The sequence below is a fragment of the Phaethon aethereus genome (genome assembly GCF_964289735.1).
Source record: "Phaethon aethereus genome assembly, chromosome: 10".
Taxonomy (NCBI): Eukaryota; Metazoa; Chordata; class Aves; order Phaethontiformes; family Phaethontidae; genus Phaethon; species Phaethon aethereus.
In genome coordinates this window covers 889935-959484 of record NC_138586.1, presented here as the reverse complement: position 1 = coordinate 959484, position 69550 = coordinate 889935, and the positions used below count along the sequence as shown (strand labels likewise).

The 69550-nt window shown below is 56.7% G+C and overlaps 2 protein-coding genes across 2 annotated transcripts; one reads left to right on the top strand and one right to left on the bottom strand.

The window, feature by feature from the left end:
* Positions 1-26857: 26857 nt before the first annotated feature.
* LOC309408313 (tumor necrosis factor ligand superfamily member 10-like) lies at positions 26858-32354 on the top strand (the record flags this gene model as incomplete). The annotated part of the gene is made up of 5 exons (XM_082004117.1): positions 26858-27082; positions 30364-30510; positions 30831-30867; positions 31381-31488; positions 31708-32354. The coding sequence occupies 5 exons, from the start codon at positions 26858-26860 to the stop codon at positions 32148-32150; spliced, it is 960 nt and encodes a 319-aa protein (XP_081860243.1). The 3' UTR covers positions 32151-32354.
* A 7549-nt stretch (positions 32355-39903) lies between these two features.
* LOC309408206 (H(+)/Cl(-) exchange transporter 5) lies at positions 39904-54473 on the bottom strand. Its single transcript, XM_082003992.1, has 11 exons — positions 54354-54473; positions 52783-52882; positions 51097-51281; positions 50383-50505; positions 49671-49877; positions 48613-48693; positions 47175-47717; positions 45802-45988; positions 43993-44391; positions 41409-41625; positions 39904-40565 (listed from the first exon to the last, which is right to left on the bottom strand). The coding sequence occupies exons 1-11, from the start codon at positions 54459-54461 to the stop codon at positions 40475-40477; spliced, it is 2241 nt and encodes a 746-aa protein (XP_081860118.1). The 5' UTR covers positions 54462-54473; the 3' UTR covers positions 39904-40474.
* Between the last annotated feature and the right edge of the window lie 15077 nt (positions 54474-69550).

Here is a 69550-nt window from a genome sequence, read left to right as displayed (position 1 = left end):
GGCAGCCTTCAGGCTGGAGAGGAGGGGGTGGGAATGGGGATGGGATGGAGGTTTTCAAGGTCTCGAAGGCGATGCAGAAGGCAGATGCGGAGCCCGTGTTCCCCCCATGCCACGGGAGAAGAGAGGGCTGCTCGAGGAGGTGATGAAATGGGTTAAGCCGGAGCAGAGAAAGTATTCGTGTAGGTGTCGGGCGTGAGCGTGCGGCTCCTGCCGCCCCGGGAGGCTGTGGAGGTGGTTGCTAAATACAAGGGCAGTTTCACGGCCAGCAGCTGCAGCCACAAACGCTGCAGGGACGAGGCAGGTACCTGCTAGCGCTGCAAAGCCGCCGCGCGCGGGGAGGGCTGCCGCAAGCGGCCGGGCACCCCGCGCTGCGCCTGTGCTGGTCTTGAGGCTGTTGGGTACCGGTGGTCTTTGCATCTGGGAGATCTTCCTTTTTTTAACCGCTGTGGTGAACTGGTGCTGGGCGCAGATATGGCCGTGATGGCTTCCCTGAGCTGGCTTCCCGTTACAAGCGGCGCGGGCGCCTGTTCAGGCTCTGCTTCAGCCTGTGCCGCCTGCGGAGACGCCAGCGCTACGGGGACGCGCGGGAGCGGGTTGCGTGCTCTGCATCTGCGTGGCAGATGCCGACGGTGCTTCTCACGGTGTCCTTCGCAGGCCCGTGCCTCGTGCCTAGAGCAGCCAGCCCCGGAGCGCGTCGCTGCGGAAGGAGCTCGTCCCTCGCGCCGGTTCGAAAGAGCCTGCAGGGCTTCACCAGGTCCGCTTGGCTGCGGGCGGCCGTCGCGGGCTGTGAGTATGAAGAGGGGCTCGCCTGGGGCTTGCGTCGGCGCTGGTAAAGGCGTGCGCGCCGGGGAGCCGCGCCGGCAGGTGCCCCCTCCCTCCCAGTGCTGCGGCGTCACCGGACCTGGGTACCACAGCCACCTCTTGCGCCTCTCCCCCACTGTGTGCCTAAGGATCGCTTCCCTGTCAGCCTCTCCTCCGCCCTCCGACCACGGTGTACCCTTCCCCGAGCCGCTGAGCCCCCCCTCCATCGTCTTCCCTCTTGGCGTAGACGAGCCTCCCGCTTGGTACCTGTCCCTGTAGCTTGTTCCCTCTTCAGCAACCAGCACAACCTTCCAAACGCGCTAGAAGCGGCTCCAGGATGACGGTTCTGGCAGATTTGGGGGCTGGAGATACGGGACGTGACTTTCCGCTTGCCAACTCCTTTTCCGCCAGCAGTGCTACGGGTCGATTCTGACGCCGGGGTTTTGTACAGCCAAGGGCACGTTTCAGGGTCGCGCTTGCAGACTGACCCCCGCGTTAGCTTCATTCTCCCCCGGGGAAACGGTAGAAGATTTTCAGGACAAAGGCCGTTATGTAAAGGCCCGTTCAGATTCCTTTTCACGTCAGAAGCAGCTCGTCTACACGGCTGCAGCGCCGGGGAGCGGTCGCGTTACCCAGAGGTGCGAGGAGACGTGGGTACGTGATGAGTTAGCGCCTTCCAGACGCGCAAGGTCGCTGGGCGCCTAGCTGAGCGGGAGCGTCGGTTTTGCAGGGCTTAACCTCCTCTGGAGAGGATGGTGAGGCCGAAGCTGAATACGCCTGTAGGTTTTAACAGTGTTCAGAAAGGTCCGCTCCCGGACACCGGTTATTTAGCAGCCAGCACTAGCTAGTCCCCACAAAGGACGTTTCAGAGCTTGTTTTCCAAGCAACCCTCTTCCTCTCAGGTGCCAAGGGAGCCGCTCGAGATCCCGGGGTGGAGCCGCACTGTTATGGTCCCTCTTAGCACCTCCTGATGGGCAGAAAACCCCAAGAAGTCCAGATTCCCATCGTTTTCATTCCAAAGGGCAAAAAATTGCTTTAAACAGCTAAGAAGCATTTATACAACACACCAATAAAAACGTTATGTTTTTTATCTTGACAAAGGAGGATGGAAATCAGACATGTGGTATAACAAGCTTCAGGAAGTCAGTTGGTAACTGGCGCCAAAAAAACAAACAAAAAAAGATGGGATGTACAAGCAGAATAACTTGTTCTTTGGCTTTTGCTTTAAAACTAACCCATCCCGCTCTGGCATCTCTCCTATTTCCAGACCTGTTGCTGGGTTTGCAGGAGTCCTCTGCAGTGGTGGAGGTCACAGGAAGAAGAGTTGGAGCTGAAGGACCCTCCGTACTGACGCATGCGCCGGCTATCAGGAACGTAAAGTTCACCGCGTGGGAATACATAGGAAACAACACCCCTGAATTCATCCCGCAGTACTACGCGGATTACCAGTCCCCGACCATTTACTCAGCTTACCAAGGCAGAGTGATCTTCTATCCAAAGAACGGCTCGATCCTCCGGCAGAGGTTGCGAGAGACAGACAGCGGCATCTATAAAGCAACGGTCGATCTGATGCAGGATAAAGCTGGGACAACCCACCTGGAAGTTATCAGTAAGTCAAATGCGTTGAGAGGGTGGTTTTCTCAGGCAGAGATTCACCAGTCAGTGCAGCAGACGGGTCCACAAGATGGCAACCAGAATAGGGTCACAGAATCATAGAATATCTCGAGTTGGAAGGGTCATCAAGTCCAACTCCCTGCTCCTCGCAGGACTACCTAACACTAAACCAGACGACTGAGAGCGTTGTCCAGACGCTCTTTGAACTCTGACAGGCTTGGTGCCGTGCCCGCTTCCCTGGGGAGCCTGTTCCAGGGACCGACCACCCTCTTAGTGAAGAGCCTTTTCCTAACGTCCAGACTGAACTTCCCCCCATGCAGCCTCATTCCATTTCCTTGTGTCCTACTGCTGGTCACCAGAGAGAGGAGATCAGCACATCCCCTTCCGCTGCCCCCCTTGAGGAAGTTGTAGGCTGCGATGAGGTCACCCCTCAGTGATGAGGTCACCCCTCAGTGATGAGGTCACCCCTCAGCCTTCTCTTCTGCAGGCTGAACAAGCCAAGTGATCTCAGCAGCTCCTCCTAATTCTTGCCCTCAAGGCCTTTCACCATCTTGGTCGCTGTCCTCTGGACACACTCAAAGATGTCCTTCTTGTACTGAGGCCCCCAAAACCGCATGCAGCGCTCGGGATGGGGCGGTGCAGCGTTGGCTGGGACAGTCACCTCCCCTGGCCGGCTAGCGGTGCTGTGCTTGATGTGCCCCAGGACCCGGCTGGCCCTTTGGGCTGCCAGGGCACTCTGTTGACTCGTACCCAACTCGCCGTCAGCCCGAGGGCTACCACGCTGCTCTCTGCTTTCCAGAGCCCGTGCCCCAGCCTGAGCTCCAGTGCAGCTCGAACCTGGCAGGCTCACCCATCGAGCGGGTCTGCGCGGTGCCAGAGGGAACGGTGGCTTCCATCTCCTGGAAGGACGGACGACCCCTTCCCCCCGAGAGGTGCTATCTGCTCTCTGAAAACATCACCCCGCTGCAGATGAGGAACGGAGAGAAGTCAGACTGCGGCTCCTACTCCTGCAGCGTCAGCATCCGGATAAGCTGGAAGGAGGCAGCCCTGAACCTGACGGTGACAGGTTAGCCTTGCCCTGCCTTGGTGGGTTGGTCGTGTTGGCCCGGGTCCACCCCGCGGGGCGCAACTGTTCCTCACGGGCTTTCCTGAGCAAGGAAGACCCGGGACTTGTTCCTTGGGGTTCCCAGCATGTTGCGGTTTCCTGGGATCGCCGCTGTGTGCTTTGGGGTTGACCCCAGCATGGGGTTTCCCTCCTGCCCTGCCTCGCAGGTCTCACGCCTCCTCTACGCCACGCGCAGAGGCTGGCCGTCGTCGCGCTGATGTTCGTCGCCATCTCCGCCACCGGCTTCGTTACCCGGCTCTGTCAGCTGAGGGAGCGCAGGTTCGGCGAGTGCCAGGACTGCACCCCGGCCCCCAAAACGAAACCCTTCTCTCCCCACCGTGGACAGGGCAGACAGCAGAAAGCCCCAGCCAAGCTCCTTCTCCCCTGTTGTCCTGACGCACTTGGGTCGCGGCAGGAGACGTGCTCAGCTCGTGCGTCTCTTCCTCTGCCTCTGTAGCTTGCAGAGAAAACAAAACGCCCTAGAAGCAGCTAATCCCAAATGGCTTTGTGAGCGGTGGAGCCAAAATATCACAGCACCAAGCATACGAGTCCTTCCTCTCCCATTCCTTGGGCATCCCCGGGAAGAAATAAAAAGTGCGGGACACGCAGGCTGCATGGGGAGCTCCTGCCCGGAGCTGGCCAAAGATCGTGTCTCCCGGGTTTTGGTGACCGGACGGTTGGGTCATGCCTTCAGAGCCGTGCCCAAGGAGCGTGCAGGCTAACGTGGGTGCTTCAGTAGCAACATGTATATTGATTAACAGAAAACAAAGCTAAAGACGGAGCCAACAGCAAGTCCTCCCACACAGTCTTTGTAATCTGCTTGTGTGTTCTTCTACACACCAGGAATAATCCCCAGAATAAGGGAGACCGTCTGGAGAGCAGAGGGAAAGCCCAACAGCTGGCAGGAGAGTTCTCCCACCTGTATTTGTCTCTCGGCATTAACACTGGGGACATGTGCACCTTGGGGTGTGAGGTCTTGCCTTTGGGGGTAACCTCCCCTGAGGACCTCTCCATGCCTGGTGCTTGTGGCAAGAGCTTGTGCCATGTGGGCTTTCCCCCATGAAATGGGTCTCCAGAGGAAATCTAGCACCTGTCAGGTCATTATAGGAGGCAAAAACTCGGGCGGAAGTGTTGCGGTCTCGCTAGGTGGAATTGGTGTCTGGTTCAGCATGGAACAACCCCAAATCTGGCTGGCTTCTCCTGGTGCCTCCTGAAGTCAAAGCCAGCCCTTGAAAGTTCACCAGGTTTTCCCTCCAGGGTTTCTAAACCTCAGGGGTTCAATTCTTTACACAGAAAACCTGTGCTTGTTCTTTATCTTCCCTTTGCAGGCTGCACCCATCCTGTTTGTGTGGTACTGAGCATATTTGCCTTTTTTCCCAGGAGGCGAAGCATGGAAATACATAATTCTGCCCACCCATGGACTGCTGTGTATCTCCTCTCTCCTCCCGCTTGTCTCCTCCCTCATCTGGATGCAGGAAGAAGGTAGGATTCATTTAACCTGATTTGTTCTTGATTGCTTCAGTGTCTCATCTTTCTTTCTCCTCCAGGTCTTTACAGTAGCATCATTGGTGTAGAGGTGTTTGATTTGGAGAAATTGAAGTTAGCTTTCACTGCTCTGTAGCCTTTTGAAGCCGAAGGGCTACATTTGTCCCTTTGCACTCTGCAGGTACCGCTACCCCTTCTCCAGGCCTTCTCAAAAATTAGAAAGTGGTTCACAAACCGCTTCCTCCAGACCTTTAGGGACCACGGGCGATGAAGCCAAAGCTCGGCTGTTCTAAAACTGCTCCACAGCCAGTTCTTCCCTGCCCCAGGCTGAGGCTACCTATTTGTCACGCCATGGGTGCTCATTCACTACACGCCGAGCTGCAAATAAGCCCGGAGAACCACCCCAACCCGAAACGTGCAGGTCTTCTCCCCATTCTCTGTTGGAAGAAGTGTGCTGCCTCTAATAAATACAATATAATAAATATTGTCTGCCACCAGCTTCCAGGGTAGGAACTGTAGGATGTGGTCCTCTGGCCAGCAGCGCCGAGCCAGTCCCACTTCCAGAGCCATCCCCAGGCCGTGGGGACCCTTCCCGGCCGCGGTCTGCAGTCCTGCGCCACGGCCCCGCTGCGTGGGGTTGTCCCAAGCCGACTTTCCGCACCACCTTCTCAGACCACTGCCTCCACCGGTTTCCCTCTCAGCTTCTGGTTTACTTCTGCTCCCGCAGGTCTTTCCGCTGCCTTCGCCTTGCTTGGGCAGTTCTTCTTTGCTGCGGTAGTAGGAACTGCCCGGGCGGCGGCGGCGTGGAGACCAGCTCTCGGCCGCTTCGAAATGAAGACCTGTGAGCTGCCGTTTCTGATCTAAACCTCTGGTGGAACAGGCCCGATGAGAGCCCAGGAGTAAGCTCCTTACCAGCAGTAAGCTCCTTAGGTTTTCCCCCCAGGAGGGAGCGGAGGCTCGGCACGCCGCCGTGGCACGCGTCCAGACGTTGCCCACGCCTTGCTCAGCCTCTCGCCAAAGGCTGGCTCCTCCGTGGGCCAGCCCGCGCTCCCTGCGCGGTTTTCTCTCGTCCGTCAGCAATTCTTCCCTCTCCCAGGGCACCCTGTCATCCAGAACGCTACAGCCCCCGCAACACTCATCCTCCGCTTGTTGTTCGCCACCCTCTTGCTCCACGGCATCCAGCAGCCCATGGTGAGGGGTGTTTGCACCTCTGGTGCCCTTGCTCGCCTTTCTCTGGGGAGCGGTGGGGTATCTGGGGGGGGGTTGGCTTCACACCGGGCGGAGAGTCCTCGAGTGGCTTTGCGTGGCTGCTCCTGCAAGAAACCTCGTTGACTTGACGTAGTTGTGGCCGCTTTGCGCGGAGGGCGTAGCTCTTGGGTAGCAAAGCGAGGTTCGCCCGGCGGCTCCGCAGGGATCCTCCCCTCTCCGTCGCGTAGGAAGCCCCTGGATTAAATTCACGGCACCCAAACGTTCCGAGGGGGTGCTGGCCGGAGGAGCGACGGCTGACGAGTTCTCCCTTTCCCTTCGGCAGAGCGAGGCTGCGCGGGGGCCGTTGATCTGATGACCAGCTGTGTCTTTCCTAACGCTGCTGCTCCTCCTCCTATGGTGTAAGTAGCCCCACGGCTTCCTTCCAGGAGCCCTAACGAGCCGCTTGGCCACCGAGACCCCCAGGCTCGGCTCGCACACCCTCCCCGGGCAGCGGCTGTGAGGAAAGATGCTTCGACTTAGAGACAAGCCAGACGTTTCTTTTAAAGAGCGGGACTGTCCGAGGCAGCTGAGGACCCAAGGCTGGTGTCCATCCTTTTCGGAAAGCCGCGCTGGTCCTTGCCAGCGCCTCTGCTTTGTCCTCAAGGACAGCGAATTGCTCCTCCGGAACATCCCACCGTGGTCTTCCCTAGCGATAGCCATAATCAAAACCCCTGATCAAAACCCCCTGGGTTATGGCAGGCTTCGGGAGGAGAAAAATACCTGATCAACAGGCAGAAATAGGTCTGGGAACATCTTACGGCCCAGGGGAGCAGCTGACCAGTCATCCCAGTGAGGTGGGGTTTGCAGAGTGGGATCGGGTAGTTCGTTTTCCATCCCTCCAGCTCTGGGATGGGAGGGAAGAGATCAGGGAGGTGATTTCCACGTGGCTACTGTGTTTTTTCCAGCTTCTCCGTTTAAAGTCCCTGATTTCTGTGGTCTCGCTATGTGAATCCCCTCATTGCCACGATGAGCATTTGTATCTGGCCGCCCCAGGCTCTGCGGTGGCCCGGTCGCAAGGGCCAGCTGGCCATCCCAGCGGGCTTCCCCAAAACGCTGGCTCAGCCTCCGGGATCATACGTAGCATCTTAGGGAACCGGCAAGAAGGAGGGTCAAGGGCATGTTGAGGGGAGGGTGCCCTCGAGGGTCGGGTCGGAAGGGGACTCGCGCGCTTTCCCAAGTCTGAAGTGTAGGAAATACCGCGCTGAGGCTGGCGGGAGCCGCGGGGGCTTGCAGGCAAGGCGGGTGCCGTAGGCAGGAGGCCACGCTCCGTGCTGCCGCCTTGCTTTCCCCCCAAAACGCGGCTCTCCCGCTTTTGGGAAAACGGAGCAGTTTCTGAAAGTGAAAGGCTCCCATCGTCACCGCCCCGTGGAATGCGGGGTGCGGCCCGAATCGCCGGGGCGCTGCTGGGCACCCACCGGCTCCTTGGCCTTCCCTTTCTTTCCAGATCACGGGAATAAGCGGAAGACGACGACGATGAAAAACCAGCACACGGTCCGGAGCGCACCAGTCACGGCCACCTTGGTCCCTCCCTGCCGCCAGCTTGGTGCCGGCACGGGGGCCGACGCCGCACCCCGCATTTCGGGGGTGCTGGCGCACACGCAGCTGCCATTCGCTGCCTGCCCCCAGGCCCGTCTCTGGGGCGATTCGGGGGGTTGGGGTGCTGAAGAGGGGTGCAACGGCACCGTCTGCCGGAGGGGGCTCGTCCCAGGGCTGGGGCGACCCGCCCCCCCTCCAGCCCCGCGGCTTGCTCTGCGACGCTTCGCTCCCTTTCGCGGGGACGCTGCCGCTCCCGTTCGTGCCGCCGTCGTGGTCCCTGTGTTTTCGGCCGGTGATGGAAGAACCCCAAGGACAGAGGCAGGCGGGGGAGGAAGCGGCCATCCCTCCGCCAGCCGGGGAGCTGCGCGGGCAGCCAGGCAGGAGCCCCGAGGAGCCGGGAAGCTGCCGGCGGCCGGAGCAAGACGTCCGTAAGCTCTCCCCTACGCCAGCGCTAGCGAGGCAAGGCTCGTGGCAAAAATCTTGCCACTCAGGTCTCCGAGCAAGGGGTCCAGGTGACAAACGGTACTTGCCCCCGCCCCGCTTTCCCTGCCCTCTAGTCGTAAAACACAGGCGAAGAGGAGACACGAGCCATTGCTCTTGCTCAAGCTGGTCATCGCCCAAAGCAGCGGCAGCTTTTCCATGAGCCAGGGATTGTATCGGACTCCAAGCCGGAGGTTAGCCACCCTCACTAACGCCGTCACACCACGTGCCGCCTTTGTCAGTGTGTTAACGAGTCAAGAGAAGTAAACAAAACCCGAAAGACATGCAGGTGTCGAAGGAAAAGGCTGACGCTCTGGCGTGTTTCGAAGCATTTGATCCAGTTGCCTCAACCGGAACGATTCTGTTGCTGCTCTTAATTAGCGCAGGCAACCGCAGCAGAGCAGATTAACTCCCGGCGTCAGCCGCTGGCCCGGTCAGTGCTTGGTCCGGTATGAGAGACGCGTGTGCCCAAGCACCGCCGCGCCGCGCCGTTGCTTCTGCTTCTTTCAGCCGAGGCCGAGAAGTCGAGCTCTGCCCGCGCGAGGATTTCGGTGGCCCCGGCCGCGCGCGGTGTTGCTTCCTGCGCCGCTTCCTCCTCCTGCCTTTATAAGCCTCTTTTTAGGGCGCAGCGAGTCGGGCCGGTGGTTCTCGGGGTGGCAGCTCCGCGATCGCACCTTCCCCCTCAATTTCGCAAGGCAAACGTCCCCGTCTCGCATCACCTTCCTGAGAAAACCCAGCCCAAGCCCTTGTCCGTCTGTCCTGCGCCCGCTCCTGTCCTTGTCTGCTGCCAGCTCCTCGGGGCACACCTTGAACTCCACGCTGCCGCCCTTGGGAAGGACGCCTTGCCTTTGGGGAGGGTGACCAGGAAAGGCAGCTCCGCCAGCATCCTGCGTACCTGCGGGGTGAGATTGGCCTGAGCCGATTTCCCTTCTTAACCGACCTCGCGTTCGTGCCTTCAGCAGTTTCCTTTGCAGGCTGCAGCATTGTAGGTGAGCTTGGAGTAAGTTCTGCCAAGGTCCTTTTTTTGTCCCCCCCGGCTCTAAAACGTGTTCATGGTCAAAAAAAAAAAAAAAGAAAAAAGAATAAAATACTTTATGTTGTTTTTTTCTTCGCTTTGTTATAGCTGCTATAATAAACGTATTTTGCGTGGCTGCTTCCGTGTGTATCCCCATCTTGCTTCCTCAAGCAGAAGACGACTCCAGCCTATTCCCGAGCCCGGCGAGTGCCGGACCAGGCTTCACTACCCGAGTTTCGGGTTTTGCTGCTGTCCCGGCCGGGCGCATCCCTGATGGGGGAATGCTGTTTTGGGAAGAAGCCGGCATCCCACTCTGCGTCGGACCCCTTTTTCCTGGCTGCTGAGCACTGCGAGCCTGGGATGGGGCTCGAGGTCTCCCCCGGTGCAGCCAGGAATCATCTGGGCTGTTGAGCCACAGGAGGGTGGTGGGTGCTGCACCCCAGCCTGGGGACCAGGAGCATCCCTGGGGCGCAGCTGGGTCCCCCCCCGCAAACCTGAAACGGCCCCAGATACCCTCGACAACCACAGAAAAAAGACACAGCTACAACAAACTTACCATCTGGAAAGGGGAAAACTAGTCAGAAAAGGTGAAGAACAGTCTGGAATCGGTGATGGGTATTGGCTGCTTCGGCTGGAAGAGAGAAACAGCCTGGGAAAGCAAAAACTGGTCTGAGAAAAATAGTAAAGAAGATCATTTATGGGCTGTTCCAGGTGAAACAGAAACACCCGCTCCAAATCGTGGTGTCCTACGCCCCCTCATGTCGCTATGGCATAAAAAACTACTCGCTTTCCGCGCAAAATGGACCCTCTACCTGCAAGAATTGCTGTAGACGAGACGGGACCCCCGCCGGGGGATGCCTGCCCGCCTCCGGATCCCCTCACGTGGGTCATCCATGCACAGAGACTTTGTCCATCACCAACTGGCCTCGCGCCTGGGAGCGGTTTGACGAGCACTATACGGGTACCACTTCAAATAATACATATATATAGGAGTTCATGTAAGAAATTAATCATAGATATACATAGTTTTAATATTGATATGTAGATACGTAGCTACATAGATACTTGCTGCTTTAGTAGTGGTAATTTTGGTAGTAGCTTGAAATATATACACATACTTGCTTTTCTGGGAGTAATTTGGTAGTAACTTGAAATATATACTTGCTTTACCAGTAGTAATTTGTCTGCTTGGCAAGCTGGAGCATGCCAAAACGGGTGCTTGGTCAGGTTTTTGTCTACCCTGCTACAGCAAAACGATTGAATTTCACGGTCTTTTGCTAACAAACAGCTTTGGTAATTAGGTGTACAGTCCTCCCAGGGAGGAGGAAGAGACACACGAAGGAGGAAGGACACGAAGGCACGAGCACGAGGATGCGGAGGAGATGGATACCGGCAACATCTCTGCCACAGGTACATCCCAGCGCATCGACAGGCTCCGGTCCTCCGCCAGGACCTATTTACTCAGGGAACATGTAAACTCCGCGGCTACTTTCTCTCTTTCCCAAGAGCTATTTTCCCCCACCAGATTTAGCTCTTACAACGCACAAAGGTATTTCCCACAGCCTAGAGGCGGCTTTTCCGATCACGAGCACAGCTACTACGCATAAACCTGCGGACAGAGGCCACCAGATAAACCTCAAAGCTAAAACCTCCCCTGAAACGCACCCGCGGGGTGAACCCCAGAGGCACCTCTGACCCCGTCGGGCTCGGGTGGCATCTTCTCCCCAGCCCAGCCACCCCGGGACTGCGAGCCGTGCCAGGGCGGCCGCTTGCCAGGTCCCAGTGACTCAGGGAACCGACGCAGGTTAAAAATACCCTCACCCGGCTTGGGAGCAAGGTTGTCGGGTCGGTTTTAACCCCAGCTGAGTCCCCCGAGCGCCGCGGGGGGAGCGGGGCTGCCCAGGCGAGGGGGATGCAGGAGCCCCACCGCAGCGGCAAACGACCTCCCCGAGCGCAGCGGCTCTGCCCGCCGAGCTGGACAGCGGGGGAAATCCAGCGTCTCCAAGGTCTGCCGCCGGCTGCAACCCACCACCGAAGCCTGAAACCGGCGCAGGGTCCGGCAGCGGGAGCGCAGCCCTCGGCTACCACAGGCTTTAGATACCCCCCAGGAGTTATTTCCCAACCCTGAAGATCACGATAATATCAACTGGGATAACACACGGACTTTTATTAGTAGCAACAGCCATTAAAAAAAAAAAAAAAAAAAAAATCACGTCACCAAAATGATTTACAGACAACTCTCCAAAAAGTTTAGAAAAGTATTTTTTGTAAAACACATGGCCGCATTCGTTTTGCGCCTGCAAGTGCAACAGGGAACTTGACAACCTGCATTGCGGCTTAAAACTGAGGCTGAAATCTAAGTTTACTCCACCCAAACTGCTCCGCTTCCCTTAATGCTTTAATTGCCACGTGAAACCCCAGGCGGAGAGATGGCCCTTGGCTGCCAGCCCTTTTCTATCCCGGTTGCCTCCCTGGGACGGTGGCAGAGCAGGCAGCGGCCAAGGCGGCCAAGCCACGAGCCAGGTCGCTCTCCCACCGTTTGCCTCTGCCTGGAACGAGGCTTGGGAGGGCCGGGCGACCGCTCACGCCGTGGGATGCGATCGGAGCCTCTCCCGGGCGCGCTGCTGCTCCCCACAGGGAAGGGAGAACTGCGAGGAGAGGGAAACCCACCGCGGCCCTGGCCAGCAAAGCCCTGGCAGAAGCAGGTCTACAGGCCAGACCCAGGCAACAGAAACACCCACCCGTGCCGCCCGCCGCTCGCTGGCCGTGGCTCGGAGCAAGGAGAGGTCCCCAAGCCACCGTGGGAGAGAAGTAGCTACAGCAGGGCACCCAAAACGCCCGCCCCGCAGAGGGACCGGCTCAGACAGGGTGCTGGACCTGGGGTTGTCCCCATCAGAGTGCAAGATGGGTGCAGACACCCGGCCTGACGATCAGCAAGGCACTCTGCGAGGTCCAGCGCTCCCGGGAGAGCATCCAGTTTTCTCCAGGGCGAAGATGCCAGTTTTGCCTCCAGGCTAAGTAATTTCAACTGTAAGAACACATGATGACCCCTTCACACGCAAAGCCCAGAAGAGCTCTGCAGAAGCAGCACGGGGAAGGGCAGCGAAGGAGGTATCAGACCAGACCAAGTCTACCATCACCCGCAGGAGCGGCAAAAGGGAAGGACAAGCTGCTGTCGCAGACCCCGGCGGTTGGCGCTCGGGAGAGGAGCGCACGTCCCCAGACCCCGCCGGAGCCCGAGGCTGGAGGGCAGAGGCGGTGGGCTCGGGAGCGTCCCTACGCCTCCCATGCCAGGCTGTGTCGCTGCTCTACCGCAGCCGGCCACAGGGATTTCTTCGGGGTTTACTTTCTGAAACAAAACTACTTTGCTGCTCCTCCGTCCCCTGCAGCCTTCCACTGGCTCCACTCATCTCCTGGACTCCCCGGTGCACACAACAGCAACATCCTGCCCTTTTTCCTCCCTCCGAGGGCCAAAGCGAGTAGAATGCCCACGGTCCCTCAGCCCCTGAGCCAGTCTGGGAAGTCCCAGGCGCCGCAGCACACCGGGAGGCCACGGTGAGGGGCTCAAGCCCTGGGGAGGCAGGGGCTGGCACCGCGGCACTCCCCAGCAGCCCCGGGACCGTGCGTTTGTCCGGCGGGGATGGTGGCTCTTTCCAGAGCCATCAGCCCAGCCGCGAGCACTTACCCCACGCAGCCTCCGGAGGAAGCCAGGAGCGGCACGGAGGTCTGGAGCACAGCAGCAGCCGCGTCTCCAGGCACGGCCGTGCCCACCTCTCCCCCAGGGGTGTGCAAGGGGCCCTGGGGAAGAGCAGGGCGACACAGAAATAGTCCAAGCCAGTGTCTTGCAAAAAACCTATTTGTGGGGTTCAGCAGCTTGAGCAATTCAGAGGTGAGCCCAGAAGAGGCTGGGACAGCATCGGACGTCCAGGGCTCCCCAGGCAGCATCCGCCGCCGCCGCCATCAGGGGAAGGCAGCAGGAGCGCAGCCGCTCAAGCTCTCTACCTGCAAGGAGAAGAGAGGTGTCTGTCTAAGCCATCTCCTGGGTGGGGATCCCCCACCTGCCACTCACACCCCCCCGAGGTCTCAGGTAGCTGCAGGGTGTCACGTGCTGGCAGTGGCAGTGCTGAGAAGGTCTGGACTTGTGCTCTGCTCCGAATTTCAGGAGCTACCTCAGCCAGTTTACCTTTGGGAGGAGTTATCTGGGACCTGGCTGCACCATACAACCAAGACCTCTCTTATTTTCGACTGGCCACAACGTGGGATGGGCTTTTCCATCCTTAGGGGATCACATCTTTGTCCTCACCCTCCAGGAAGCTTCAGTTAACAGCCTCAGCTTTCTGTGGTCACATACAGTGAGCAAGCTCTGAGAAGGTTTCGAGAATCACTCGCTTCCCTCAAACCTCTGGAGCCCTTTGGAGAATTAAAAAAAAAAAACAAACCACCCACCCGCCCATTAAGGAGCATGTTTCAGAGTGGGGCTGCACATCCTCTGCATCTGCTCCACCCCGGAGGCTGCTGCAGCTTCCTTTGTGCCAATCTGGAAAGTGTTACTGGAAACCAGAGTCTGGCCCCATCTGAGCCACAGACGTGCTTTGGAGAAGCTGAGCGTTTCCCCTCCAGGCAAGATTCTGCTCTCCCAAAAAACACAGCGTGAGCTTTTGACTGCTTGTGCAACGGGAAGGAATTGGCACAAGACCACCAGTTATTACCCCAGTACACGCGGCTTCAGAAAACGTGTAACGGGAATTCAAAAGCCAGCAGAGAGGGAGAACGGGTGATGGAGCAAATGGACGACGGGCTCGCAGGAACTCCGAGCTTCCCTGCTGCCCGGCGCCTGCCTTGCCAGAGACAACTGGCAGCATCAGGCTCTGGGTGGGGGAGTCAAGGGTATTTGCAGAGAAAATCCCAGTGGGGACTAAACAGGGGGGACAGCATCTCCCCGGAGCGGGGAGAGCAACACCTTGGCTACATCTGCAAGGAGAGGCTGGCAAAGGACCCCGAGCCCTCCCACTCCTCCAGCTTACTCAGTTCCCGCCAACGATAAATTTTGGCTCGTAGCTGCGGCTGGAGGAGCAGGGCCACCCCCAAGAGAGGGGCCGAAGGCATCTCACCTACAGCCGTTGCGACACGGGCGGTCCCTCCTCCTGCACCAGACGAAGACACCTGGGGACAAACCAGCCATCATCTCGCCCGCCCGCGCTCCCTGACGCGGGGCCGGTGTTTGGCGTCTGGAGGAAACCACCCCTGCCCACCTCCACGCTGCCCCCCCGGCACCCATCGCCCCAGCCCAGCCGACAGCGGAGCCAGCCACTAGCTCCGGCCACCGGCAGGCAGCTACAAGGGGTGTCACGGGGATGAGGAGACACCGATGAGCTTTTCCAGCACCTACCCAGCGCCTGGAGGCTTTTCACAGGAAAAACCTGAAAACTTTGTGCAATAGCAAAACATACATATAAATCACCTAGGGGGAACCTCCTACTTCTATTTTAAACTGCCAGATCCTCTTCTCAGGTCCAGACTTGGGTGTTTCTTTTAACCCTCCAGTTTGCAGTTGGCAACCTGAGAATTAAAATCCCTGCTTTGCCAGGGACTGGGGATGGGCCGGAAAAAAAGCTCTCCAGCTCCAAAAAAGGAGGAAAAGCAAGACCACAGAGTAAGGAAGCAGGTTTCCCCTCTGTGGGCAGAAAGCCACAGCAGACCGGGGGGGGCTCGGTGCTCCCACCCTAGAAGGGATGTGTGACATCCCCCAGCGCCCATGGGACTTTGTGGGGCGTTGACCCAGATAAAGAAAGTCAAGTATAATCTCATGGCTGCTCTGGACACGCAGGAGGCATTTTCACGGCCTGACGCACGTCTGGGAGCAGGGAGGCAAGGGAAGGCAACGGAGGACAACATCACCTGCTCGGGGACGCCCTGCTTGAAACGACGGCAGTGACAAAGCCCCGGCCCCTGCCCACGGAGTGTCTGGGTGGGAAACCCGGGTCCCAGCAAGGACGTGCCATGTCAGCCAGCACAGACCCTCTCACCCATCCCTCCTCACAGGTGGCACCTGCCGCAGCGCCCACCAGCCACGCAGCGGCCAGCCAAAAAGCCAGGGCAGAGTCAGCCCAGCACTCACCTGCCAACGAGCCGACGATAATGCACGCCAGGATCACGGGCAACACCACGTTCGCAGCGTCTGCAAAGGAGAGAATCCACAGTCTCCGCAGCCAGACCGAATTCGGCCCCCCACCCACCCCCCTCAAGCAAAAACCTGCTGCTGGGCGGTTACGCTCGGCGCAGGCACTGGGCGAGAGGATACAGGGGTTTTTGGGCCGTTTCCCCTGATTCTTTTCCTGGGCATCGGGAGGAAATCCCCGCTTACTCTGGACGTGGAGCAGGAAGGAGGTTTCATTCTGGCTGACTTCATTGCGGACCACGCAAGCGTAGTAGCCGCTGTCGTTCATCGACGCTCTAACGATGCACAGGGTGGTGTTGTCAACAAACTGGATGTGGTCACTTCCCAGCAGCAGCTCCCCGTTTTTCTTCCACCAGTACAAGTCTGCCTTCCCTTCCAGGACATTGCACACCAGTTTAGTGTTGCCTCCTGCCTTCACTGATGAGTTGCCCACGATTTCTGGCTCCGACAGCGGTTCTGGAGAGACGGAACGACTGTCAGCACCCAAACCCGTGGCTCCCCAGGTGCCAGACCTGGAGCACCTTCCTCCGCAGCGCCTCGAGCTCCCCGGCTGCGGCGGAGGGTTTGCTATCTCATCACTCACCGACAACGCGCAGCTGGAACCAGCCCGTGGCCTCCAACTCGGACCTGAACCGGTACAGCCGGTCATCTCCCCGCTGCAGCACGATCTGCAGCGAGAAGTCCGTTTCGTTGAACCTCGTGCGATTCTCATAGGGGCGAGACGTGTTGGCGGGTCTATCGAAAGCATAACTAACGATGACTCCTTCCTGCGGGCCGGTTTTGTATTCCCAGAAGACAACTTTACCGGCCTTCAGCGGCGGTATCGTCAAAAGCACGGTGCAGCCCACGGCCGAGACAAGTCTCTCGGACGCCGGGCTGAGGTCAGCGGAGTAGCATGGGGAAAGCGTGCGGGCTGACGAAGAAATGAGAAGTTACTCTACGGCTACCGAGGTTCAACTTCATCCTCCTGAGCGGTGGCCACAGAAGGAGACCCTCCCTGCTCCGGGGACCACGTTATTTCTGGCTTCCAGCAGAGACGCGGAAAAGCCGAAGGCGCCGCCGGCCGCGCACGAGCTCCCGAGGACGGCTGCCAGAGCCGACCGCCCCCAGCTCCCACCCGGGAGCCCTTTTCCTCCCTCCCGCTCCACCAGGGGCACAAGCCCGGGGCTGACGGAGCTGAAGGAGCCCTCGCCCTTTCCCGTCGGACGGCTGCCAAGAAATTGCGCCGGGGGACAGGAGCCTCGCAGGCCCCTTCCCGAGCTGCCTCTAAAGGCCGCCGGCGGGGGCAAAGGCGGCGTCAAGGAGCGCCCAGGGCCGGGACCTGCCCTCGCCCCCGCCGCAAGGAGCGGGAGAAGCTGCCGCCTCGAAGCCCGGGGCGGGGAGGCTGCGGCTCGCCCTCCCCAGGCCAGCAAAAGCCCCCAGACCGCGCGGCGCTAGACCCACGGGCACCCCCGGCGCGCCACCCACCACCCACGCGAGACGCAGTCCCGGCAGCACGGAGCCGGGGTCCCCGCCGTCCCGCGGCCCCGCCCGGTGGCTGAGACTTGCCTGTGATGCCCGGGCCGGCTGCCGCGCCGCCGGGGCAGGCGAGGAGGAGGAGGAGGAGGAGGCGGCGGAGGACAGGCCACATCTGCGGGGCCGGAGCGGCGGCAGCTCCGCCGCGGGCACCGGGACGCTCCCGCCGGCGGGGCGGGGCGGGGAAGGGGGCGGGGCGGGGGCGGAGCCGGGGCGGAGCCGCCGTGGGGATGGCGGGGGGGGGGGGAGGGGTGAACCGGGGCCGCTCCTGCCGCTGTCCCTCGGCGGGGTGACCTTGGCCCCGAAGCACGGGGATCCGGACAACATCAGCCTTGGCCGGGCAGCGGCCCCATCACAAGAGGGGTCAGGGGCGGCCACGGGTGGGGGCTCTGCCTTCCTCTCCTCCTCCTCTCCTCCTCTCTTCTTCCTCTCCTCCTTTTCCTCTCCTCTCTTTTTCCTCTCCTCCTCTCTTCTTCCTCTCCTCCTCCTCTCCTCCTCTCTTCTTCCTCTCCTCCTCCTCTCCTCCTCTCTTCTTCCTCTCCTCCTCCTCTCTTTTTCCTCTCCTCCTCTTCCTTTTCTCCTCCTCTCCACCTCTTCTCCTCTCCTCTCCTCTCCTCGGGCGGCCAAACTCCGTGCGCAGGAAGGACCCCAAAGGCAGCGCCTCTGGCTGCCCTCGCACACCCGCTCTATTTGCCACGGCGCAAAAATCCCAAATGCTGGGTAAGAAAGGGTGCGGGGGGAATGGCACCGACGTCCTCCCCAGCCCCATGGGCCCTTCGCGGCACTGGGAGGGCAAAGGTGAAGGAGCCCAGGACAGCAACAAAGAATTTGGGGTTTAATAATTTGCTGGAGCAGCCTTCCAGCGGAGGGAAGCGGCCGGACCCGGGCCCAGACGCAGGGTGGCCGGAGGAGGGTCTCCAGGAAGACATCAAGGCGCAAGAGGAGGACGACGTGCGTGCTCGGGCTCCGAGGCCCCGTGAGCGTCCCGCTAGAGGGAGCGAGAAGATCGGTTGTCAGGAGGCCAGAGGAGCGTTGGGATGAGGGAGGCCAGCACCGAGGAGCTGCAGGCAGACACCGGCCCTTCGTGCCCCACCGGAGCCCGGGGACGCTCTTGGCCAGGGCACGCGTGTCTCGGGAGCTGGCAGTCCCCCCGTGACCTTAGGCAGTGTGCCGCTGGGCTGGCGCCATTGAGGCTCTCCATCCCGCCGGGGAAGCTTGCAGGGCGGTGGCTTTACGGGGCTGGCCCCAGCCTTCCCCTCGCCGTCCGTCCCTCCGCTGCCAAGCTGAGAAACTGCCGCCAGCACTCCAATGGTGAGAGGCAGGCCTGAGGTCAGGCCGTGAAGTTATTCTGCAGGCCAAGACTTGGATCACCACGGTCCGTGCCCGGCACGGCTGTGGCGGGGCTGGAGGCAGGCACGCCTAGAACACAGCTCAGGTAGGGCCTGAAGGCCCGGGGCTGAGCTTAAGTGGGCTCCTGGACCCACCGGCAAGGTGATGGTGGAGGCTCCGGGAGAGGCTGGCCAGGGCACGACAGGAAAGGAGGAGGAAACGCCAAGGCAACCGGGACCCTCTGCCATGCTCCTGTCGCAGCGCCGGCGCAGCTTCCCCTCCAGCTCGCCTCCCTGGGGCATCGCCGTGGGGGCTGCCCGGGCACCGCTGCCTCCCCGGCACCCCGGGGTACCCCTTTTCTCCCAGCATGACATCCTTCACCCCGGTGCTGGTGCCAGGAGGAGGCACCCCAGGAACAGCCCTCCCCAGGCCTGCGTCCCTGCAAGAAAAGGGACCGAGGGCATTTTGGTCACCACCCACGGACCCGCTCCCAGCACCACGGCTTGCCACCACGTTCGGCTGGCACCATAGACGCAGAGCCTCGAAGCGGGCGCCTTTACACCCATCCTGCCCCGCGCCGCGAGACGCCTTCCTTTCGTGCAGAGACCCGCGTGGGCAGCAGCGGAAGGTGGCAGGACACGGAGGGGCTGCCAAAATGCCTTCTGCTGGGCTGTCCCCGGGTCTCAGTTCCCGCCGTGAGAGCAAGAGCAGAGGCAGCGATGCCTTGGAGAAGTAGGAAAGCGGGGCAGCGGCGGCGGCCGGGGACAGGAGGCACGGCTGGCCCGCACGGCCGGCTGACGCACCCAGAGCCAGCTGGGCTGGGCTCTGGCCATCCTTTTTCCTCTTTTTTTTTTCTCTTTTCTCTCTCTCTCTTTTTTTTTTTTTTTTTTTTTTTTTTTTGATGCTCTGCTTTGCCAGGAGGTTGCAAAACCCAGGCGATGAGTCAAAAACAACCCGGAGCTCCCTTTTTACCCTCTGCAGCCCAGGAGCAGCCCTGGGACGGACACATCTTCCCTGGGGGTGCAGTGGCAGGGGCTGCTCCCAGCCCGAGCACGGGGAGGGAATGGGGTGAAGAGGCTGGGTCCTCACGGTTGATGCCCTCCCCTTGCAGCCCCACAGCGAGCAGGCAGTGGGGCACCCCACAGGCTGCTTTAGCTGCGCTGCAGGCTGAGAGCGGGCGGAGGGGCCGACACCCGCGGCCCCTCGGCACTGCCCGGCCCAAGCCAGGCGTACGGCAACCCGGAACGAGCAAGGTTCGCCCAGCAACGGGGCTTCTGTTAAGGTATAACCAGGAGTGAGCACACGCTTCCCCCGTGAGCTGCCTCGACCAGGGGCAGGGGCCTCTCGCAGCTCTGCGGGTAGCGAATGTATCTCAGCATCCTCTCAAGGAGCCGGGTAGCCCTTGGGAGGGGGCGGGGGGAAGGCATGAAAAAGCCCTGAGCCAGCAGGAAACCTGTGGTGGGAAGCTCTGAGTCAGCTCCGACCACGGCTCTGCTGACACCGGCCCCCCCCCAGCCTCCGCACGGTTCGCACGGGTCTCCCGAATTCCCAGGAACAGAGCAGAGGGTCTCCGCACCTCGTGAGGGGGCGGCGGGGTCTCGGGACCTCCTGGAGGTCAGGCTGAAGGTCCCTCCACAGGTCTGGCCAAGGGATGGGCCCAAACTGGGCAGCTTGAGGCTGACCCAGGTGCGTTTAGGGGAAAGGACAAGGCTGAAAAGTGACGTCTCCGTTTAAGGGGATTGCTGGGACCGTGGTTTGTACACGACCGCATGGCGCTACAGCACGGCAGCAAAGGGTGCTGCGCATGGCACGGTGCCGAGGGGAAACTGAGGCAGGGAGCGGAGCCCAGCCGTGTGCTTGGGTCTTGTGGGAGGAAGGGCAGAAGGGCTGAGGCAGGTGAGGCTGGTCATAAAGCCTGAAACAACTCTTCCACAAGTCTTACTGAGAGCATCGGCACAGCCTGACCCAACCGCCAGGCCCAGCCGGACCTCCAGAGCTGGGGAGGGCTCGTGCCTGCGGACCTTCCAGGACGGCCCCGAGCCAGGCTTGTGTAGTCCTGCGCGTCCCCTTACTGGGGCTCCCTTTTCCGGAGGGATATTCTGGATGCGGCTGGGAAAGAGCCTCTCTGGGCGTTTCTCAAAGACACGGGTCCCTCCCATCGTGCAAACTTTCGGGGTTGTGGGGACAGGGGTTCTGCTGGCTCAGCGGTGGTCTCGGGCAGATTGGAGCTGCCGATCCCGGGGAGAAACTGGGCACCCAGTTAGTGCACCATCAGTTACGGTGGCACCAGCACTTAGGCGTTGTCAGACAGCATTTCTTGGGTGCTGAGTCATGCTGTCTGGGTGCTGAGTCATGTCTGCCTGGGTCACCCTGTCCTGGTCCCACTGGCACATCCTTGTCCCCAAGCCAGTCTGCCAAGGGGGACCCCACAGCAGGACCGGCCAGCGCCGTGTGCTCCCACGCTGCTCACCTCAAGGTCCCCCCGTGGGAGGGCGAAGGGGCACCAGGAGCTGGAAAATCACCCCAGTACGACCTGCGCTGAGGTCAGCGCTCAGCCGTGCTGCACCAAGCCTCGTGAGCACCGTGTCTCCCAGCAGCGTCCCCTCTGTGGTGGCCTTGGAGCGGTGCCCCAGCCAACAACGAGGTTACCCACCCTGCTCCATCCCACGTCTCCATCCTGGTCCCCGTAGGTCCGTCTCCAGTTTTTCAAAGGCTCTTCTCTTCCCCAGGACCCTGCATTGGCATCTCCCCCAGAGGTGCTGGCTGATGGTGATGAGGACCCTGTGCTGCCACTGCAGCTGGATACCCCAAAGCACCACACAGGCAGGTGAGGAGAGGTCCCAGCACACATCCAGCGTAAAGCTTGACCCACCTCACAGCCAAACACAGCCCCGAGTCAGTGGGCAGACCCACAGCATGCAGGCACCAGCTCCCTGATCTCACCCACGGGTCAGAGCATCCCCCAGGGGATGTGGTATCACTGAGAGGGGGTAAGCTGGCCCTCGCATCTCCCGCCTTTCCATGTAAAAAGGGCTCTGGGAGCCCTCCCGCTGTTTCAGTCTTTTCTCACAGCATCTCTCCTCTGCTTCCAAACCAGCCTTTCCTGCCTCCGACCGAGCACGCTCGGTCAGGGCACGTCGCTGCGGCGGGGCATTTGCGGCGCTCTCCGGGATGAACCAACACCAGGGAATTGTCCAGCCCGGGCACCGTCCTGCCAGTGATGTCAAGCACTTGGGAAAGCGGGCAGGAAGCCAGGGCCTCCGAGAGCCCATGCTGGACAGGGGGAAACTGAGGCACAGAGGCGCAGGGGGCCAAGGCACGGCGTTGGCTGCCTCCCGTTCCCCTGCGGCAGCTACAGGGTGCGATGCTGCGCTGCCCCGTGATGGGGTGATCCACCCCGGCTTTGCCGGGCCGCGGAAGAGGAGCCCAAAGGAGGAGGGTTGGTCCCTGCCAGCCCCGGAGGAGGCGCTCCCCGTGGCAAGGGCAGAACTGAGCCCGGCACAGAAGTCCCGGTCGGTTCTCCACGTGGTCGCAGCAGACCTGGTCAGGACGGTGAGCTGATCCAGTGCCTCGGCTGGAAGCGCTGACCTTCCCACTGAGCCTTGGAAGCACGGCGTGATGGGGAAGAGGTTTCTTCCCCCCCGCCCCCCCAAAAAATCTCAGCACAGGACTCGATCAGTTCAAATCAAAAGACAAGTGTTCGAGAGAGCATACCAGGGAGGTCGGCAATGGCCTCCCCGAGCCGCACGTAACGCTTTCGCATCCCGGGGGGCTGCCGTTTCCTGACCGAAGATCATGTAGCCCAACACATGTTAGAAATCATCAGCTGCTCGCGCGAAGGACGCCAGGCTGTGGTTTGCCTTAAAGGAACAGCCTCGGGAAGCTGCGACCCAGCACTGGAGCTCTGCTCCGGAAGGTGCGAGTCAGGGAGGAACGCCCCGCCGCTAACGCAGCTCGAGAGGGGTCCGGTCTAGCCTAGCCCAGCAGATCCTGCACACACTATCACCCCCGCAAAGCATGGGAAAATAACGTGACTAAATTGTACGTTCAACCGTCCCACCCGCAGCAAAGCTGAAGCAAATCCGCGGGACAGACCGGAAAACCCCTGACACACAACTCGCACCTCCAGGCAGGTGCTCGCTGCCTGGGTTCCCCCACCCCAGCGCCTTGCTGACCCCACCGGACAGACCCCAGCAAAACACCTTCTCCTGCACTTGCTCTGCACCACCGAGTGCTGAGGAAACAATTTTCCAGGCTCAGCTGACCCGGCTCTCCCAGTGCACAGACCAGGAAACATTAGAAGTGAAAAACAACTCCTCAGCCAGTATCAGGAGGCATTTTTTTGAATCTGGCTCCCACCCAGTTTTCTTTGCGCAGTTCCAGTTCTGGTCCTGCCCTCCTCACACACAGGCTTGCCTGCTCTGCGAGTCTCCCATCTCCAAGGCACGGAGAGCCGCCCCGAGCTGCCAGGTTCTCGTGGCTCCAGACTTCCCTCGGCCAGCAGAGCCCACGTGCGCCCTTGCCCCCTCCCACGGAGCAGCGCACGGCCCGGGACAGCAGCGCACGGGTGAGCGGTGCCCAGGTTGCTTCTGCATGCGCATCCACGCCCCAAATTGCAAATGCTTTTGGCTCTTCAAGCTCGCCTCCACCAAAAGCAGGAGCTTGGCCATCTCTGCCGCCGCTCCACCCTGCCCCACTGGCTGCTCCGACAGGCACACGCTGCCCCTTGCATGGGGGGGGTCCCTGCAAGCCCCCAGTGCACGCAGCCCTCCAACAGCAGAAGCAGGCAGAACTGCTGCCCGAGCGACCAGGGCAAGGTTTTGCAAGCACTTTGTGCCACAGATGTGCCTTTCCTAGCCCTTCTCCCCTCGCCCTGGCTCTGAAGGTCCTGAGCCCTTTTAATGAGAAGAGCAACCAGGAGGGTTCATTTTTTACTGGATTTTTTTTAGAAATGAATAGTTATCTCTTTCCTGGCTCCGTGCCCTTCCCCAGCTCCAACAAAGGCGTCTCGCCTGGGGCAACAGCTACTTGCCAGGGCAGGGATGGTGCCCGAACTGGTGCTGAGCTGAGCAGCGCCGGCTGCTCGCAGGCTCTGGGCACCAGGTCATGCACTGAGCTGGCAGAGAGGGGGAAAAACCACCCGTGGACTTGGCACATGCTTTTGGCTGGAAGCTCCCCTTGTCTCAGGAGCATCCTGACTGACACAGCACAGAGGTGGAACGGGCAGTGTTTTCCCCACCCAGGTCCCTGCAAGAGAAGTCACCAGGAGTTCAGCAGCCCCTCACGCAGAAAGAGTGGGGGGAGACGAGAGCAAACACTAGCAGCAACCAGCAGCCCAAGCTGAAAGGCTTTGGCTGGGGCAGTTGGTAATAAATCAGTCCTCAGCCCTTCAACGTCCCCCTCCGCGTCTCTTGCCCGCATCGGGTCCCACCTCCTTCACCCTGGTCCTGCAGCTTTGCTCTCAGCAGGCTCCGGTGCAGGTCAACGGGAGATGGGGAACAAGGGGAGCCGCAGCCCCCAAACAGCATCAGTGCTGCCTTTCTGTGAGAAGAAAAGAGGAAAAACCTTTTTGCTACCCAGAAGATGCCCAGGAGACGGCCAGCCTCCTCCACACACACTCCCCCCGATCCGCTCCAGTCCACTGGAGACACTCGTGCAGCCAGCGAGTGATTAGATCAGCTATCTAAAGACTGTTGTACGGAGCTTGCATTATTCAAGGCTTGGCGAAGTCTTTTAGAAAAGCAATAAAAGCAGATAAGGTGGCTAGTTACCCACTTTCCCATGTTCAGGAGGCCGTAATGGCTGGTCACGCGGCTCCCCTGCCGAGAGCAGCCCAGAGGAGCCCAACGTGCACACTGGTGCACGCCTAAGGATAAAACTCGGCTTGGGGATACCAAAGTGCTGAGCTTAAGTGTCCCCACGCTCACCTCATGGCAAAGCAAGCATGGGTGGAGGGGGGCTTGTGGAGGACACCCACTCAAAACTGCTGCTGGGGTTCGTGCGATGCCAACCCAGGGGCCAGAGAGCAAGGGTCGGAGGAAGGACATGGGCGCCGAGGAGCGTGGGGACCACCCTGCTCCGCAGCAGGACTGCTCCCAATCAGACAGAGGAAAAGGCAGGACCTGCTTGAGCCTTTGCCGTGCTCTGCCCCACGCGTGACCAGCTCGGACAACAGGGCCACGCACTCACCCCCCCCGCAGCCCAAGGGGGGCTGCATTTGGGGACGGGCATGAGGACCTGCTCTCAGCCCCGAATGTGCTCCGACAAGGGCCATCTCCTCCGCCTCCTGGGGAGGGAACCCCGAAGAGCCTCACGCTGCCTCGCCATCCTCCTCCCGACCTGGAGGGTGGGCGCTGCCTCGCTCTGCAGACGGGGCGAAGAGCCTGGCAGCGCTGCGTGGACAACACGGCGTCCGTAAGGCGCGACAAGAACGCGTAAGCAGAACAGGAGGACTGGAAAGACGCTTGAGGGGTTTTTCGTCAAGCTCCTGCCCTGGCAGCTGAGGGAAAGGACAATTCCTGTTCCCCCCACCCGAGCCCAAGGCAATGAGGGACCTGAGAGTGAGCTGCTGCTTCCCCCCAGCCCCACAAATCATTAAAAAGAGAAACTGGACCTGCTCTTTCCCTTTTAATTAGGTGGTACCTGTAGATAGCGGCCTTCTCCTGCATCTCCTGTGTCTGCTGGGGTTCCCTGCAGGAAACTGGTCTTGCACGAAGCCGGGCGAAGGCAAGAGGCTTCGGTGGAAGAGACAGTGCCATTCCTGGCAGGCAGGATGTGAAGCGGGACATGTTCCTTCTCTAAAGGAAAAAAAAATGCCCTTCATTGTGTGAGAGCGCTGGAGGAGTGAGCCGCTGGTGAGCCACCTCTGCCTACTCCTCTCCCTGTTCCCTGGGTCAGGGGGTCCTTAGATGACAGATGCTCTGCAAGACCCAGCCCAGAAAGACCAGGCTTAAGGGCCAAATGCTGAACCGCTGTTACTACCGAAATATCACAGACGGCTTTAAGCCCCTTAAGGATCAGAGCTCAGCCTGGCAGGGCTTTGGTTCACAGCTCTCACCGAGGGAGAGCAGCACTAGCTGGGGACCCGCGTGGCACACAGGGAGCTCAGACCTGGTGGACTCAGAGCAGCTCTGGCTTCATAGCCGCGTCTCTGTGGCACATCCCTGTGAATAACTGTGGCTGCAGCACCGGCCTGTGTCCCAGCCTGGGGATGGCTGCAGGGCCTGAAGTCCTGGGGACGGGGTGGGCCACAGGGCAGCTACCTCCACCATGGGTCTCACCTGGGTCCAAATTCTCTGGCTCGCAGTCAGGTCCCTATTTCACCATCAACTCTAAATCTCCCCCAGCACGAGGCTCGGGCTCAGCAGAGCTGTCTGTGGCTTTGGGCTGAGGCCAGCCCACTTTTCCCACGCCCCATCCTCAAGGAAGAGGGAGCGGTGCTGGGGGGGCTGAAGTGCTCCTGTGTTCTATCAAGATCTCACACTCATTTCAGAGGTAAAAGCACTAAAAGCCAACGACTCACCTGACCACCGAGCGGCTATTGCAGTCGTCAGGTAACAGCCATTTCTCCAGCCTTTCTGTTTGCTTTCCAAACAACTCCATGTCTCTGTTTCAGACCGACTGGGAGCTCTACCCAGCCGCAGGACGGAGCACTGGGGCTCAGCGGCCGAGCAGCAGCGCGCACGGCAGACAGCCTGCCCCGCTGCCAGCCCAGCGCTGCGGCTCCCAGCCGGGGTGGGCTCTTGCCGGTGGGCAGAGCGGGCAAAGCCTCTGGGAGATGCTCAGCAGCAGCTGACCCCCGTTCTGCAAACCCCTATTTGCCTGAGCTTCTTGGGGAGGCCAGCTGAGCCCCGGCCCAGTGGCCCCCAGGGGCGGGTGGCCCATCACGGAAACCCCTGCCAGGTCACGTCCCCCCCAGCCCAGAGACTTTCTGTTCTCGGCTCAGGCAGCGAGGGGGGGGAAGGTGTTTCTCGCTGCCTGGAGCTGGGTGTCCCCAGCCGCGTGGGGCCACCCCACCAGCACTGACGCTACTCTGTGGGTCACGCGGGGGTTCCCTGCCGAAACGTGACCCTGTCACCCCTGGTCCCCCCGCCTTTCTGCCACTGCGGGGGGTAGCTGCCGCCGCATCCTGTCCCGGGGGCTACCCCTCGGTCCTGGGGCCATCCTCGGTCCCCGGGGTCACCCTGTGATCCCGGGGCCACCCATGGTCCTGGGGCCATCCTCGGTCCCCGGGGCCACCTCTCGGTCCCCGGAGCCACCCTATGATCCTGGGGCCATCCTCGGTCCCCGGGGCCACCCTATGATCCCGGGGCCACCCATGGTCCTGGGGCCATCCTCGGTCCCCGGGGCCTCCTCGCGGTCCCCGGGGCCACCCCTCGGTCCCGTGTCCCGGCCCCCTCGCGACCCCCGCGGCGGGAGGTGGTGGCGGGGAGGCCCCACCCCTCGCCCCGCCCCTCGCCCCCGCCCCCGGCCGGTCCCTCCCGCCGCGCCGCCGTCGCGGCCCCGTCGCAGCGCGGCGGGCGCGGGGCAGCGCAGCCGGGGCGGGCGGGCCATGGCCCCGCACCAGCCCAGCGCCGGGCCGTACCTGCGCTCCGACAGCGACGGCTCGGAGGCCCGTATGCTGGCGGACGGCCCCGGCCCCGGCCCCGGCGGGGCGCGGCGGCGGCGGCGGCGGTGCGGGCCGCTGTGGGGCAGCGTGGCCGTCATGGCCATCCTCGCCCTGCAGATCGCCTCCACCACTGGCCTCTTCGTCTACTTCACCATGGCCATCTCCAAGGTGAGCCCGCTGGCGGGGGCTTTGTCCTGCGCCCCCCTGCGCACACCCGCTCCGCCGGGCCGTCCCGGTGCGGGCGGGGCCCCGGGGGGCCGGGACCGGCGGGGGCCGCAGCCCCGGGAGACCCGACGGCTGCTGGGAGGGCTCTGCCAGCTCCTCGCTCCGCGCCTCGGCTCGCCGGGGACGGCGGCTACCGGCGCTGCCCGCCGCGGAGCCAGATGTGCAGGCGGGGGGGGGCACTGCCCCCAGCTCCGCCCGGAGCCGCGGAGCCAGATGTGGAGGCGGGGGTTGGACACGGCCCCCAGCTCCCCTGGGAGCCGCGGAGCCAGATGTGGGGTGGGAGGTGGACACTGCTCCCAGCCCCGCCCAGAGCTGCCGAGCCAGATGTGGCGAGAAGGAGCCTTTGTCCTGCGCTCCCTGCGGAGCCGTGGGTCCACGCGGCGGGGAGGGCCTGCCCTGGGGCCCCGTCCGAGCCTGCAGCTCCAGAGGGGGACGGGGTGGGCTCCAGGCCCCGTTCGCCTCTGGTTCCTACTTCATCTGCTCCCCTCCTCCCGCACCATTCCCGTCCCAGCCGTTCTCCAGGACCCTCGAATCCTCCGCCCCTCCTTTGCAAAGTGCTGGAAGGGGCCCGGCTGGGACCCCCTCCCCAGCCCAGCAGCTCTCAGGTGCTTCCTTCGGCTCCGTTGCACCGAACGTCGGTGCCGGGACCCAGCCTTTCCCCTCGCTCCCCCCTTCCCGCAGTGTCACTCCTGCCAAACCCTTCCCAAAGTCTGACACGACTGGCCTGATCCTGCTGAAAGACCCCCCCCCCACACCCCCGGCAGCCGCCTCGGGCCCACGGCAATCCCCGAGCACGGGAGGGTCAAGGAGGGGAGAACAGCAAACAGCAGAGGTCTTTGCTACGGGGAGGGGGAAATTCAGGACTGACAGGCAGCCCCACTGCTGCTCCCCCCATCCCTGGCCAGGGGCAGGGCCCCACCGTGCCGAGCGTTGCACAAAACCGCAGCAGCGGCAGGGAACGAAGAGAAAGGGAAAGCCCTGCCCAGGGGTGCGAGGGAAGAGCCTGGCTGCTGCCCCGTGGAGCATCCTCTGGAGCAGGCTCCGGCCCTCGCTTCGGGCTTTGTTTCCATCCCCGGATCCCGTGTGGCACCCGCTGTGAGGGAGTTACATGAAAGGCACTGGAGAGGGGAGGGGGTGCGGGCAGACGGAGCCACAGGGGAGGCCGGCAGGGAGGAGAAAGCCTCATACGTTGACCTCTTTGGGCTAGTTTCAGAGGCTAGTCCGTGCTGGGAAGCGGTAGTCCGAGCTCAGTGTCACTGGGGACCCCGAATCACTGGGCCTGGCCAGCCTGCCCTCACCCCCTCACGCGGGGTACTGCCCCTGCCTCCAGTTTTACAAAACCACCCTACTTTTTCCTTAATTTAAACACCCCACCCAGCACAGGGTCCCCAGGAGGGGCGACGGAGAAGGCAGACAGAGGGGGTACCCCACCGGGGGCACATGCAGCCGATCACAGCAAGCTTTAATCAAGGCAATTAGCGTGATCCGGTGCCCGGCAGCTGTTGGGACCCAGAGGGACGAGGTTGCAGTGCCCACGCTACTGCTGGGAACGTGCCACTGCCTTACCCGGGCTGCTGGGAGGAGCAGGGCTGACCCCAGTTATGCGGGCACGCGCCGTAATTAGCGCTCGTGGCAGCGCGGAGGAACAGCACGCGTGGGCCTGGCCCGAGCAGGCACTCGGGCTGTGCAGTTCCGTGCGAACAGCCCCAGCACTTGGGGGTTTGCTGCCTCGGCGGGCTCCATGCATCCACCCCCGCGGGCAGGCAGGTCTCTGCAAGGCTGGAGCCCAGCTGGCTAAACCCAGCCTGGGGAAAACGCCAGCAGGGCCGCGCTCGCCTTCCTCCAGCCCTCCAGCCACACGAGCCAGCATGTCAGTGCCCTCGAGCTTGCCGCTGCGGCCCGTCTGCTAGCCACCGTGCGGCTGGCAGGTCCAGGCAGCCAGTGCGAGGGCAGACTGTTGGCCCAATCGTGCAAAAGGAACCAAAGCCCAAGCCCTTTTGTCTGACCTCACACCGTCTTTCTGCCAACACAAGAGTCAGTGATCCCAAACAGGAGCGCATCCCAGTACCAGGCCAAGCGAGCACCCAGAACTGTGGCCGAGGGAGGTGGGCAGGCTGGGGGCTGGGGGGTGCGGAGCAAGCAGGGACGTGGGGGAAGCGCAGGGTGCTGGAGGTGGCCGAGCACCAGGTGACGATGTGGACAAGCCCAAGGACTCCTGGGTCCTATCCTGGGATCTGGGAATGACCCAGGTGACAAAGGTAGGATGGTCAAGGTGCCAGTGTTCATTGCCAGCTCCTGGCAGGCCGAGTTCAGGGCAGCCGTCCCATCCGTGCCTCGGTTTCCCCACGCCCTAGCCAGCAGCACGGAGCGGCGAGACCCTATAGCCAGCCGTGCCTGTCCCCCACTGCGCCGCCCCAGCCAGAGCTGAGCCGGGTCAGCCCCGGGACAGCCTGGGAAGGGGCAGCTCGCCGTGCGGCGTCACGCGGAGGGAAGGCTTCCCAGCCCCAACCGCAAGCCGGCGCAGGCTAGAAAGCGCCTGAGATCTGCCCGGGCTGACGCAGCACTGCGAGTGCTCGGGGTCCCGTCTCCGGCCGGCGCGGCTCGGCAGCTGGAAGGGCAGAGCTGCGTGAGAGCTTGTTTTGCAACCCCAGCTGAGCTCAGCAGCGTGAACGCACGAAGAGCGTGGACCAGGCTGCCTGGGCACGTCCCGCGTGCAGCTGCAGCTCTTCCCCCCGCGCGCCGTACAGAGCCAAGCCTCGCAGGGCAACCGCTTCCCCAGGAGCTGTGAACGTCTCGTTCAAAGCTAAGGCTGGGTTTTACTGCTCGAGAAACCTCATTCCCCCAGGGCAGGAAAGGAGGTGGTGAAGGAGAATGGGAAATTCGGGTTCCTTTTTTTACCTGGTGCTCTGCAGCTTGCGAGAGTCCTTGAGGCTGGCCTCCTCCGCGAGCTCAGCGCTGGAACTCGATGCAAGGGGCTGTCGTGTTTCCCGAAGAGCTGGGATGAGTAAGACTCGCTTCTGCCAGGGATCACAGGAGGACAAGATGAGGTTTAACCTGTCCAACCCACAAAAACAGATTTTTGACAAAACTTGGGATCCGCGCAGCCTCCTGCCACTTGCCTCCATCCCAGCACAGGAGACCTGGCCGGTGCCCGTGCCCCGGCGGTACGGCCCTGTCCCACCACCCCCGTTTGACGCGGGGCCGTGCGGGTGTTTCTGTTCCAGCTCAAAGCCCAGGCGCCGGGGAGCGCGGAGGAGCTGCGCTGTCTGCAGGTTATCAACCAGCAGCAGGAGGGCTCTGGCCTGGAGGAGCTGATCGGCAACCAGTCCTGCCTCAAGCTGGCCAGCGCCATCAAAGCCTACGTGGCCACGGTGAGGCTGGACCCGCCAGCTTTGGGGGCCGGGTGAGGACGGGACAGCTGGTGGGAGAGCTCCTGCCTGCCTCCCTGCCTCAGTTTCCCCATCGGCCTCCCCGGCGGGGTGGCAGAGGGCAACCACAAGGGTGGTTTAAGAGGGGAGCGGAGGAGCGGGGCTGCACACCAGGCCCTCTGCCCCGAGGAACTGGTGGAGCCCAGAGCCATAGTGTGAAAGACAAGGTCAGGAAGGCTTGGAAGGGACAAGAGGAGCTGGGGTGCGGGGAACCCCCATTTCACCTTTAACCGTGGGACTGTTTCTCTTCTCTAATGGTTCAGGTGACGGAGAACGTTATCCGCAGGAGCGCGGTGAAGGGTGAGTCCCTCCTGGCCCAGCACGGGGGGTAGCAGCCGGGGTGCCGGCACCGGCGCTGCAAAGCATCAACAGCCTCTTTGCTGGGGCCGGGTTGCAGCCGGCCGGCGGCCCACGTGCGCGCGGCCCGGCGTGCGGCCGGCGATGCCAGAGGGCTGGGGGGCTCGGTCGCTCCCGGGGCAAACTCCACCGGGCACGGTGCTGCGAGCCGGGGCAGGAGAGGGGAGCCAAGACGGGTGAAGGGCATACGTCCCCGGGGAATAACGGGTTGGAGGGACAGGTCTGTATGTCTGCCTGGAGTCCGGGGAACCAGGGCCAGAGGGGTCGGCGCAGAAACGTTAGGTAATGATTGACTAGACATTTCCATCCCGCAATAACCTCCCTTTTCGACGCGTCAGTGGGTCATTTCCCTGCCCGGCTCGCTCCGCTTGCTTAGTAAGGACCTGCTCTGCCGGCCTGGGGCCGGGCGTCCCCACGCTCTCTGTCCTCTACAGCCGCATGTCCCTTTCCTCGCAGAGGCCCGGCGGAGCTACGTCAACACCTCGGAGGGGCAAGTTCCTCCCAAAACGGCCGGCAAGCCCTCGGCACATCTCACCCTCCGCCCGCAGAGCCTGGCGCAGGACGGTGAGTCGGGGAGCCCCGCAGGGCACCGGCGCGTTTCTGAGACGGCAACCGGGAAAGGTCTCACCCAAAGGGCAGGGGACCGGGGTGGGAGGATGCATTTGGGAGATCTTTCTCCTGTCCAGTCCAAGACCACCTTCGCTGCCCCTTCCCTTTCTCCTGACCCTGGCGGGTGCCCCCCAGAACATCTCGCTCCTCTCGGTGACCCTTCCTTCTCCCCAGGAAACTCCAAGCGCTTCGGGAACCTCTCCCAGTCCTGCCGCCACGCCATCACCCGCTGGGAAGACAGCACCATCCACTCGCACCTGCAGAACATCACCTACCGCGATGGCCGGCTGCGGGTCAACCAGGCGGGCAAGTACTACGTCTACTCCCAGATCTACTTCCGCTACCCCAGCGACGGGGCCAGCACCCGCGTCTCCGTCCCTCAGCTCGTGCAGTGCATCAACTGGAAGACCTCCTACAGCCAGCCCATCCTCCTGCTCAAAGGGGTGGGCACCAAGTGCTGGGCGCCCGAGGCGGACTACGGGCTCCACGCTCTCTACCAGGGGGGACTGTTTGAGCTGAAGGCCGGCGACGAGCTCTTTGTCTCCGTCTCCTCCTTGGCCATCGACTACAACGATGCAGCAGCCAGCTACTTTGGGGCCTTCCGGCTGGACCTGTGACCACCACCTCCGCCTCCCCCCTTCCCGCTGCTCCTGCCCCTCGTCTCCCCGGCCTGGGGGGGCCTGGCGCAGGGTCCTTCCCTGCGTGCGGTGTCCCCTGCGACGAGGGACGAGCCAGAGCGGGGCGCAGGGGGCGGCTGCCCGCGGGGACCCCCTGTGCTCAGTGCCGCACGGGGCCCCGCCATCCAGCCGGGAGGAAGCCCGCGGGCCGGAAAGGATCTCCGAGGGCCCACGGGAGACGTGCACGAGGGGGAACGTCCCGGCCCCGGTGGCACATCACCTCCCTGGCCCCCGTCTGAGCAACGGGAGCAGGTAGCACCAAACGGCTCCCTGCTGCAGGAGAGGCACCGGGGCCGCGTCTGCAACCGCACGACAGAGCGTCCCCGCGGCAGGACGACCCTCCGCACGTCTGACCCCGCGCCCGGCAGGGTCGGACCCGGCCAGCCAGGCTGCGGCTGCTGGGGGACCCGAGCTGAGGCGCGGGGACAGAAGCCGGGGTTCACAGAGAGCGGCGGCACGGCGGGCGCAGGGCTGGCGGCCCCAGGGCACGGCCCCAGCCGGCAGGTACGAGGCAAGGTCCAGCAAAGGAGTTTCGGTTCGGGCTAATGGGAAACCTGGAGCGATGCCAGCAACCGGTTTCAGGGGAGGGCGAAGAGCAGGACCACGAGGCTGGAGTCGCCGCCAGCCCAAGCAGCCGCACCCAGGCTCGTGGCAGAGGCGCGTTTTGCCGGGGCCGAGCTGCACGGGACCGTCCGGCCCAGGAGCTCGCCATCACACCTCCCCTTCGCTTCTGACCAAGCATCTCTCTGTCCTCGGCGGGTTTTGGGTCCTCCCAGCCCCGCTGGGCCAGCGCAGCCACCCGCTTGCTCACACCTTTAGCCCCCGCACCCCTGGGGGGGTGAGCCCCGGCGGTAGCCGCACAGGCCCCTGGAGGGACAAGACCAGCCCCCGGGCGTTAAAGGCCGTGTCAGGTGCAAAAGGTGGGTTCAAGCAGGGCAGAGCGTGGGCAAGCTGGCTCGCCCCACGGACGCGGGGCTGGCCACAGCTCCCTTTCGTAATTACCTGTATACTCCCTGTATCGTATTGAGACTGTTGGGTGCGGACAGGACGGCAGCACAGGCTCCCACAAAGGACGCAAGCACCCCCCCACGCCGGCACGGCTGCAGGGGGACCCTCGGTGCTGGTTTAAATAAAGCCCGTACTCCAGCACTGGTCTGGCACCTCTTTGCGCCCCGGGGCTCCGAGCAGCCGCAGCGCTGGGCAAACCAAAGCGTCCGGGGTCTGGGCCGGGCCCCACGCTCAGCCGGCACGCTGCTGGGTCCCGGGCAGCCCCGCTTCACCGGCCCCGGCCCAGCACGGGGGCAGAGCAGAGGGGCAGCTTCACCCCCGGCTGCCCACAGCCCCCCTCCGGCCTCCCCTCCCCGCTCCCCCGCCTGCCCGAGCGGAGTCCGGCCGCACCAGCCCCGCGGTGCTGCTGCGCCGGTGGCGGCAGCGGAGCCGCCCGGGGCCAAGGCGGCCTCGGGGAACAGGGTCATGCGGTTCCCAGGAGCTCTGGCCCCGAGAGCTGCGGGCGACAACCGGGTCCTGCCTCATCTCGCCTCGAAGGGCTCCGCCGCGGCCGCCTGGGGCACTGCCGGGGAGACGCGCGCCCGCTCCCCGGCCCGGGGCCTTCGTCTCTTTGCTTCCTCGGCGGGGAGCTGGTGCCAGGCAGCTGCCACGGCCCCCCACCCCCAGACGCTGGCCGTTCCCCCGCGCCAGCCTCCATCTCCCACTCCAGCGAGGCCGATACAAAAAGCCCCCCCCGGGGACACGGGGTGGCCCCCTCACCCCGCACACAAGCGCCCACACCAGCCCCAAAGGCACGGGCAGCTTTCCTGGCTCCTCCAAAGCCTCCCAGCCACCCGCAAAGGGGGTAACATGGCTGCTCCCCGGCTCCAGGCGGGGCTGCAGGCTCCCGCTCCCCCCCGGCCACCCCCCGCCCCGGCCGAGGTCCCCCGGCCCCACACGGCGCTCGGCCCTGGCCGGCGCGTTGAGCTCTTGCCCAACACGAACAAAAGCCGAAAGCATGCAGCGCGGCCGGGTCCCCCCTCGTTTCGCTTCGCAGAGGCCCCCAAACGCGCTGGGCCCTGCTGCGCGCGTGAGCGTGAGCTTAGAGGAGGCTTAACGCAAAACAAAAAAAGAGGCTGAGAAGAGCAAGACCACCCAGGGCCGTCGCTGCACCTCTGACATGCAACAAGCTGGAAGAGGCTTTTCATTTTCCCCAAAACTAGTTCGAAATTTAACAAAAAGCAAGCACCGCAGGAGCCAAAACAGCGTTGCGCCCACGCGGAGCGGCACGGGAGAAGCTCCCGCTCCGGCACGTCCCGCCCCAGCCCCTGCAGAGACCCCCCGGTTTCATTCCCACAGGAATGAAAGGAGCCAAGCAGGCGAGGCTGCCGCGCTGGTCCTGGCTTTTGGAAGTTTGACATCAGTGGGAAGTCCTGAGGGCTGGACAAGATCAACCCCATGGCCACATGTGCAACATCCTCAGGAATCCAGCGTCCTCCAAGCCGAGAGCTCGTTGACACAACGTTCTGCAAAGATTTTTTTTTTTTCTTCAGGAATACCTGCAGGCCAGCCCGGAGGTGTGAGGAGGACAGGGAGTCTTTAATCACAGGGGTTTGAAGCCACAACCGCAACCCGCCAGCCCTCGTCACCTTCATTTTCTACAGCTGCTGGGGACGGAGAAAGCAGACCGAGTGGGGCGAGAGCCAAGCGCGCAGGCAGGCACCGCTCGCTTCCTTCACCAGCAGACCCGGTCACTCCTCAAGCCTCTGTTCCTCAATTTCCCCGAGATGCTGACGGACGCTGGGCTTTGCAAAAGGTTCCAAGAGCCGCAGCAGGAGCGCGCCGGCACAGCCTGCGGCTCAGCATCGCGGAGCCCGGGGTGGCTTTCTGGTGGCACAGGCACCCCCGGGCAGAGACCTCGAGCCACTCACGGGCCCGGCTTTTACACCGAAGAGCCTGTCTGCATCTGTGTAAACACGCCCAGGGCATCTGGCGCCGAGGAGCGTATAAAGCGATACGGGCCGTCGCGTTACGCGTCTGGCTGCCCGTGGCGGGGTTGCTTTGCTTGGCCGCGGTTTCTTCCCGCAGCTGCGAGGGCAGAGCTGGGGCAATGCCAGAGAGGGTGGGCGCCGGGCTGCCTGCGCTGCCTGCGCTGCCTGCAGGAACATGTGGTGTCAGGGAAGAGGATCGGTGCTCACCCTCGGTGCCAGCAGGCGAGTTACAAAACTTGCTCCCGCGGCAAAAAAGCGGTTTGCCTTTCCTGTGCCAAAGGCGGTGCGGATCGGCCCGCGCGCTCCAGGGGTGCCTCTCCCGGCCTCTGCCGGCACGACGCCCTCAAGCTCAGAGCCAGACGGGGTGTGGGGGGGGAAATCACCCGAAACCAAAAGCTGCTCCAGCTCCCCAGCCTGGTGAGGGCTCAGAAACCTCCCCTGCCCTTTCCCTCCGCTTTAAAAAAGACCAGGGGGGCAGGGGGGACGACTGCAGCTCTCATAACATTTTCAGGTTGACCTTATTTCTCATGGCTTCGTCGTCTTCATTTGATCCAGACACATACTGCTTCCTTGTAGTCGCTGCCAAAAGACCGTCTTATCTTCGCCGCCACGAAGCTCTGCTTCCAATTCAGCGCAGACGAACGCGCCAGCCGGCCAAGGGCGTTTACGGCGCTAACTGTGCTGTCCTTTGTCTCAAAATAAATTCCGGGGACGAAATCTCTCCTGTTGGTATTAACCGCTTCATCACTACATCCAATTCTTTTGTTTGGAAGGGAACAAGACCTTGTTTTACTTTCAAGTCCCAGGCCTAGAACAAGTTTGCAGCGGGAAGGAGGAAATCCACGCTGAAAAACACGTCAACACCCCAGGAAATCATTTCTTGGGACACTGTAAATAAAGCGTACAAAGAAAGCAAGCCCGGGGCTGTGACCCCGCTACCACACACGCGCAGATGCCGCCGGCACCCGCCGCTCTGCCCTGGGGGCACCTCGGGACATCTCACCCAGCCACGGCTCTCCCCCCCCCCCCCCCCCCCCCCGCCAAATATTAATTAAGTCCCCAAAAAAGCAAAACCAGCAAATCTCTTTCCTTCAGCAAGGATTCAAATAGCTGCCGGAGGCTGGACGCTCGTCAAGCCGATGGGAAAACATGAACGCTCTCGCAAGGAGAGCGAGCGGAGGGAACCCTGTGCGGCCGACGGCAGGAGCCATTTTCATCCCTCCTGCCCGCGCCCGCTCTCCCGCGCTGCTCACGCCGCCTTCCCCAAGCGGCTACAGCCCCACCGGGACTGGCGCCGAGCTCCCGCCGAGCCCCCAGAGGAAAGACACTGCTTCGAAGGAGATTCCTCCCCCTTTCCAGAGTGAATTCCCTTTTGCTGCTCAGACCTCGCATTTGGAACTGCTGACCTCAGGGCCGCCGCGGCAGCGCTGCCGATGCCAGCAGCTCGGCCCTTCCTCCTTTCCTCTCGCAGCCGCATCATCGGGCTCCTCTTCCATCTCCGACAACTCCCCGGCTCTGCCCTCGGGCGGAGGGAGCGAAAGAAAAGAGCTGAGCCAGCTCGACCCAGGCTCACAGATCTTGTGCACGAAGGACACGCGGTTCCCCCCTTTATTTCCCCAAGGGAGACAGGCTGGAGATACCAGGGAAAAATAATTCCATGTACCTACCGCCTGCAGCGCGGGGGAGCGCGGCCCCTGCCCGTCCCCGGGCACCCGGACAAAGCTGCTAAAGCAAGTCCCGACCCCACAGAAGCCCACCCCTCACGGACACCCCCGCAGTCCAGCTGGGAACCGGGCAGGCTGGAAAGGGACGGCATCGGGCCCCCTTACCCACGGCGCTTCACCAAGGCAGAGTTTGGAGGACGGGAGCTCCCCCGCGGGCAAAGCCGAGGCAGCAGCAGCAGGCGCCGACAGCAGGCACCCCAGCCTCGCCCCAGAGGGTCCCCACTAACGTACCTCAAACACGGCACCGCAGCCCCCCTGCCCGCTCCCCTCCCCTTCTGGCTGAGGGCGAAGAGGACGGTGCCCTCCGGCCGCCTCCTCGCACCCAGCCTCACCCCTGGGCTTAGGGGGGTTCAGCAACGGGTGAAAGAGGCACTTCCAAGAGCCGCAGCCCCAGCCTTATCTCCGGCCGTTCAGCCCAGCGCCGCCAGCGCCGGTTTTCGCGTAGCTAAGGAGATCGCAGGCTGGGGGCTATTTGTAAAGTGCGTGGATTGCCTCCAGCTCCAACGCATGGAACCAGCTGTTCGCCGAAGAGGAACCCAGGGCTCCTCCTGGAGTCGCTCCCAAGATAACGCAACGGAAAAGCGAGAACCGGACGGGGCGACACGCTGCGCACCGGCGCGAACCGCCCTGGGCGGGGGAACCCCTTCCCCGCCGGCACCGTTGATCAGGGATAACGGAGAAAACGCTCGAGTTAAAAAAAAAAAAAAACCCAACAAAAACAAAACCCAACTGGAGTACGGTCTCTCCCCTGCGCTGAATTTTTGATGAAAGAGTTGAAATTAGTTTTTTGTAGGAACTAGAGGGATTCAGTAAAAGCAGACAGCGAACCCACACCCCACTGGGGAAGGGAAGGCACCAACCCCAGGACAGAGCTACACATCTGTACCCGCATAATCCCCGCGCGAGCCTCGCCTTCTGGGCGCAGCGCGTCGCTGCTGTAGCTAACGCAGTAACGACGATCGGGTGATTTTGCCGCAAGTCTCCCTACACACACAACTACAGCTTAGAAATGAGTATTTTCCTTACACAGACACCGTTTATGTGGGTTAATGGGGTCAGCAGTTTTTTTGCACAGAGAGAGAGCAGGTACAACGTCACACTCCACGCTCCTGTTTCCGCCCTGCCCACCGCACCAGACCTCCAGCCGTTAAAGCCTGCATCCCCATTTGCAGGAAAATCATCAGTTTCCACACTACGAAGCAACAAGAGTGGAAAGATCTGCTCGAGCGAGAGGCAAGGAAAGGTCCCGTACCATTGCAACGTTTCTCTTTTACTTGCCCATCGTCACCATCTTTGGTTTGGCATCGTGAAGACACGAAATCCTGCCCGCGCCACGGGCAGAGCCTCTCTAAAGCCCAGCTCCAGCGGGCTTTCCCACAAAGCCAAGGGCTGTTTTCCCACACTCTCACCTTCCTGTGGAGGATTTTCTCAGGCCAGCCTCCCGAGGACACCTCTTCCCTGGACTCAGACCCAGACTCGCAGAGCACCCATCCAGCGAGAGGGGGACAACCCTCTCTGAAGAGTGCAAGAAAAAAAAAAAAAAAGGCATTTAAAGGCAGTTTCTGCTGCTGCCAGGCAAAGCGCGCTGCCAGCCACGGCCGAGGCAGAAGGCGAAGCACTTCGAGTTGTGAGCGACTTACGTGCAGGCTGCGGTCTTTATTTCAACTCAGCAACCATCTCCTGCTGCACAAAACCACCACGGACAAAGTCAAGGCATTTATTTTCTAAGCAGAAATTGGTAACAGCTTGGTTTGATTCAGCTTTAAGCTATACAAGAATTCAAGACATCATCGCCTCGCTGCCCGGTTAAAGCAGTCGCAGCAGGTACTCGCTGTTGGGTGGCTTTGGAAGATAAATAAGCTGGTTTCTGCTCCAAGTAGAGATGAGGAATTTTTTTATATTTGAGAGAGTTTAAGATTCACCAAACTTCCAGCCAACTTTAGTCAGGAGTCCCCACTCCCCCCCAGGAACAGGTTTATCTCAGGCAGCGGCAGCAGCCTCACGTGGACAACCCACCACCTCCTGCCACCAAGCCTGGGTCGGCAGGGACGAGGGGAGTTCTTACCACGGCCTCTGCAGCTGAGGCTGCGCAAAGCGCAACGCCCACTCGAGAGCCGGAGGTTTGTCCGTCAGGAAGCAGAGTCAGAGCCCCCGCTCCTTAATTCTTGGCCATTACTCAGTAGCTTGGCTCCCTCCCGCAGCCTCGGTGGTGAGCCAGAGGAAGCTCTGCTGCCACCCACGAGCCTTGGCCACGGACAGGAAAACGCTGTCCGCTACAGACTGAAACCATGAAGAACAACATCGACCTCCGAAAGCATTCATATACCTTCAAAATTCCAGTAAACGGTCACAATTTTATTAACCGGACAATAATTCGATAAGATCTGGGATGGGGACTCGAGGAGCAGAGACGTGGAACGAGTTACGTGGCTGACAGTGGTCAGGAAGGGCTTTATTGCATAGTTGTTGGCAAAAGGAGAGACACCGAGCGGTGCACGTACACAAAGTGGCAGCGGTGCCAATCCTAGAGCCAGGATCTGGGCCTGAGTTGGGTGCGGGGCTGAGGAGAGCAGCGGGGAACAGCACACGCATCCATGTAAACGTCCCGGGCGCGGGGCTCTCCAGCAGGACATCCTCAGCCACCTAAGACACTGCTGCTTGAGGAAGAGGTCAGTTGTGCAACATCTAACGTGATCCGAGTTTACTGGGAAGTGCAGTAGAGGTGGGGCAATAACTTAGGACTCAGCCTTTGCGATTTTAATTACGTGCTCAAGGGCAATCAAGGAGAAGAAACCCTTAGGCATGTATCTAAAAAAAAAAAGGGATCATGATGAGAATACAACTGCTAACTCCCTCTGCCTCCTCCTCAGGGTTCTCCTGGCAAGGCAGCATCAGAGTAATTAAATACATTCACAGAAGATTAATCAAAATAAGCTTCTTCCCAATCAGAAACTGAGCCCAATTTTAAGGACATCTGGTCTTCTGGGGGGTTTGATTTCATGGTTTCTTTTTTCCTTCTTTCAGCAAAACATCCTCAGCTAGCCAATTTATTTTTTTTTCCCCCCCTCCCCTCTATTTTGACTTCACAAGGTTCTCATTTTTACCAAGTGGCTAACTGGGAATACACCACCCCTGAGTTACAACCGTATCTTCCTGCCACCACCTGAATGCTGTGTGCAAAATCATCCTTCTTCACAATTTCTGAAGGTACAGACCTCGTCTCTTCCTCCCCTTGTTAGCAACGAGAGTCCAAATAAAATAAGAAGAGGAGATAGAATTCTACAGCATTTTGCTTTTACTCCTTCATGGAATCTTTCCAATGGAACTTCACAAAAGCAACGTAAATAAAGTCTTTTCTTTTTTCTCTTCTAAAAAGAAGATTATGTTCCACAGATTACGTAGTGCAATTGGTTATCTGGTAGAAAAAAAAAAAAAAATCTTCAGCTCCACAGAAGGAAACGCTGAAAACAGTTCCATGGTCTCAATAAAAACAGGGAAGTATATCCAGGATCTTCTATAAAGTTTCTTTTGTGTTGAACACACAATACCTACTAGTCTGCCTTTAATTGAAGAGTATAGAATCTGGATCCTGGTTAGCCAGCTGTGCAATGTGCTTTAATACATCCTTTTTGGTAATGATCCCGAGTAGCTTCCTGAAAAACAGAAACACGTTTTTAGTGCACCAACGCCCACAGAAGGTATCCGTGCTCTCACGTCACTTCACGTCAGGCGATTTGACATTGAAGCGCCTTTTTGGATCACAGCACTGACGCTCCACGCGAAGCATGGCGCTCGCGAGCCCCAACCGAAACTCTATCAGTACTTTATGCTAAAAAAGGTAAGGAGGGTGTAACCAAAAGACAAATATTAATAATTATTAACACCCACCTTCTCCGAAAAGATCAACCTGAGTGTCTAGCGCTGCATTTTAAGTCCTAGTACTCTCAGTAGCTCTGCGGAAAGGCACTGAAAGGTGTGCCAGGAACTAGGGAATTAGGCAGAGCCTCTGCTGGGGAGCGACGCCGAGCCACGCAGCCGGCGGGCAGAGCTGAAAAGATCAGCCGGCCCAAATGCACCACGGCAGGGAACAGGGAGAGAATTCCTGCTGGTGCCACGCTTCGGGGAACGGATCGCTCTGTTTCTGTCTGTGCCCTCAGTCCTTCCCACCTCACCAAACACGCTGCTTCCAATCCACACCAACGTGAAATCGGTTACGTGATGCGCGTGGCCAGACCCAAGAGGAGGCAGTGAGCCCTTTCCATCCATTTGAGACCCACCACCCTGCAGAGCCGTGTCGTCACCTTACAGGCTTTATGTTACTGCTTCAGCTGAGGCAGGCTCAGGGGTTTCACAACTGCTTTTTTCCAGGTAACAACCGCCCCAGCTACTGCTCAGTGCTCTACACAGAGGCCTTCGTTCACACAAAGGAGAGAAGGTTTTGTCTCGGGTCTATGGGCAACCCTGGGACCCCAGGGCTCTGCCTGCGGCGTTCTTACCCGTTGTGAGTAACCAGGCACTGGCGCAATCCCAGCTTGCGGAATATATCCACGACGATTTCCATAGGTGTTTGGTCTGTCACTGTGAAAGGACTGAGGTCCAGGATGCTCCTGAGTTTCAGCATAGAGGGGGAGCTTGGAGGCAGCGGAGGAGAGTGGTCAGTGAAATAAATAATTGAAGTGCTCACAATCCCATCCTGCTTCTTCCGGGCATTTTCTGGAGGACGAAATACTTGATTTAATATCATCCCTCCTTTCCTTTTCCAACCTGAGGAGCTTACCCTTTCCTCTCTCTGCCCACCCTGGGATGGCTTTAGAAGTCCATTCTATCCCTTCACCCATGCGGTTTCTCAAGGCAACTGATGACCTAAGGAGGGTGTGATATGTTTCCATCCTATCTTCTAATAACTACATCATAACCCTAAGGTGTCCAAAGGTTCACCCCAGGGGTGACACCAGCATGCGCTCTGTCTAACGTCAAGGCTGCCATGCATCTCAGCATTTTGCTCACACCATGTAAACACAAGTTCTGAGACCTTTAACTTCCCAGTTTTAAGAGGGGGTAGATAAAATGCTTCGTACTTTTATCAGGCACCAATTTGGGTCCCACGCAGGGTAGCTAAAGAAGTATTTTTAAGCATTTAGCCTACCAGCTCAGGCTCTATGCCCGTGACTAGCGTCAAGAATAGAAAAAAACCTCAGTGCTTGCCACCACTCGGGTATTCACACTAGTGCATTACAGTCCTGCTACACGCACAACTTGGATATCTGCCACACTGCAGCTTCGATTCGATACTGACATTCCAAGACTCACTAGGCAGGAGCTAGCCTGGCAGCCCAAACACCAGACTGGATATTCGGAGCTGGCCATCAGAAGCTAAATCCCATCCTGTGGCACACAACAGCGCATTGCTGTGCGTATCTTGGGGAAAGATTATTTTTTTGACGAGTCCCTGGAGATTCAGAATAACACAAATGCAAGAATTCACGGTCATACCACAAAGCAGCCTTACAGAAGGAAGGCGATGCACATAATTATAATATGATAATGCACTTTCTGTATTTCATCCCGTATTGTCATAAGCTTTTGGCCAGATACTTATCGGAAGAACGAGAGCAATATCCACGTGCTCCAGAAGACTGTACTGCACATCCTAAAACTGACACTGAACACTTACCTTAAAAGAGAGAGGGAACACATGGCGTTGATTCATAGCTGCGGGCAAGTTAATGATACAAACTACTCTAGCTCTGCCACGGGACGAGGCTAGCTCAGGACCAAGCCCTCACACCACCCACACAGAACGTCATCAAGCTTGAGCTAAGACAGTGCATTCAATCATGTGCTGGAGAACATGCCGCAGAGCTCACGTGTCTTCAATCCTCCACGATCATGCTGTTCCCACGATTGCTTTCTGCTTTTGACCAAGGTAACTGCCACCCCTCCCAGCCAGCATGCTCTCACCCGCTCCCTTGCGCCAGCATTGGGGACTGGCCTGCAGGAGCTAACCGAGAAGGGAGGGGAGATGTGTTTTCGGCTAGATCAGTTCTCCCATCCAGCTCACCACAGGGCTTGCACAAACTCTGCTGGGTGCCGGCGTAAAGAAGTGTGCAAGCAGCTCCAGCTCACCCAAGCTCAGCGAGATGCTTGGAGTCCGAGCTACAGCTGGACAGAAACCCTATGGACTCAACTGGCATGAGAGCGTGGGGCTCTGTACCCTTATGCCCGATCTTCACTCCAGCACAGGCACAATTTGTAAGGACTTACATGTCCATGTACCCCTCAACCCTAACACATTTCTCCTGCTTCATCAAGAGAAGACATACAGTCTCTCGCCCAAGCCAGCAAGAGACAACACGACCAGAACTCCTGCTCGGGTCTCACGCTGGGTAACAGCACTTGCAGGTTTCTATGAAAGTGGAGAGCAAAAGGAACCTAAACATACCCTAAATTATAATACAGCAATGTTGTTTCCAAAAGGAGCTCAACTCACATCACAGATTGAAACTGCATCTGAGTGATGCCAGGACAGTGCTTACCAAGTCCTGCCAGCACTGCACACCACCTGCCTCACAACCACCAACGCCCAAGTGAAATAAGTGAAAGACTAGGCTGGCTTTCAGTGGTGAAAAGAGATGGAAGAGTTTAGCATCAGTATCGATATTCGTAGGTTTGACAGCACCACCTCAGAAGCAACCCAACATTCACTACATGGACCACGCAGACGTTTTTCCTTAATGAAATAAAATAAGGTTTGAGACATTAACAGTTAAGAAAGCTTTCCATGCCCGGTCATCCACAAAGTCAGGAAGGCTTAGTTCTTGCTGACAAGAAGTCTCATGCTTCACAACTGTGCCCTAAGGTTGATGAATTTGGCAAAGCCATACTAATTGCACTGGGCAAGCCATCCTGTCCTTCACACTCAACGCATGCAGAGCCCACGCTGCTCGGGGATGGAGATGCAGGCACCAGTAAGCACAGCCACCATCACTAATGGGTGTTTAAATTTGTCAAGTAAAGTACGGCTGGTGCCATCTAAGGCCTCTAATGGCACCATTATCTATGCAGTATCTTGCCTCTTACCAATTGAAATGATGAGGTCTCTCCTGAGGACAAATCCAACAAGCCTTTGTGACTCCCGTGACACCACCACTGGATAGCCACTGTATGTGGTTTCACTGATGATGGTCTCAACATCTTCTACGGTCATGCTGTCCTGAGTGATGACAGTCAGAGGAGGATCATTCCTTCGTGGCCTCATGACATCCATGGCAAGCGTCTTGTGTGAGAACTCCTCCTTGGCTTCCAAGAAAGGGTATCCGTTGAGGCGAATATGGGCATCATAAATACCTTCCCGCCCGATAGCATCAGCCACCCACTTGCTGGTCATTGCTGCTGCCATCAGAGGAACGATGTATTCCAGTCCACCAGTGAGCTCAAACATAATGACCACTAGCGACACAGTCATTCGGGTCACCCCACCTGCAAACAGAACACAGGAAGACAGATGACATGAACAGGCAGTTTTGAGGGTTTCCAGGCAGGGGAGCTGTTCTGAGGTTTGATACAGCTGTCCTCTGCCAACATACCCAGAGAAGGTCTTGTATCAGCCAGAGGTTGTACTGTTGGACTCCTACATCGCATTCAGCATTGCAGCAGAAGCCAAACGCAAGCAGAACGCAGCACTGAAACCATCCGTCCCTTTCAGAATGTTGTGCTATGGGCTGGCTTGTAAGGCTTTGTACATGTTTTTGATGGGTCTTTCCCTGAAGTCCGAAGCAGCCTCTGAAGACGGCTAGCTTTCTCTCGTGTTACTTAGCTGGCTGCAAAATAGCCCGAATGCCACAGAAGGGCCTTACACACACCTCCGTAGGCAGATGCATGAAGCACGATCTCTGACAGGCTGTACGCAAAAGGCAAGCATCATCCTGACATCCTCGGGTTACTGCCATTAATTACCCTAATGGCAAGGGCTTCAGGCAACTTACCTCTCAAGTTTGCCAGCTTGCAGCCAGACATTTTGACTACTGTTCGTTACACTTTTGCAGGTTTTCAATATTAAAACAGTTAAGGCATTTCAAGAGAAAATAGGTGAGTCATCTTAAATACTGACATCATTTTTTTTATAACAGCATTTTGTCTCGACATATTGTAATTAAGCTTTTGAGATTCGAGGCCCAAAGCTACTCCCAAATATGCTATACGAGTTTTGGTCCAATAACCATCTCCCACAGGGGCACATACCCTTTAGTACTGTCCAGTGGTAAACAGAACAGTGAATGAAGCGGAATCATATTTATTTTTCATCAATTACATGCAAACAAAAAGGTGTATCCCTTTTAAAAAGATCAAAGATGGGTTTTAGTAGCATGCTTTTATTGTTCCTGAAATGAGAGATTCTCCTGATACAATAAAGCAGTCCATTAAGAGTTAAACATATTATTCTGTGGAGGAGAGGATTGGGAATCATGGTGAAAGTGAAGTTCAGCCACGTGCACTCAATTTCTCAAATTCAGCCAAGAGGAAGAAGCGTTACCGAAAAACAGAGCACTTGAAGAGTTGCATCATAAGATTTAAGGACAGGACAGGAAATAAAATGAATTAAAACCCCACAGGAAAATTTAAAGTCCCCGGCCAGTCTCATTTGTTCTAGCTGCCCATTCAGGAGACTCCCCACGAAACCTGTCACGACCAACGATCGGTTGGTGCCAGCAAAAGAATGCCGACAGGATGAGAAACACGTTGCATATTCCACTACAAAGACTCCTGTTCTTGAGATGAACCTTCTTCTATGGACTGCGAGAACAGCAGCAGCATTTCACTTGTACACTTCTTCACGTGGCCAACCAAGACCCAAACCACAGTTTGGACTTCAAAAGATGTCTTGCTTACCTAGACACGCTGCAGCCCCAACCATCGCGTAGAGGCCAGGAGTGATGCAGTCAGCTCCTTGACTGCACCAGCCACTGAAGATGGCCCAGTCGTGGTGGTAATAGGCCAGCTGCTCCACGGCTACTCCGAGCAACCTGCCGGCTATAGCACCCACCGCCATGCTGGGGATGAAGAGACCCGAAGGGACCTGTGAAAACATGCGTCAGTAAATGCGCCATCCCCCAGACATTTCAAAGACTAGTGACAGAAGCTCGAAACAGGACTGAGTTAGAGGTTACGCTGAAGTCAAAACTGGCAAGGATGCCTTGGTCTATCACCTCTGCCCTTCCTGCACCCTCATGCTCTAAAGCATCTGCGACAGAGTTTGAGTTTACTCCTTTCTGAAGGGGAGAAACAGCCACACATGAGGTTAGTGTGGAGCAGAACAAGCTTTTTTCAAATGCTTATTTCCCGAGAGCACGTAACAAAGCTTCACCTGTATGAGTTTATTGCATGCACGGGATTTCCCCACTCCTCTGGCTTCACATACTGGAGCCAAATCACCCTTCTTCCCTGGCAGAAATTCAAACTCCACCGTGAAAATGAGGGTGCCTGGAATTAGCACACACAGCACAAGTGACACCCAGCAGAGCTGCTGCCGGCAAGCATCACCTCTGCACTTCAGCTGTTCCAAGACTCCGAAAGCTCCTGTTCTTTGAAGTCAGAGAATCTCCTCCCCTTTCCTTTACACATTTGTCATACAGCTTTCTCACGCATCTATCTTTCCCACAGACTGGATGCTTGCCCTTGAACGCCAGCGACCACCTCACAGCAACAATGACGTCCAAACCTCTGTGGTGGGGTCACCTTTCTGGACAGAGCACTCAAGGACTGGGGGGCAGTGGGGGATGCTCAGCTCCACCTGCTGAACCCCGCTGCAGGAAAGCTCAGACCTAGGCAGTACATCTGCAGCTCGGGCGGCTCCCACCAAGTTCAAAACCACCTGACCAAGCTATGATAAGTAAGCATTTACAAATTAAGGTATCGATTGCTTTGCAATTAGCTATCGCATATATATTGCATATATCTATCTATCTATCTATCTCAAAAAGGCTTAAGGCAGGACAATTTAGAAGCATCCCGCGTTTCGAAAACAGGACACAAAGCCCTGAGACACCAGCTTCAGTGACTGCATCTGGCGCCCACAGACAAAAAGGTTTCTACTGCCCTGTTACGAGCACCGGAACAAATAACTGCAGTCTATCACCTTGGCCCCTTCTTTAACAGAGCTGGGGAAGGAAAACACGTCTGTTTATTGAGCAAATAAAACTCTAAGATGTGGGGTTCCTGCAGAGGATGAGGAGAACGTGAGCTCCTTTACAGGCCATTCCCACCTTCATGCCAAAGGTGAAGATCGTGATGAAGACTTTCATTATAAGGGCCAAAGCCAGCTGCCACATGGCGGTGTAGACCCCTGGGCCAGCAGCTCGGTCTGGCAGGTCATCCCCTTTGGTGCTGTTGAAATCGTTCACGTACTCGCAGAGCTTGGATGAGTCCAAAATCCCACAGTCGTTGAAGAGCTCAGAAATCAGCTCGCTGGTGCTCATCCTGGTGTACTCGTTGGGGAAGGCCAGAACGGCTGTGATCGCAGTCACTACAAATACCTCCAGCACCGGGTATTTACCAAGCTTGGTCGTCTTGCGTCGCCTGCACCAGGCAATGTTGCTGCGAATGAAGAAAGCTCCCCAAAGCCCACCAAATATTCCCAAAAGGATGAATGGCACAAGCTCCAGAAGATGCCACGGCATGTGAAACTCCACGTAGAAGAGAACCAGGCGGCTGTTCCCAAAAGGGTTGATGGAGCGCAGGGTAAAGGCAGCGACCAGAGCCGCGAAGAAGGAGCGCCACAGCGTCTTGAGAGGAAAGTAGTAACTGACCTAAAAAGGAAAACCAAAGCAGATTCGGTCACTTCAACACTTGTCACCACACCGATGGCTGCCCAGTAACAAAACCACCACTGCATGAGGTAACGGCAAGGACTGAGATCGATGTGCCCTGGCTACGTACCCTCCTCTCCAGCCAAGCACCCCAGGCTTTTTTCTGAGCTCCCGTTCAATGCGGATTGCAATGACCGGGATGGGTCCTGGCCTGCATACTTCCAGTGCAGCACGTGCTCTCTGTGATCCCTGAAGTGGAGGCGGCTTACTCGGATAACAAAAGCTGTTACAAATCAGCTGTGAGCTGAATCTGGAGAACTATTTGCCTTGCATGCTCTGCAAAGCCCAGAAGTGCCAAACAGCAGCGCTTGCCATAGCTGCCACCGCAACTAGGGCTCAGCTGAGCAAAACCATCCCATTCCTCTCAGCTAAGCCCTGAAGCAAGCGGCGGTGATCCATTTCATGTCTGGATCAAAAGAACAAGGATTAGAAGTTCCTTGGGAAGAAGAGGGGTTTGATAAGCCGGGTAAGTTTGTTCCCAGGTACACTGGGACAGCGTGGTCAGGAGAAAGGCGACGTGGAAAACGTGACAGAGGCTGTGGCTGTGAGCAGTCAGTGTTGCTGAGCACAGGCAGACCAGTGGAAACCAACAGATTTATTGCAAAGCTACAGATAGACATCATCCAAAATAAATTCTCCAGTATTCGTAAGAATTACCTGAAACCCCAAAAAGCTTTTAGGTTGCTTGGCCTCGTAAATACACCACCAATCAGTATGCAACAGGGTCTCCTTTCCACACCCAAGCAGTTAGGAGTGGACTGTATTTTTAAACCAGCGAGGTCAGTTCTTGCAATAAAACAGGTCGCCAAGAGCTAATAGAAAATGCTGATGTTACCTCTTCCAGACTAAAGAGCACTCCTCCGATCGGTGCACCAAAAGCTACAGACACACCAGCAGCTGCGGCTGCTGATAAAACCTAAGAGAGAAACCAAGGACAGTTAGACCTTTTCAGCCCCCAAACCTCCCCTCTTTTTCTGTTTGTCTCTGCTTCAATTTGTACAATCTTTATCTCCAGTGAGTGCACAGTAAGCCAGGGTCTGAGCTGTTTTAAAGACAGCAGGGAAACGATGGAGTGAGAGAATTCCCCAGGGCAAAGGGCTGCAAGTAGCTACAAAAACATTGGTGTTAGCATTTCAACAGTCCCACCCCCAACTTAGTAGAAGCAGCATCGCTGGCAGTTACCTCCTCCTGTTTCCGCTGATTTTGTGCTATGCCTTCACCTTAGATAAAGCTCCAGTAAGCCAGAAGAGCAGTAATTCCGCCTCCCAGAGCCCACTGACTTTTGCCATGTTTGCCCGCCTCATATTCATACTGTTTCTCAGAAGAGGGTAACACAGTGTAACTAGGGGTGCCGTGGGGCCACCCAAAACCCTGCCAGCCCACTGCATGGATTCTGTCAGATTTGGTTTAGCAGAACATAAACCGGCCAATGTGACACTACGCATCTCACATTAACTGTTCTCCAGCAACCTGTCCAGAGAAAAGCCTTACAGCACTGTGAGGAAACACTCATGAGCTCCACATTAGGTCTTAGTTTGGTTCTTACACCAAGAACTTTGGTTCCCGGACAGCAAAGCCCTTCATCCTACTCCTACGGCCAAGTCCAGGTCCCTCAAACAGTCCCAACAGAGCTTATGGAGCTGCATGGCAAACAAGCACTGTGGAACTGGGTCCGCAGCAGGTTAGAGCCATCCCATCACCAAGGAGGCGATGGTCTGTGCTGGGGAGATGCTCTGGTGTCACTTCCTAACGGAGACGGCTTTTGCCCCGGCTAGGCGTTGCGCTGAGGCACCCCGAGAACATGCCAAAACAGAACAATTCACATTCAGCGCAAAGCACCAGACCCACCAGTCTCCCCACACGTCCTCAGCAGTTTGCAGTGTCTCTCCGTACCTCTCTGCGCTTCGCTTCGTTCTTCCTGTATTTGGTGAAGAGGTGACACAAGATGTTTCCACAGCAGCAGGCGACGTGCACCAGGGGCCCCTCTTTGCCCAGGCTCAGCCCAGAGGACACCGCCAACACTAAGGTGATGGTTTTGATGATCAGCGTCCACTTGCCCAGGTAGCCTCTAATGATGAAACCACTTAAGATAGTTTTGATCTGGAAGTCAAGCACACAAAGCTCTACAGGCTTTCATTCAAGCCCTGGTCAGAGCTCCTGTTTTACTAGGCGCTCCTGATCCTGGCCCCAACTTTCCCCTAGAGCTTTCAGAGCACCCCCCCAGTTATCAAAAGTGATGTAGAGTTGGCACAAATATGTCTCTGTGCAAAGGCAGAAACAGCCGTTTCAGTCCTCCCTTCAGGGCCACTACCCCTGAAGAAAAACCCCAGGCTAGCTTTTGTAGCCTGTCCTACACAAACGGCGTGCTTTTGTTCATACCTCCTGCAGTAAATGCCAAAACTTTTTTTTTTTTTTTAAAAAAAGGGACTGCACGGACACTTAAGTGCTTAAGATGTGTTTCAGGAATAGTTTAGAAAAAAGCCCATATATTAAGCCACCATCTAAATTGCAAGAAATTATTATTCCCTAGCAGGCATGCATAATCTTTGGATGGTGGACCCCTACCCCACCTTAAAAACCCCAACCCACTTTCATTCTCACTCACCTCTGGGATCCCTGAGCCACAGGCATAAGGAGCAAACCCCTTCACAAGTAACACAGCAAGAAGGGAGAATAACAAGGCCCAGATAACGTACATGAAGTAGTTGAGAATATATGCAAAAGCCCCCTGAAATGCAGAGAAATTTACCCAAATTAGACCGTTTCAACCGAGATCGCATCGAACCTGTGTGCCGAAGCACGCGCACAGAAATAGCAGGTAATCTCACACACAGTTATCCACCAAAAATGACGAGAAGGAAAGCGAGGTTTCAAGCACAAGTTACATTTGCTGGGTTATGGGGATATGAAGCAATCGTCTCTCCAAAGACCATTATAAAATCGCAAACAAGGCACACAAGTAGCTTGGTACTGGGATAAGTGGTGTCCCAGTCAAGCAGGCTGCTCTTGAGCCGGTCTGGCATTCCTCTAAAACGTTCACGGGCAAAATATCCTCCAAACAGCAAGTCTCAGAAGCGTGACTAAAACACCATACTTGTAAACGTGTCAGTGTTTTGCTTTCCCCCATCCCCTCTGAGGACAACACTTAAGTAACTTGTTTGAGTTATTTACGCCCTTGGAAGACCCCAACGATGAATGTCAAACCGCTGAACCACCCAGAGCTTGCGCGTGCGTCTCACACCCCGATCACTAGCAAGGGGCGATGCGGGCTGGGGAAACGGGACATTCGGCAGCAAAAACAGCAGTAGGCACACGTCACCTCTCCGTGGCCGAGGATCAGCTGGGACCAGCTCTTCCACTCGGGACACTTGTCTCTGTCTGTAAAGGTTGTGTTGGATTTCCAGCAGCAGTGTTCATGGTTAAACCAGAAGCCTGCTAAACACACTCCTTCTTTCAAATCTGTCATCCAGTGGGCAGAAATGTCTATCAGACCCGCTAAGGAACCTAGTTTAAGGAAAAAAACCCCAAAATTTATTAATCACCTTATGCAGACTCAAATACCTGAAGGCTACAGCCTGCCCTACTAATTTTTGACTCCCTTACCAACAAATAGAGCAGTGCTGATATTTTTGCCTACAATTAACTTTTATTCTATGGAGTGCTAAATGGGAAGATTTGCTTAAGTATATATGTGTGTGTGTGTATATATATAAAAAAAAGAGTATGTCAGGAAACACAGCATGCCAAATAATATTTCAAAGGCTGACCAGCGCAGACTGCGTTCAAACCCACGCTCCATCACTAGCAATTAATTCTCAATTACGCTGAAAGAGCGCTTATTAAATATAGCACAGCAAGTAGTCTGAGAGGCAGGGCGGGACATATCGCATTTCTGGAGGACGCAAACAAAACGTGTCACCAGTCTCCAGCGCAAGAGCTGGAATCCAGGAGTTACACTAACAACGCTAATACTGTGACAGGAATAACTTTGAATTTGGAGAAAACATTTCCAATCCCAATTTAGAAAAAAAAAAAAAGAAAGAAAAGGAGGGGAAGGTTACAGCTGTGCCAAGTGAAACAAAGCAAACAGAGAGCCAGTACAGAAACTAATTCAGATTTTAAAAGGGGATTCTTCAAGCAATTTCTTATTTTTCTGTTAAGAATAACTCCTATAATCCCCAAAGACAAATGCTGCAATCAGCTCTGTTCTCAACTGAAATGACACATCAACACAGAGGCCAGGAACAGAGACCTCTGATCTGTATGAGCCAGTGCTAGCACTAGCTCCAGAGGCAGCAATAAACATTTAGCAAATCTCCAGTTAATGAAAAACTGGCTAGCAGCTTTCCTATGTAAATATTAACAGAAGATTTAATTTCATCCCTCATGATGAATGCTTAGCTGCTTTCTATCGGGAAGATCTGTATCCAACTGATTTACTTCTGCTGCGCTGGGACCAAAGTTTGCTTCTGAAGTCATTTAAAAGGTCTCAGCCAGTCAACCTCAAAGAAGCCTGGCCTCCCAAGAAACACCTCTCACTTTTTATATCTGAGTATAGTAGGAAAGAAAAAAAGCAGAAAATCTTGCTAGCAGTCCCTGGCATTAACTTCTCCAGCATCCTCGAAGAGTGTTCAGCAGAGGTGATGTACAGCATGACACTCGCCTCTGACCCAGCATTTTGATCAGCTCTGCTTTGACGAATTTTTTTTTTTTTTTTTATTTCAGAGCTCTGTACCAGCAGCAGATCCAGTGTCTAGGACAGCTTTCAGTCTCAATTTTGTAGCTGTGTGTTTACAGAAACACGGCCTCAAAGCATTTAAGAATAATCCTCCGTGAACTGCAAAGCAGCGGCAGAGCCATCAACGTGAGCGCAGCCCCTGGCACAGCCCTTGCTCCGGGGCCAAGCCCTCCTGCCCCCGCGATCTGCCGGCGTTTGCGGGAGGAATCGCTGCTGATGCTGCGGTGCAGAACCAGGACTGAGGTTTAAAATGAGGTTTGCTCTTACCTGCCAACAGCCCAATGAGAAGCATCAACAACCAGCCAGAAAAGGCATCGCTGACGCTGTGTATCAGTGCCCAGGTGGACTCTTTACTTCTGCTGGTGATCTAGAAAAGTTTTGTAAAAAAGAAACAACGACCTGTTAAGACACTGATCTACCGTGGTGTGAGCGCTCTAAAAACTACATGGTGACGTTGTTAGTGGAAGATAGCCCCTAGCATTCAAAACAACAGCTATCATGACATACTCTGCTTTGAAGGGTGAGAGAAAAAAGTATCAGGCAGTGTCTTTTACAGACTGCTGGTCCAGCAAATGCAGTTCTGGTTAGGAGATGTACAAGAATGCATCAAGGATACTCCCGTTTTTCCCAGGAAAAAAAGAAAATATTCAAGTAGCGCTTTCCTCCTAGGCGCCTTCTGCATAAAACCAAGATACAATTCATCCCTTAATCTCTTAAAGCCACTCCTTGTTAGCAACAGCAAGCGACCAACATCCTGATGCCACAAGTGAACCTGAACAGCAGAAACCGTCCCAGCACTTTGCGCCCGGCAATTGATCGGTACCGTCGGACGGGGGTCGGCACCCACCAGCTGTGAGGGCAAACAGAAGCTGTCACCAGCGTTTCACACGCTCCAGCTACCGCCTCGACGCCTGTAACACCAACCAGACGTTGCTTGGAGCAGCGGAGACTCGGCCAAGCGCGGCTCAGCCGGACACAAGGCGGGTCGCGGGTTTAATACCCACGCAGAGGGACGGTCAGGCTGGGAACCAGGCTGTGCTGGTGGCACTGGAAAGGGGGACCCAGCCCCATCCAAGATGCCCCAGGAGGGTGAGCTCCTGGCCCTGGGCTGCCTGGCAGGGACGGCTGAAGCCTGTCAGTCTCAGTGCTCTTGACAGGCGAACAAAAGGGTGACAGAACAGCTCTTGTGCGCCCCGATTACCCCGGCTGCCTCTTCCCAGGGAAACATTCCAGTACACCACGATTATTCCCAGATAAAAAGGCATGCTGATGCAAACAACTAATACTCACTAAATGAGGAATAAATAAAGTAAGAATCCTTTCTGCCTGAATGGCTGTCTGTTTTTTTTCCCCCTCTGGCTTTTTGTCTTTCAAAGGCCACACTGATCATGACTAGAACTGCTAAATGGGTGCTTGGATTCTTCCATTATAAACCATGCAATAGCGATGGAATTCTTCCAGATAACGCACGCACCTTCCAGGAGTAGGAGCGCAGGCCTTGCTATGCTTCGGAGTCGAGCAAGTTTAACACGGCATAAGAAAATGTGCCATTAAAGGCTTTTACGATGCGTATCAGAAATCCACTAAAGCTTTCTAAATAAAAGCCCTCAGAAGAGAAGTAGCAATGGATAAACTGCCACACGTTCAATTTAGCGCTTCTTTTCCTCAAACTAGAGATCCTATGGAGAGGCTCTTGGTTCCCATCCTACAGGCAAGCCCTCCATCCTAGGCGTCCCTCCAGCAAGTGCCTGCCCAGGCTGGCAATCAGAACTGAGATTAGCTCTAGCAAGTTAATTATTCTGCCTTCAGGGCCAGCAAGGAGTAGTAAGAAATTTTACCTCTCTGTGCCTGTCCCGGTCCCTGGACTTCTCTCGCACCCAATCTATAGTGTTAAAATCTTCGTAGGTCCCCACACCAGGAAGAGGTTCCTCCAGGAAATCCATCATTGTACTTGTGCCGTTCATCCCTCCTCCATTATACGAGGAAAATCCTGGGGGAGAAAAATTGAGCATTTCTTAGTTTTCCCCCCTTTTTAGGAAGAGAAAACAAAACAAACAAACAAACAAAAAAATCACCAAAACACTACCTTCGTGGGAAAACCACAGATTTCAGTGGAAGCAAACACCTAATGAGCTGTTCCTTGAGCTAAACATGCCAACAAGCCTCCCGGGTGACCTGGGCAGCGCGGGTATGCCCTTCCCCAGCTCCGGCAGTTCACGTAGAGATGGGGTCATTCCTGGAAACGACTGTTCAGGAACCAGCAAAGTAAATCAACACTAGCATCTAGATGTTAACTTTTCCCTAAATTGAGAACTTTTGCCGTTTGAGGAAAGCAGAGGGGAAAGGGAGAGGAGAAGGTGCATATTCGAGACCCCCAGCAGAGCCGAAGGGAGTCCCAGGTGGGTCTAGTGAAGACGAAAGCGGGAACGGCAGGAGGGAGACGGGAAGAAAAGTATCTGACCCCCCATCGCTGCGGGGAGCAAGGAGGGCCTGAAAAGCAGAAAGCAGAACAAAATGGGGGCTTGCAGCCTCCCTTCAGGTGAAACCTCGGCCAAACTACTCAGCCTTCTGTCTAACCTGCTCCAGACCATGGAAAACAATGCTTAGTGTGGATGATGTTCCCAAAATTTTGGTCACAAGACGGTCTCTTCCCAGCTTAGAGCACAGAACAAGGCTGTGGGGCAGGGTAAATGCAAGGACCCACAGAAAACCATTAATCTACAGAGCGACGAGGGTTGGCCAGGTCCAGCTGAAGACAACATACAAGGGCTTCGCACGGTACAAGCCATGGTCCCAGGCAAAGCCTCCAAAGTGTCGTTCCCCCCACTTCTGCCACGAAAATAAATCCATTACTCCTAGAATTGTTGAACAACCGGGGTTGAAAGGGACCTTTAAAGATCATCAAGTCCAACCTCCCACGTCCTAGACCCCAGTGTAGAAAATGGGTCAGATTGGATGGATTAAGGGTGTCTCCATGTCCCCAAGCGCTCAGTTTATAGCCAGTTCCCAGCCAAGCTGACGTTTGGCCCCTGCCTCCTTCCAGCCCGTCCCTCTGCTACCCCGGAGCACGCGGGTGCACCCCGCTGCCCCGGAGGAGAGGGCGGCTGGAGCACAGCCTGCCCCTGAGGCATCCGGGGGAGAAGCTTGGACCCAAGCGGATTTTACCTGCCCTGGGAAATGCCTTTAAACCTTTTCCACTTGGAAAACTTCCGTGAATCTATTCCTGTTTTCATCTGCTCCTAGAACAAAATATTGAGCATCTCTGATCTGAAAAGAAACTTTAAAACCCCCATTAATGGAACACATTCCTTGCTCCTTTAAAAACAGGTTTGTTAAAGTCCCCTGCAAGCAGTTTGAAGAAGGTGTTGAAACACATCGAGGGAAAAACAAAACAAAGGTCTTTTAAACCTTATCCAAGGAAGTCAAGCAGTTTTCTTGACAGATTAATTGACATGGAACAAGTTTTTCTGTGCAATTCAGCCCAAACTTCATTCCTTTGCTTGTGCAAGCACCGAGGCCCCTGCTCCAGGTCAACATCAACAGAATCCTTCAGTAATTACTCCATATGTTTTTCTTTCTAAGCCACCAAATGCAGAAAGGGCAAAAATTCCATGGGTTACTCCAAGAAACACTCGGTGGAATTTCAGTGGAGGTGAAAGGTGCCCTGCAGTCTACTATCCACTACGCAAAAGCATCCTCAGAAAATGTAAGTGACGCTGCTTTACACACCGAGTACTAGTTTTGAAACCGCCTTAAGGAGCCTTTCATGCTAGTCTCACTCCCAAAGGCACTCCCTATGGCCCTAACACCTCCTAAACTGGGATTATACCTGCAACAGTGCTCTCTGGTGGGGTTTTTTTCCCCCCACTTCTAAGAACTAGAATCACACTACAGGGAAATCACCATTAGAGAAGGACACGAGCCAGGACGGGCTGCTGGGAGCACTGGCTGACAAATCCCCCGTTTGCAGGACGTGGGCAGCTCTGCACAGCAGCCTTCCCACGCTGGCACGGCCGCGACCCACGCCACGCTCGGGAGAACACCACCTTTTCAGTTAGGAGCAGCTCGGGGACAGAACAGCAACTTCTCTGCATGGAGCCCGGCTGATATGAATGCACGCTCTGGAGTTGTCCGATAGCCACCAAGCTACACAGCCACCGTTAGCAGGCTTGGTTGCTGCTATTTTACTTTGATGCCCCTTCCAGAAGCCAGCAGCGACCTGCTATGCACAACCTTTCTGCTTAAGAAATGGAGGAGGAAAGGACACGACTGACGCACGTGAAGGAGGCGAGGACGCAACCAAAAACCCCTCCTTTTGCACCTACAGCTGCCTCTGCCTTCTGCGTCCGGGAAGATAGCACGCCGGCGAGACAACCGCTGCACGCTGCGTTTGGAGGGGGCAAAGAATGGAGCCATGCAAGCAGCTGTAAAGCAACAAGGAGTTGCACAGATCAACATTGCTGACATCCCAGCTCTGAAGACCTTTTAAAAAAGTCTTGTCAACATATATTGCTGGTTGGAAAAGGAGAAGACTAAGGTGCTGCCAGCCAGCTACCATGCACGTTGAGCAACCTCGGTAAGTGGTTGCCAGCCAGCAGCAAACCAAAGGGGAGCGGAGTACAGAAAATAAACGAGAAGGCAGGAAGAGACTGAAGTCCTCAGTAGCCCACTTCTCACCGGAGCTGGGAACCCCAGCCTTAAATGATCACAAATCATTCACTTGGCAATCCACACCAAAGCCACTTACACCCCGTGTGCTCTGCAGCGCGAGCGTGAGTTCACATGCTCCTAGTAATCCAGACTAGTAGAACATAAAGCACGCGTGATCTTCCTCCAGCAATATGCTGCTACAAAGAGCTTCCAAGAATATACACATGGACACACAGGTAGGGAGGCTGGTTCTTCAGACCTGGGCAGGAGAGTAAATCTAAGCATGGTTCTGTGGGACACTAAGCGCTTACAGTCATCCAGAAGAAAAAAAAAAGATGCAAACCCCAAAATCTGGTCAAAATTGAAAGGTGGTGGAGAAGAGAGGATTAAAATTCCCATACAGAAGAATAACATTTAACACTTCATTTCTCATATTTAAGTTGTAGATACCGCCAGGGAAAAGATTTCTTCGGATGCGGAGAAGTAAGGAATTCAAACAGTTGCTCATCATCTAAAAGCAAGAGGGGGAAAGAGACTGTGCCATCTTCCCAAGCCCATCTTCCAGATTGGCACAGCAGCCTCTTAACAGAGAAGCCGCCGCAGGAAAACAAGATGAGTCATGAAGCATAACTGACAACTACCACAAAATAACCCACTTAAAGGCTCCTTGCTTGATTCGGGACAGAAAGAGGTTAACTGAAGCTCTCCAGAGATCTTCCCAAGTGGTGAGTCCACAGACTGTGAGCCCCACCTGCCCGACTCGCACTGTAAAGAAAACAGGGCACATTTCCCGAGAGCCTTGAGGAATTACTGTTTTTAACAACACTTTTGCACTTGTAAGGCCAACAGCTTGGAAACACACAAACTGGCATCACCACTGTCAGAGATGTCCCCGTTCAAATATTCCCACTGGAAATCCCAAGCACTGTTCTACAAACCTGACGGACCAAAACCTCCTTGAATAAATCCCCCTAATAACAACAGATGACCACGTTCAGCAGGTGCAGCGCCGAGACTCCTGCGACGCCTCCCGCAAGCCCGCGTACCTGTATGAAGCCATCCGGGCGAGTGCTTCCCCACAGCCTCCCAAGGCAACGGACACGCGCTGAAGCGGTTATTTGACGCAGGGGACAAGATGAGGCATTGCCCCAGCCACCCACAGCTCCAACGAGTCCGTTCAGAGCCGGAGATCTTCACAGCAAAGGCCACGGATGTGGAGACCGTGGCTGCAGCAGAACGATGGGAGGTCACGCTAGACGATCTAGTGGTAGAAAGTGGGCATGGTGGTGTGGGGTTGACAGTTGGACTTGATGATCTTAAAAGGTCTTTTCCAACCTTAATGATTCTGTGATTCTAACCGAACCAGGGAGGCAAGCCAAGGTTTGATCCAGCGTGTCAGCAAGATGGTGGCACCGGGCTGTGAGCCAGCCACCACCTCCCGGATCGCACAACATCCCGGCGCCCATGGGAGACGTTCTCACCACGGTCCCCAGCTTGCCCACCCGGGTCCGATTCCCATTTCCAGGGCCCCCTCTCACATTACAGTGCACTTTTAACATCCTCAGTTAGATAGCGGCTGCTTTTCTGGAAAAGTTGAGGTATAAATCTAGGGGTGGAGGGGTGGTTACCGACTGTTGTTACCAGCGTTAAGGAAAGCCAGCATCCATGCAGGCACTTGTTTTAGGTCTGTCCTCCAGACAAGGGAACCACCATGGCAGCATCGCTTTTAGAGCGGCTTCAGATACAAGTGATGAGGTGGCTCTGGCAGGGGGGTCTTTGGGGCTTTGCTAAGTGTGGGTGACAGGTTTCTACCCAGCCCAGCGATGCAGAAGACAACGCTGAGTCTACCTTGAGAGGTGGAAGATGAACGACTATCTCCTGAAGGCTCACCTCTCAAAGCCAAGCAGCCCAGCCGGATGCGTTTGCTTTTGTTTCTACGGGAATGACACACTCTTCTGGAAGTGCGACAACGGTTCCTGCCTCCATACTGCAGACAGCAGGCCTTCACTGCCTGTTCAACCTTGCTTTGGCACATCTACCGCAATCTTTCCTAAAGATAAAAAGGTACACCCGTTCCAAAAAAATAAAAGCATTGATACAACAGTGTTAAACCCAGCTAACAGACTACTTTGAGAAGCATTTTCTGCAAGAAGATGCGATCAGGGTCATTCCTCGTGCACTCTTCTGGAATAAATGCCCAGAGCAGTGACTTTTAGCTGTCCTGGGAACACTCTCCCAGCTCCGAGCTGCCACAGAGCAACACGGACAAGACCACAAAGTCAGCACGCAGCACTGCCCTGCAACGCGAGCGGGGCCGCGGGTCATCGCGCCCTCAGCAATACCCTGTTACACAGCACCGAAAGCCCCACGGGTACCAGCCCGTGCCATGCCATCCGTACCGCGACCGGCAGCTGCGCAGGGGACCGTGTGACGCGGCCAAGGGCAGACGGGACGGTCTGACTTGACATGCACGCTCGGGACCAGCCAGGTGCGGTCTGGAGACGGATCCTGCCCCGCAGACACCGACCCCCAGCAGCCCAACCTGCCGCCCCTAAAGCAGCGGGGGTTTATATTACAAAATCAGAACCCCAAAGTCTCCAGCCGTACACAGCGATTTCACAGCCGTGTAAGCGGATAAGCTGTCCATTTGACAGATGATAATGAGAAAATGTCCCTATATTTTTTCCAGGAGCAATACCAAACTATAAAATGGCTGACAGCCATAAACATTCATCAAGATCGCATTTCCTGCCTCAGCTTGTTGCAAATCAAGGATCCTAGGATAACCAGATAGAAATAAAGGAAGAAAATGAGCTCAGTAATGCCTTGTCAAAACACAACCAAGATGGTCATACAGTTCCTAATGCATGGATCTCTAAATCAGTCTTTAATGCCTAGAGACAGCAACTTAAATGTGACCCTGTTAGAGAAGTACAGTTCATTTTTTAAACACAGATTTGTTAGTGTTTTGATCACCTCTTCTCCCCAAAATGGGTTAATGCTCCACTTTAGAGTCTGCCTGGCTTAAAAAAAAAAAAAAGGCAGCGCTTGTTAAAGTTACAGGCATCTGTCCTTTGCAGTACAGCAAAGCCACCGGGCTTTAGTCCCTGTCCTGCCAGCACAGCGAGATGCCAGCAGCGGCACCTGGGAGAGCTCTACCTCTGCGCCGCTTCCCTCGCTCCAGCAAACCTGGAAAAAGAAAGGGGTTTGCAGACAAAAGGGAGACCTGCAGTAAACAACCAACCATTACACAGCAGAAATCCAACCGACCACCCCGGCTGCTTGCCCTGCCCAACCGCCCCTTCGCCCCAGCAGAGCCGTGGGAGCGGCTCGGGAGCCGCCGCCACCGGCTTGCTGCCCCGCAGCCTCCGCCGACGGACACGATCCCCCTGGGCTCGCATCCCCTCTCCTCCCTGGAAGGGGTCTCCTCACCCGCGCTCAGCCACTCCTCCTCCCGCGGGAGTGCCTTCGGGAGGCCGTCAGTCCCATGGCCGCGTGGGTCGAGGGACGGCAGGCGCTCTTTCGTCTCACAGCGGCACTTGCTGCATCCTCTTCCTCCAGACGCTGCCGAAGACGAGCCCGCAGCGGCGCCGGGCCCTCCCTGCGCGCCCGGCGTGTCGTCACCGGCGGCCGTCACATGAGCCGGCCCTTGCACCTCGCTGGAAGGGGCAGGATTTGAGCGGCGCGGGCAGAGGTTCACGCTTGCAGGCAGGCAAGGACAGAGGAAGCTGGCTGCGTCCAGGGATCGCGACTCCCAACGCGCCCAGAACGGAGGCTGCGCCCTGAAGCTGCGAGCGGAGCCGCTCAGGCGGCACTTGGGATGTTTTATCTGGCAGAATGTATTCCCCGGGACTAAAATCCGCCCGTTTGCTGCGCTGCACAGACTCGGTAGCGCAGGCAGCCGAAGCTGACTGCGCAAGGGCTTTAAGATGGAGAACAGCCGGTGCTAATGCTGTCTGCTCTCACGAGCACTAGAAGCCAGGGAGGTTAAAGCTGTGCGCTTGGGCCTCCAGACCGCCTTCGCCCCGGCAGCCCAGCCCCAACGATCTGGCAAAGCCAGCACTTACCCACCCCACCCACAGTCTGCCTGCGGGGGGACGTCCAAGGCACGGGCACCCCGTTAACCACGTCAGGCGGGTGATGCTCCTGGCGCACCAGCCCGGGACAGACCCGCAAAGCTCTGCACCAAGCCAGGCTTCAGCACAGGGGAACACGCATTTATCAACGGAGTTTCCCGACGTTGGTGGGAGTCACAGATGTACTAAAAAAAAAAACACAAACCCTTTTCTTTTCCCACCCAGCTTGCTCGTGGCTAGCAGCAACGCTCTTTGCTCCCGGAGGCAGGCACTGAATTTTTCCTTTACCTCAGTGCACCTTCCCCAACCCCTCCCGGGCCCCACGAGCGCCCTTTATCTTGCCATTCAACGTACATAAGGGCTCAAAGGGGCTGGTGATTACGTTCTTCTGGCTCCAATTTGCTAGCGATAGCTTGTCATTTAAACACTGTCCTTGTGCGGGAGTCTGAAACGCTACACCCCAGCAAAGGCTGACCCGAGGCTGCTCCGACACGCATGGGCTCCTGCCTGGAGCGGAAAAAAGCCAGGGGAGATACCGCCCGGCTCAGGGGTGGATCTCAGAGGTCGGCCCTTTAGCAGGTCTCCTGGGTGGGTCAATTAGTCTGACCTGCCAGAGGTGCAGCAGCTGAGCGTGATCCCTGGCTAGCAAACCGAGGAGGGGCTTTAACCCCCCCCCCCCGAGAGCAGCAGCCACTGGCCACCCCCAGTACTGCAGCTCGCTACGGCACCCACCTCCGCTTCCCATCCCACAGAGCCGGGACGTCTGGAGAGCACAGGCAAGGGCAGGGCTAGCGGATAAAAACAAAAAATCATATGAAACTAAGCTTCACAAACCCCGCCGCACCTTCGGATGTTATTTGTTCCTACTGCATGCTCAATTCTTGCCCTTAGAGCTCCGAGAGAAAAAACCTTCTGAAATCCTACAGCAAAAAGGAGACCTTCCAGTCACTGAAACACTTTTAAGTCTTCCTCCGAAAGAAGAGGGGACCACAGTCCTGCCTTTGCTCCCTACAATTTAAAGCACATCCAGAGACCACCGTGATGCCCAGGCATTACATCTTGTTCCTCCCGAGCCCAGCATCTGCCTCACCGCGGCAACGAGCGGAGAAAGGGCCCCAAAGAAAAGCACAAAACAAGCTGGCATCGCTGCCTGACTCCGACCCAACCAGAACCCCTTTAACCTATTCAGAGGAAACCATTTGTATTTTAACAGTCCTGGAAAGAGATATCAAAGAATTAGAAATCAGGACAGCTTACCCCCATAACAAACCACCTGAGAGAAGCAACCCCTCATCTAGGAGGTATTATATGGTCAGGCAGCTGTTCCAACAGAAATTTTGCTAGAGGAATTGGGCCTCATAAATCTTACATTTCTTCCAAAAAAACCAAAATCAACAGGACTGCAGATATTATCTAACTGACCATGTATTTGGGTATCCATAAAGCTTTGGGCAGAACTTTCTTCAGAAGGTCTTAAGCAAATTAAGCCCTCGGGGGGTACCAGGCAAAGTTCTCTCCCAGAAAAGCAACTGCCTGAAAACACAGGATGTTAAAGGCATAAATTCCTACGCTTTAAGGCAACAGTGGAATCCCATTCATTCCTGCTTGTACTGGACTATTTGATATATTGGTAAGCGGCCTGGAAAAGCGGCGCCTACGCTCTCTTCGGCTGGCTTTGAAGGACTACAGCTGGGCTACAAGAGAGACAAGGCACTCAAGGCCAAAGCAAGGCATGGGGGTGGGGGAAACAACCGTAAACAAAAAAAATCAAGTGTCTGCGGATAATGCTCGGCAAGCAGTTGCTCAATACTTGAGAGCAGTCAACAACGAAATAGCTTTTTTTAATCCCTTAGACCGAGAAGCAGAAAAGATTTACTGCTGTGCAAATGCACCTTGAACATCACGTGTAGTTCTGGTCACCTTTACTGTGGCACGGAGAGGAGGTGACGCCAGTAGGATGGAACAACTTCTGGGAAGCACGACTGTATCCTTAAAAAGACTGTGCCACCCCATCAACCCTTTGGCCAAGATTAAAACCTACGCTTCAACAACAGCTTTGAGAAAGCACTGCTAAGGTTCACTTGCTGCCTGGTGTAATACCATCACCTCAGTAGGACAAGGCAAACTAGAAGAGTATGAGGGGATTTTATCAAAAAGCCAAGTTCGATTCCCAAGCACAACTTAACAGCATGGGGGGGGGGGGGGGGGAATTAAAAAGAAAAGAAATCAAGGAAAGGAAAGTCTTATCTGTTACCTTTTATTGACAAAATGCTGAAGTCCAAACCAGAGAAGATAAGAGTGAGAGAATGTGCTACTCAGCGTGGGTTTTCAACAACGCAAACAGCACAGCAGCAGGCGTGAAAAGCCACTGCCATCCATTTTAAATTGTTTTGATTGAAAGAACCTGAAGCGCTTGGTGTATTTACATTTTGGCTCAGGAAGAGCTCCAGCCTTTGGGAAGCAGGTGCCTTCTTGCAAATGCCAGTTAGGAACAAAGTCTCATAGCCAGTCTAGATCCTACGTGAAGATATTTTTCAACACAAGCATCCTGCATTCCAGGCAGCAGGCAAGGCTGGTGGTTCCCAGCAGGCACTTGAGACAGTATGAAAGTCCTGTCGCTCATTAGTCAAGGGCTCGTAGGGAAAGCACGGAGGAGCGCTGGCTGCCAAATGCGCTCCAGAGTCACAAATCTACCAAGTAGCAGGTGACTATTCCTCCTCGGGTCATTTGGCAGGATCTAGAAGCTCCAGTTGTGGCTGTTTTTTCAAGGTGAGATGCCACCACTCAAGTTGGACAGTCTTGGTGGCAAGAGAGGGCTGGGTTCCGGGTCCAAAAGGCGTCACTAACTCACGCGCATCCGACAACGCACCAGACAGCAACAGCAGCAGGTCCCAGACAGAGGTTTGCAGCCCGCTCCACCACGGGAGAACCTCAGTTACCACTTCTCCAGCTCCACTCAAGCCTGTGCCACCACATCTTCAGATTGCATGCCCAGCACCCAAACATTGGCCAGCAAACGCTTCCTGAAGTCAGTAAGGGAAGTTTGCAGAGTGAACCGAAACTGGCATTTGGGCAAGTAATTCTTTCCCCTTTTTAAATTTCCTCTTTTACTTCTGTGTCAACTCCCCTGCAGACTTAAGCATCCTGCCGACAGCGAGAGCCGCTCTCAGGGGAACCGCTCTCCCTGCCGCCGGGTTTAGGGCAGCCCCCCGAAGCGCCACCACCGCCAGCACTCCAAGCCGCACGTGCCAGCGGGGTGGACCCCCGCTTTTTTCATAGAAGTAGCCACAGGCCTTCAGACAGCCTGAGCGGAGGTGGGAAAAGCCTGTTTAAGCAAGGAGGGAAACAACCGAGTGCTGTTTCAGGCCAGCAGCAAAACTAAACTCAGCTCAAGTTCCCCACCGCTGCTTCTTAGCTCCATAGAATAATTTCCTTACAAGAAGTTAAAGAATTCAGCCCCTTCTCTAAATATTAAATGTGAGCACACATTTAACTTCACACAGCTGGTACCCCAGCGGCTATAGAAAAAGCAGTTCTCACCAGCCCGTGAGAGAACGTGAATTTAAAATTCCATTACCAACATGCATAACATGATTATTTCTATGTACCTAATTCTGCACATACTAGTAAGTAATAGATCTCCAGAAGTAAATTTGGTCACAAGTTATTATTTCAAGCTCTGTGCAAGGCGTTTTGAAGTCGACTCCCAGACGTGCCCAGTTCTAAAAGTTGCTTCCACCACCAGGTCCAGCCGGCACGAGCACGCTGCCCGCCACCCGCACCGCAGCCGACCCCCATGTACCCACCACCCTCCTTTGCGCTGGACGGAGCCCAGGAAACACTCAGGATGTAAATCCTGCACGCGTCCCCTTCACGCACGGACAGAGGGGTTTTTTGAACAACAAACCAGTGCTTATCACTCAGAGTTAATGCAACCGCTACAAAAACATGATGATCCTTCCTCCACTTGAGCCTGAAAGCGGCGAGAAGGACCACGCCAAGCAGAAAATAACCACATGCTCCTTATAGGATCTCCAGCAGCAGAAGAGCTGGTACCTTTGGCTAGTGACAGGCGACATCTGAGGAAGTCCGTCTTCATTTGCACTACCTAGAGGCTGACCACATAGTCAAGAAGCAAAACCAGAAGAATTCGTTTTTAATTTTTGCCCTACGGTAAACAGGGGTGGGGGAAGAAGCAAACAAGAACATTTATGGGAAGCCATGGAGACTTGCAGTCAAAATTCAAAATTAAGTATTTTTGCTTTTAAACTAACTTATGATAATTCATGGAAGACAAAAAATCAGGCAGATTTTGCTTGTCTAGTGCTAAAGCTTACAAAACCATGCAGGTCCATCTCTCCCCCATGAATTTCACAACCTCAAGCTCAGACCAGAGGAGGTCGCAACAGACCCTCTCTGGACAGACGAGCGGCGGCAGGGGAAGCCCAGCGTCTCAGGCTCTGCCAAGCTCAGCACCAAACCCCTTTGTGCCGTTACGTTTCGACGTTCTCTCCACAACAGACAACCTTTAGAACTACAGGTGAGGAAGAAGGGAAGGGGAGGGTCTCTGCTCGTATCACAAACCCTTAGGAATCGCTCTGCAGTCTCACCCCTGCCCATCCCACTCACGACAGCTCTCTCGTGGCACGGCCAGCTCTTCCCTACAGCAGCTACTTTGGAAAACTCCAGAAAGGACTACCCAGAAGCCCTAAAAGCAAAGCGGTGGGAGGGGATATGCTATATTTAACAGCAAAGTAACCACACAGACGGTTAAGAGAGCCCTCTTCCCCTCTGACAGGTTACTGGAAGCACACAGCCCGAGATCAGGCAGCTCGGCTGCTGCAGACAGACAAGCAGTGCCTCCCCACCACAACAAAGTCACTCACACTTCTTGACTTGCCATTTATTTTAAGGAGATTTTCTGCTTTGCAGGGAACACATGCCTCCCACCAGCCTCCGTGACAAAGCAGTGCTGGGAGCCAAACGTGGCACGTGAGCGAGGGTTCGGCTGTTCCGCAGAGGTCTATTCAGGGATGCAATGTGGTGCAGAATCCTGCAAACTATTCACACCGGTGCCGTGAAACGCGAGACCTGTCCTAGGCAGAGGCCAGGGCGATCCATAGAGAAAATATGAACATGAAATCCTACCAAAAGCCATTAGGAAAAACAGAAAGGAGAGAGATGCACAGGTATTACCTCCCATCTCCCTGTCGAGTGGTGGGTCATCGTCTGCCATGGAGAAGTCCAGAGATGCTCCTGCTATTTCCAGCATGTCTTCATCACTAGTGCTGCTCTGGAAACTCCCCCGTCGATAGCCTTTCTGATCCATGGCCAGAGCTTCCAAACCTGGGAGCAAAGGGAAACTTTTTAGAGCACAAGCATGAAGACTCATTTTTCTAAGCCAACTGGACTGATGCCTACTTGATGCTTTGTCCTGAAGACCAGGAGGCTGCACTGCTCTTCCCACCTGAAGGAGAAACGCAGCGATACCACCCGAAGCCCGGGCTAGAACAAGCAACCGCTCAGGACAAAACTGGACGTTTACAATTCCAACCAAAGCTCTTGCAGTAGATTTCATATTGCCACGTGCCTGAAAACAAACACCACATCCCAGTATGGCATCTGAACTCAACTGGAAAGACATACAAACGCAGCAGCAATAGGGTGCCCGGTTCTTAAAAGAGAACAAGTTTAAGAAAACTTTTCATGGCCAAGCCAAGTCCCACAGAGGAAAATCCTTCCATAATAAGGGATCCTACACACATATCCTCTACTTCTCAGTCCACCGCCTGCTGGAAAAGGGCTTAAACTGGATTTTGAATAACCAGCTACCAGCCATGAGACAGGCTTAATCAAGGCAATGAGACCTACCAACTGCAAGCAGCCACCCCAAAAACTAGAAACAGCCCCCGTCTCTGCTGCCCATAGCCCAGGTGCACTCTCCCCTGTCTCCCAGGGGATATCTGCTGATATATTTTTTAAAATAATCTCCACATGTGCTCTCAACAGGTTTGCAGTGACTTTTTTTTTCTTTTTTTGACCATTATGACCTCCCACGGTGTCCCTGTATTTCCTGCTAGAGCGTCATGCAAAGCCCATCACAGAGGAAGGATCCTCACAGCAGAAATGCAGCTGTGATGCTCTCCAGATGTGCCAAGCTCACCTACCTGTCCTTCTCTGAGACGCAGGAAAACTATCAAACCAACCCAAGTGAACGATGATTCTTAACCACCCGCATATGAAGCTGAAAACACAATCTGGAAGTGCGCTATTAAACTTCATAAATAATCTTAATTAAGTACCCTTGCCCTGCTGCTGGACCTAGCCATCTCAAGGAGCTGCCTGCACCAGACCTTGACACAAGACCCGCCACCTCTCCTCCTCTTCTCTCAGATGCAGGGAAACTGTGAAAGCACAAGCCCTGAAAACATAATAATAAATTAAGTAGGAAAAAAAAAAAATCAGGTCTCAGCCTCAAAAATAGCTCTTGCAACCTGAAAGCGGGAATTGTGTCATCTCTCTGAGATGACAGGCCGCGTTGGCTTTTCCCTTGCAAACACACATATTTTTCAAGAGAATTATAGAGGAACCAAATATGCAGCTCAGCCTTATTTCAGGAAGGGAAAAAGCCAGCCAGCGTCTGCAAACAGTACGAATTACACACTCTGCAGAAAGCGCTTCCTATTACAAAAAAAAAGCAGCTCCAAAACTACACAAAAAAAGTCTTGGCATTGTATGAAGTGACGCGCTGGGCTCTTCACTGAGCCTTACTCTGTGGAACAGGGTGTTACTTCTTTTAAGCCGTGTTTACTCATTAAACTGGAGCAGAATACACCAGTAAAGAAAGCGCTGGCCAAGGGGAACTGGCTGTTCGGGAAGGCACGTGAGCTGCCGCACGCCGCCCTCACCGACAGCACGGAGCGGGCGCGGGCTGCAGTCCCCCGGCAGCGTGCACGGCGAACCGAAGGCAGGGGAAACCCAGCAATTCAAAGCTATCATTTGCCAGCTAACAGTAAAAATAATTATATTTCATGAAAGCGCTCTGGTGCACCTCCAGTAAGCGGCTTCCAGGGAGCACAGCAGAGGCCAGCTCCCAGCCCAGGCGGCAGGGATGGCGCATTTCACCCCTGCAGAGAACTAGAGAAACTCTGTGCTTGTGTGTAGCAGGGCATACCACGATTTTATAGGTGTTTTCCAACAAAACTCTGCGTGTGCGTATAATATATATATATATATATATATATATATATAGCGAGGGGACGTTTAAAATACGTCTGTATTCACATTGCTTTGCACTAAAAGCACAGACTGGTAGCCCTGCCGGGGCCGAGGCCCCCAGCCGACACCAGGCACGGCACCGCCAGCGCGGGCAGCCAGAAGTCCCTGTGTGAAAACTGGAGCGATGTCACCTCCTGCTCCCCACAGTCCATCCCCAAGTCTGTTCTCACTTACAGCTTAACAAACGCAGACCAAGCCAAAAAGCACCCCACCGTCCAGCCGCAGCAGAGGGCGGGTAATGCCCAGCGCGCAACGCCCAGCGCGCAGGCAGCACGGAAAGGACACGGCCGATGCTAACTCGGTGCTCGCTTCTCTCCCAAGTCCTAAAGCAGTGCCTGCAGATACACATTTAAGTCACTTTTTCTTACAAGAATGCTCCCTCTACAGGCAAGCAATACTCCTCCAGGCTAACCCATGTGCACCAAAAAAAACCCCAAGACCGTTCTCATGCTTATCTACATTGTTAATTTACCCCAACACTTGGTCGGGCAACGGCCGCTCCTTTCCCGCAGCGGGCGTACGTACCAAAGGGCTCCTGGTGCCCCCAACGCTTGCGCGAGCGAGAAGCCATCCTCCTCCGGCTGCTCCCATTCCCCTGCTCTGCCTTTTTCAGTGCGTCCCGGCTCTTCCCATCGCAGTCAGGCGAAGGGAAGCGACGAAGCAAAAGCTGGCGGGGTCGGCCCCGTGACGCCTGGAAGTGACTCAATGACGGGACTCGCAAGCAGGAAGCCGGAGCACCCCTCTGCCACCCCGCAGCGCCAGCCCAGCCTCGGCCCCGACCGTAGCTTCAGCCCTCGCGGCGCTTTTCGATCAACGCCGGACGTCGCAGGCTCTTCTCCCCGTTCCACGCTTCGGCATCACCAGCACACCCAGCAAACCCGCTCCCCGGCCTCGCCGCAGCGCCCGTCCTAGCAGCAGCTGCCGGGGCGGCAGCCGGAGGAGCGGGACCCGCGAGCCGTGGCACCGGCGAGCTCCGCCACCGCCACCACGCTCGCCTGCGCCGAGCCCCCAGCCAGCTCGGAGCAGCCCTT

What these genes read in the sequence shown, in the direction of transcription:
- LOC309408206 (XM_082003992.1), bottom strand. Translation starts at nt 54,461, where the DNA reads ATGATGGATTTCCTGGAGGAACCTCTTCCTGGTGTGGGGACCTACGAA. An exon ending in TCTTCACCTTTGGCATGAAG is followed by an intron (nt 45,989 to 47,174) that starts GTGGGAATGGCC and finishes ATGTTTTCACAG; the next exon opens with GTCCCTTCGGGTCTCTTCAT. An exon ending in TGCCTGGTTACTCACAACGG is followed by an intron (nt 40,566 to 41,408) that starts GTAAGAACGCCG and finishes TCTGTTTTTCAG; the next exon opens with GAAGCTACTCGGGATCATTA.